Source organism: Mus caroli, chromosome 4, assembly GCF_900094665.2.
Source record: "Mus caroli chromosome 4, CAROLI_EIJ_v1.1, whole genome shotgun sequence".
NCBI classification, from domain to species: Eukaryota; Metazoa; Chordata; class Mammalia; order Rodentia; family Muridae; genus Mus; species Mus caroli.
In genome coordinates, this window is record NC_034573.1 from 73,593,352 (window position 1) to 73,648,612 (window position 55,261).

Sequence of the window (55,261 nt, forward strand, 5' to 3'; positions counted from 1 at the left end):
TGCCAGGGCCAAGAAGTGGGAGTGGGGGGAGGGGAGTGGGGGGAGGGTTTGGGGGACTTTTGGGGTAGCATTGGATATGTAAATGAAGAAAATACCTAATTACAAAAATAATTTTAAAAAGAACATTAAAAAAGAAGATAACTAGAGAAAGGCCACAGGGCCTCAGCCCTACACACACACACACACACACACACACACACACACACACACACACACACAAAAAACACTGGTAAGTAGAAAATGCTGAGAATGGAAGAACTATTCTTTCCCATTGAACAGCACAACAGTTGGTTATGTAATACCAAATGGTCAGCCCTGAAAACCTACATCTCAATAACATTATATAGACTAAGCAAGTTGCATTTAAAAATACATATGTACATAAAGACACACATGTAACATAGATAATAAAAATGAAGTCATGTATTAAAAATAGAGCAAGGATGCATTAATGGAAGAGTTTGCTATAAATAAAGGAGAGGAAAATTGACAATAATATTATAATCTTAAAAATGAAAGAATTAATTTAAAAAGAGTAGTGTTAGATTATCTGTAATTTCACCTGAGGTGAACAGACTGCTGGATTCTCCTTCTAATGCTACTTCATCAGCATTCAAATCAGTCACTCAAGAGCACACTGCTTGTGACAATGTTTGAGATGCTCATAATAGCAGAATTTACTTCATTATCTTACATTTGCATAGATTTATTATTTATTACTAACATAAAGAACTGTTATTAAAATCTTATATAATTGTGTGATTATTTCCTTGATTTCTTTCCCTAATGGTAGCATCATTAAAATACATAATACATATATAAAGTTTAAAGTTTGGGGCACATGCTATAAAATTATTCTTTTTTTAAAAAGGGTGTTATAAATAACTGCATGCTTATTTGAAGTATGTAAAGGTATACAACATTATACACTGGGGGCTTTATATCCTTCCAAATAATTATTAACAATAGTCAGAAAGGACATCTGATATTAACTTTTTTATAGAGTTTGGTATATCTTCGTAAATTTATTGAGAGTCTCTAGTATTTTCTTTAAACTGCCTTTGTCAACCACGTGCCTGCTACTCAGTTGACTAGATATTTCTATTGTTTGAGAAATTTGTAAAGCCTTTTATTAGTTGGGGTTTTATTGCTATAGTCACCATGACCATGGCATCTCTTAAAAAGAAAAACATTTCATTTGAGCTGGCTTACAGCGGTGCAGGAAAAGGAGCTTGAGAGTTCCACATCTAGATTGGAAGCAGGAAGAGAGACACTGAGCCTGGCTTTTGTATTGGAAACTCCACAGTTCGCCCCCATGAACACACTTCCTCCAACAAGGCCACACGTACTCCAACAAAGCCATACCTCCTCCTAATGCTACTTCATAAGCATTCAAATCAGAGTTTATGAGGGCCATGCTAAACAAACCATCACATTCATATAAAGTGTTTCGATCAAATCCACCCTTCATCAGCTTCCATCCTATTCTTCTTCCCATCACTTTTCCCTTGTTGAAACTTTTAATAAATCTGTATGTACAATTTGTGGTTTTGATCTATAATAGTATAGATATTTTTCGGCCAATAAAGACTTTGTAGTGAAAAATACTGTCTAATTTATGTCAAACACTCGCCTTTTCTTCAATAAATATTTTACATTTGTTTTATACAACTATTTTAATTTACCTGTTTGGTCTTATTAACATAACACACAAGAATCTTTTTAGAATTTTATTTTATGTGGATGGTGTTTAACTGTCTGCTATGTTTAACTAACACAGAACAACCTTTATACCTGCCTTCTTCACCAATGTGTGTTCTTTTTGTTTCTGTGTTGCTTTTTTTTAATTTTTTTTGTTTGTTTGTAGGTTTGGTTGGGTGGCTGGTTTTGTTATTGCATCCAGAAGCATCAGTATGAAACTGGAGTTATAAGAAATGAATTTACTTTTCAGTTTTAGAAAGAAAAGGTCTGCTCACCATGTTCTTCCCTAGAATCCTTGGAGGACAGATGAGGGCATCAGACTGTTAAGACTGGAGCTACAGTCTATAAACTACCATGTAGGTGGTGGGAGGCAAACCCTTCTCTAGTAGAGCAGCCAGTGCTCTTAATCTCCGAGCCATCTCTCCAGCCCCTAGATAAATGCTCTAATTGATTTTCTGCCATATTGTCACCAGCAGCAGCAGCATAGACTGTGTCTTCAGTTCCAGTAAATAGATTTTTGTTCTATCACATGTCTCACTGCACTAGGAAAAAACAATTTAAAACAATAACCATAATCATGGCAAGAGCAAAACCCCATTTAGATTTTAATAAAAATTAATGAAGTGTTTTATGTTGAACCATATTAGTATTTCCCGGCTTTTTTATACATTTTCCACTAAAGTTCTGTGTTTGTCAGACATGGCTATTTGTTTTCCCCCAAGGGCTCTTTAAACATTATTGTAAACTATGAGCTTCTTTTTTACCTTCATCAAATACATTAATAATTTTTCTGAAACCAAATGCTTACTTACATACCCTAAATAAATTCACAATTAAGGGTTATTATATTTTAACATCATATTGAAATTTGTTTACTGGTGTGTATGTGTGCCTGTGTGTGTGGTATGTGTGTGCATGTGCGTGTGTGTGTGTGTGTGTGTGTGTGTGTTTCCTGTGAAACTGCTCTGTAGTTTCGGTTTTATGACACATGTTTTTGATGTTTTAGGATTGAAAATCCTAGGGAATGAACCTGGTAAATTTACTTTCTACTGTGTTCTTGTACAACTTAAAATGCTAATGTGTTTCACTGCACTGAAATTACTGCATTTAAACACATTTTTTCCTTTCAAACTTGAGTATTTTCATAAAGAAAAATAGCAAAGAATCTGAACTATTTTGTAGAAGAGTGAAGTTTTGTGTGTCAGCTCCATTACAGGTAGAAAATAATCAGGTCTAAGATTAAGCTATTTATTTTTTTCCTTCAAGTTTCTAAGAAACATAAACCTTATTTATCAGGATACCTGTTTCTCATCAAATATATACAACTATATTAAATGATACAGAAAACCTTCACACCTGGAAAACCAAGACCTGCTACTAGTTCAAGTACATTTCAAATATCCTCTGTTATGGCAGAGCACATGGTCTCAGGAAATCAATAGCCATAAATGCAGCAATGTGTGTGGGGGGGCGCATATGCACCCACATAAGGTAAGGTTTCCCTTTTATATGTAACCAAGGAGAAAAAAACACAAACAAGCAAATTAAAAAAAAAAAAAAAAACACTAACACAGCACAGCCTTTGCATCTTCTTCACCAATGTGTCTTCTTTCTTCTTCAAAGATGTTGCTGTGTTTTGTCACTGTTCCCAGAATCAGTTATGAGATTCTCAGACTGAAGTTATGAGAAATGGGTTTACGTTATAAGTTTTAAAAATAACAGTTTTTCATATTCCTGATGAATAAGCAACATGGTAGGTACATTTATAGTTGCTTCTCAGCAGTCAATAGCTCCCAGAAGTTAATTGCTGGGCCTATATAATTAAGACGCTAATGTGAACGTGGAGTGTTGTTTCAGGAGCTGGCAGATTTTCTGGAAAACTAGTAATCTACTTCTCAACTATTTGCACTTATCTCAAGGTGCTATTTTTGTCTTGATGGTCTCAGTCTTAGATCTGTGAGTCTGACAAGAGTCTGACTGTGGCATGACAAACTTAATTAGGAAGGAGAAGTGGTGGTGTCGGATTTTGAGGACAGAACATTTTCGGTTTAAACTGGTAACTTTCATACTTGTGAAGGGAGACAATATTGCATTGTCTGTCTCGCAAGTCATGAGGAACTTGTACAAATCCTGCGTACATGACTGACGTCACTTGGTTCTGTGAATAATGCCAAGCATCCATGAGAACTGCATCCATAGAACTTATTCAATTACATCCTTTTATAAAAATTTCTTTGGGTTTTTTCTTCTTTAAAAAAATAAAGAAGAAACAGTGAAATGGTTTTACTCTTCTGGCTTTAGAATTTCTCTACTTGGCTTGGTCAGTGTGATTCATACTGTCCCTGTCTTCTGAGTTTTGCTTTCTCATTGTGAATGTTTCAGCTGTATCAGGTGATATTTGAGGTCCATAGCTAATACATTATCCCTTGTATTTAATGGATAGAATTAGTATTGCAGTTCACACAAATGACCTGAATGAAATTTCGGGTTCTTCTATTTTCCTTCACTTCTCCATAGCTAATAAGTTTAAAGTCTCCACATTTATCTTTAATATAGAAATTAACACTAATAGATATCTTTCATAAGATTATAAAATTATGTAAAATTTGTTAGCAATTTCAAGGTACCTGGCATATAACAGATGCTAAGTACACTTTGTTATTATTATTATTTATTATTATTACTTTTTACACAAATGTTGATGACTATAATCAAATAATAACATTAATAATGACTGTGTAGCCAGGCAGTGGTGGTGCACACCTTTAATCCCGCATTTGGGAGGCAGAGGCAGGTGGATTTCTGGGTTTGAGGCCAGCCTGGTCTACAGAGTGAGTTCTAGGATACCGAAGGCTACACAAAGAAACCCTGTCTCAAAAAAACAAATAATAATAACAATAATGATAATAATAATAATAATAATAATAATAATAGCTGTGTATTATATCATTGTTGTTGAATGCAGTTACAGTCTTTTTTATTAGATATTTTCTTTATTTACATTTGAAATGTTATCCCCTTTTGAGTTTCCCCTTCAAAAATCCCCTATCCCCACCTGCTCCACCTGCTCACCAACCCACCCACTCTTGCTTCCTGGTCCTGGCATTCCCCTACACTGGGGCATATAGCCTTCACAAGACCAATAGCTTCTCCTCTCACTGATGAACAACAAGGTCATCTTCTGCTACATATGCAGCTGGGGCCATGGGTCCTTCATGTGTACTCTTTGGTTGGTGGTTTAGTCGCTGGGAGCTCTGGGGGTACTGGTTGATCCATAGTGTTGTTCCTACTTTGGGGCTGCAAACCCCTTCAGCTCCTTGAGTACTTTCTCTAGCTCCTTCATTGGAGACCCTGTGCTCATTCCAATGGTTGGCTGAAAGCATCCACCTCTGTATTTGTCAGGCACTGGTAGAGCCCCTCAGGAGACAGTTATATATCAGGCTCCTGTCAGAAAGCACTTGTTGGCATTCACAATATACTTGAATTGGGTGGCTATATCAGGTGGGCATGTCTCTGGATGGCCTTTCCTTCAGTCTCTGCTCCAGTCTTTGTCTCTATAACTCCTCCCATGGGCATTTTGTTCTCCTTTCTAAGAAGGACTGAAGTATCCATACTTTGGTCTTGCTTCTTCTTGAGCTTCATGTGGTCTGAGAATTGTATCTTGGGTATTTCAAGCTTTTTAGCGAATATCCACTTATCAGTGAGTACATGTTATATGTATTCTTTTGTGATTGGGTTACCTCACTCAGGATGATATTTTCTAGTTCCATCCATTTGCCTGTGAATTTCATGAAGTCATTGTTTTTTAATAGCTGAGTAGTACTCCATTGTGTAAATGTACCACATTTTCTGTATTCATTCCACTGTTGAGGGACATCTGAGTTTTTTCCAGCTTCTGGTTATTATAAATTGGCTGCTATGAACATAGTGGAGCATGTGTTCTTATTACATGTTGGAGCATCTTCTGGGTATATGCTCAGGAGTGGTATTGCTGAGTCCTCAGATAGTACTATGTCCAATTTTCTGAGGAACCGCCAAATAGATTTCCAGAGTGGTTGTACCAGCTTGCAATCCCACCAGCAATGGAGGAGTGTTCCTCTTTCTCTAAATCCTCGCCAGCAGCTGCTGTCACCTGAGTTCTTTATTTTAGCCATTCTGACTGGTATGAGATGGAATCTCAGTGTTGTTTTGATTTGCATTTCAATGATGACTAAGGATGTTGAACATTTCTTTAGGTGCTTCTCAGCCATTTGAGATTCCTCAGTTGAGAATTACTTTTGTTAACCCTTTTATTTTTTATTATTATTTATTTTTAATTAATTTAAATTTTACACTCCATATTCCATTCACTGCCCCCGCAATTCACCCTCCGACTGCTACACATCCCACACCTTCTCCCCACACCCCCTATCTCCACATTGATAACCCCACATCCCACCGCACCTGACCTCTAAACTCCCTGGGGCTTCCAGTCTTAAGGGTTAGGTACATCATCTCAGAATGAACACAGACTCAGAAGTCCTCTACTGTATGTGTGTTGGGGGCCTCATATCACCTGGTATATGCTGTCTGTTTGGCGGCCCAGTGTTTGAGATATCTCAGTGGTTCAGATTAATTGAGACTGCTGCTCCTTCTACAGGATTGCCTTTCTCCTCAGCTTCTTTCAGCCTTCCCTAATTCAAAAGCAGGGGTCAGCTGCTTCGGTCCTTTGGTTGGGTGCAAATATCTGCATCTGACTCTTTCAGCTGCTTTTTGAGTCTTTCAGATGGCAGTCATGATAGATCTCTTTTGTGAGCACTTTTTAGCTTCAGTAAAAGTGTGAGGCCTTGGGATAGCTCCTTAAACTGGATCCCACTTTAGGCCTGCTGCTGGACTTTCTTTTCCTCTCAGGCTCCTCTCCACTTGCATCCCTATAATTCTTTCAGAAAGGAACAATTATGGGTCAGAGATGTAATTGTGGGATGGCAACCCATCCCTCACTTGATGCCTTGTCTTCCTGTTGGAGGTGGGCTCTATAAGTCCCCTCTCCCTGCTGTTGGGCATTTATAAAGTCCCTCCCTTTGAGTCCTGAAAGTCTCTTAACTCCCAGGTCTCTGGTGCATTCTGGAGGGTCCCCCCAACCTCCTATTTCCTGAGGTTGCCTATTTCAATTCTGCCTGCTGGCCCCCAGGGCTTCAGTCCTTTTCCCTCACTCAATACCAGATCAGGTTTCAGATCTCTCTCCCACTCCCCCTTCCCCCTGTCCACTTTCCTTCCCAGATCCCTCCCTCCCTCCCTCTCCACTTGTGATTGCTTTGTTCTCTCTCCCAAGTGGGACTGAGACATCCTCGATTGGGCAACTTCAGCTTGTTGACCTTTTTTAGCTCTGTAGACTGTATCTTGGGTATTCTGTACTTTTTTTCAGCTAATATCCACTCATTAGTGAGTATAGACTCATGCATGTCTTTTGAGGTCTGAGCTACCTCACTCAGGATATTTTCTAGTTCCATCCATTTGCCTGTAAAACTCAGGATGTCCTCATTCTTAAGAGCTGAGTAGTATTCTATTGTGTAAATGAACCACAGTTTCTGTATTCATTCTTCTGTCGTGGGACATCTAGGTTATTTCCAGCTTCTGGCTATCACAAATAAGGCCACTATGAACATAGTAGAACACATGCCTCTGTGGCATGGTGGGGTGTCTTTTGGGTATATTCCCAAGAGTAGTAGAGCTGGGTCTTCAGGTAGGTCTATTTCCAATATTTTGAGGAACTTCCAGATTGATTTCCAGAGCGGTTGTACCAGTTTGCAATCCCACCAGCAATGAAGGAGTGTTCCTCTTTCTCCATATCCTCTCCAACATTTGTTGTCACCTAAGGTTTTGATATTAGCCATTCTGATTGGTATTAGGTGGAATCTCAGGGTCATTTTGATTTGCAATTCTCTAATCACTAGGAACATTGAACATTTCTTTAGGGGCTTCTCAGCCATTTGAGATTCTTCAGTTGTGAATTCTCTGTTTAGTTCTATACCCCATTTTTTAATTGGATTGTTTGGTTTTGTGGTGATTAACTTGTTTAACTCTGAACTCCATTTTTTAATAGGGCTTTTTGGTTCTCTGGAGTCTAACTTCTTGAGTTCTTTGAGTATATTGGATATTAGCCCCCTATCTGTTGTAGGGTTGGTAAAGATCTTTTCCCAACATGTTAGTTGCTGTTTTGTCCTTTTGACAGTGTTTTTGCCTTACAGAAGCTTTGCAATTTTATGAGGTCCCACATTTTGTTTCTCAATCTTACAACACAAGCCACTGCTGTTCTATTCAGGAAGTTTTCCCCTGTGCCCATCTCCTCGAGGCACTTCCCCACTTTCTTTTCCATTAGTTTCAGTGTATCTGGTTTTATCTGGCAGTCCTTGATCCACTTGGACTTGAGCTTTGTACAAGGAGTTAAGAATGGATTGATTTGCCTTCTTCTAAGAGCTAACTGCCAGTTGAACCAGCACCATTTGTTGAAAATGCTGTCTCTTTTCCACTGGATGGTTTTAGCTCCTTTGTCAAAGATCAAATGTCCATAAGTATGTGGGTTTTTTTTTTCTGGTTCTTCAATTCTATTCCATTGATCTACCTGCCTGTCACTGTACCAATACCATGTAGTTGTTATCACAATTACTCTAAGCTTGAGGTCAGGGATGGTGATTCCACCAGAAGTTTTTATATTGCTGATAATAGTTTTCGATATCCTAGGTTTTTTTGTTATTCCATATGAATTTGCAAATTGTTCTTTCCAACTCCATGAAGAATTGAGTTAGAATTTTGCTGAGTATTGCATTGAGCCTGTAGATTGCTTTCAGCAAGATGGCCATTTTTACTATATTAATCCTGCCAGGCCATGAGCATGGTAGATCTTTCCTCTCCTGAGATCTTCAATTTCTTTCTTTTTCTTGTCATTTCTTTTTCTTTCACTTGCTTAGTTAGAGTCATACCAAGGTATTTTATATTATTTGTGACTATTGTGAAAAGTGTGGATTCCCTAATTTATATTTCAGCCTGTTTATCCTTTGAGTAGAGAAGGCCAATGTTTTATTTGAGTTAATTTTATATACAGCTATTTGCTGAAGTTATTTATCAGGTTAAGGAGTTCTCTGGTGGAATTTTTGGGGTCACTTAAGTATACTACTATATCACCGGGAATAGTGATATTTTTGTCTTTTTCCTTTCCAATTTGTATCCTTTTGACATCCTTTTGTTGTCTAATTGCTCTGACAAGGATTTGAAGTACTATATTGAATATGTAGGAAGAGAGTGGGCACCTTTGTCTAGTCCCCGATTTTAGTGGGATTGCTTCCAGTTTCTCTCCATTTAGTTTGATGTTGTCAATTTGTTTGCTGTATATTGTTTTTACTATGTTTAGGTATGGGCCTTGAATTCCAGATATTTCCAAAACTTTTGTCATGAAGGGGTGTTGGATTTTGTCAAATGCTTTCTCAGCATCTAATGAAATGATCGTATGTTTTTCCCTCCCTTTGAGTTTGTTTATATAGTGGATTACAGTGATGGATTTCCGTATATTGAACCATCCCTGTCTCGCTGAGATGAAGCTTACTTGACCATGGTGGATGATCATTTTGATGTGTTCTTGGATTCAGTTTGCGACAATTTTATTGAGTATTTTTGCATGAATATTCATAAGGAAAACTGGTCTGAAGTTCTCTTTCTTCGTTTGGTCTTTGTATGGCTTAGGTATCAGAGTAATTGTGGCTTCATAAAACAAGTTGGGTAGAGTTCCTTCTGTTTCTAATTTGTGGAATAGTTTGAGGAGTATTGTTGTTAGGTCTTCTTTGAAGGTTTGGTAGAACTCTGCACTAAACCCATCTGGTCCTGGGCTTTTTTTTATTGGAAGACTATTAATGACTGTTTCTATTTCTTTAGGGCATACTGGACTGTTCTGATCATTTATCTGATCCTGATTTAACTTTGGTACCTGGTATCTGTCTAGAAAATTGTCCATTTCACCCAGATTTTCCAGTTTTGTTGAGTATAGACCTTTGTAGTAGCTCTGATGATATTTTGGATTTTCTTGATTTCTGTTGTTATATATCCCTTTTCATTTCTGATTCTGTTAATTTGGGTATTGTCTCCATGCCCTCTAGTTAGTCTGGCTAAGGGTTTATCTATCTTGTTGATTTTCTCAAAGAACCAGCTCCTGGTTTTGTTGATTTTTTTGTATAGTTCTATTTGTTTCTACTTGGTTTGTTTCAACCCTGCATTTGATTATTTTCTGCCATCTACTTCTCTTGCATGAATTTGCTTCCTTTTGTTCTAGAGCTTTTAGGTGTGCTGTCAAGCTGCTAGTGTATGCTCTTTCCAGTTTCTTTTTGGAGGCACTCAGAACTATGAGTTTTCCTCCTTAGGGCTGCTTTCATTATGTCCCATAAGTTTGGGCGTGTTGTAGCTTCATTTTCATTAAATTCTAAAAAGTTTTTTACTTTTTCTTTATTTCTACCTTGACGAACTTATCATTGAGTAGGATGTTGTTCAGCTTCCATGTGTATGTGGGCTTTGCAGAAGCTTTGCAGTTTCATGAGGTCCCACTTGTCAATTCTCGATCTTACAGCACAGGAAGAGGCTGAGGGATGCACAGTAGTGGTTAGATCAGTGGTTCTAAACCTTCCTCATGCTCTGAAACTTTACTACAGTTTCTCATGTTGTGGTGACCCACAAGCATGAATTTATTTACATTGCTACTTCATAGCTATAATTTTCTAGTGTTATGGACCATAATGTAAATATCTGTATTTTCTTCTGATGGTCTTAGACAACTTATGTGAGGTCTGTCAATCACAAAGTGGTCTCCACCCACAGGTTGAAAATCATCCAGTTAGATGCACTTAATGAAAAAGCAGCAAGATCCAGGAGACCTGAAATGACAAGTTCTTCTTGGCCTGTAGCATCAGGAAGGATTGACCCTATTCCATGTGTGAAGGAAACCATCAATGCCCTTAAATAAAGAACAGCATGATCTGTTTCTTGGCTCTAAAATGACTCACCACTCTAGAAAGCTATTGATTCTAAAAAGCCATACTGAGCAACAGCACATGCAGCCCTTAGATTTGCCATTGTGTATGTTATAGTCTAACTTCTTTACTCTCCACACTCAACTGAAAATTTATTATATAAACTTTAATATGTAGTTCATATAGATATCCCCACAAGCTTATGCAAATCTTACTCCAAAAGTTGAACCATAAACTTGAATAGTAAATAAACTATGATTTCTTGACATTGGGGGGAGGGGAGAAGATAACTTTGCAATATAGAAACTTGCACTTTAAAAAGCTATTAAACTTGGAATTTTAAAGATTTATCCCACCCAGTAAAGCAAATAAATCATCAGCCATGCTCAAATAATGAAGATATTTAGTGTTAAAAGTTTCTTCCCAAAACCAACAGAGTCAACTAACCTGAACTCTTGGGGCTCACAGAGACTTAACCAGCAACCAAAGAACATGCATAGGCTAGACCCAGGTCTCTCTGCACATACATAGCAGATGTGAGGTTTGGTCTTCATGTGGGTTCCAAACAACTGGAACAGGGGTGGTTGGGTAACTCAAAAGTTGTTGCCTGTATGTTGGGTATATTCTTCTAACTGGACTGCCTTATGTGGCCTCAATGAGAGAGGAAGTGCCTAGCCCTGCACAAATTTGATGTACAAGGATAGAGGGATACCCAGGGCATCCCACTCACTTATAGGAAAAGGGAAGGGGGAGGCAAGAAAGATTGTAGGAGGGATGACTGGAAAGGGTCACTGAAATGTGGAAGATAGATTTAGATAAATTAATGGAGAAAATCAAGTGTATGCACTAATTTCAGGATAAAGGATCAAAGGAAATTAAACACTTTGTAGGTAAGAAAAGGAAAATAAAATTTTAGTATGTGTGAGCTTCAGAAGAAAAAAAGTATGTTTTTGTATTTTTATCTTCAAAGGCTGTTTGTGTGCAGAACCAGGATCTGTGGTTTTGGCATGTTTCTCATCTTGGAACCTTGAAAGGATTCTGTAAATAGGTAGAACACAAACCCCACAGACATTGATGACTCTTCACCACAAGAGGAGCCAAAAACAGCATTCACAATTCACAACAGTTAAGTTAGATGCGTGATCAGTTGGACCAATCACAAGGAGTCAAATTCGTCCCTGCCAGCACTTGCCATTATAGCAGGGGAGGGCTTTAGGGAGGTTGTTCTTGAGAGAAGTCTAATTCCATTACAATGTCTACAAATACACACACAAACACACACAGGAGCCAAAAACAGCATGCACAATCCACAACAACAGTTAAGTTAGATGTATGATCAGTTGGACCAATCACAAGGAGTCAAATCCTTCATCCCTGCCAGAACTTGCCATTATAGCAGGGGAGGGCTTTAGGGAGGTTGTTCTTGAGAGAAGTCTAATCCCATTACAATGTCTACAAATACACACACACACACACACACAAACACACACACACAGATACACACACACAGATACACACTGCATGCAAGCGCTTAGCTCCACATTTTAAATTGTAAATAGAAACTTCTCCTAAACAGTTCTAAATAACTCATTTATATGTTTACAGAACCCAGAGCATTCTGTGAGCTCTGTAATATGCCTTCTCTGTCTTAAGAACTTACACAAAATCTTAGGGGAATGGATGAGTGGAGAAAACGCTTGCTGCTCAAGCATGAGGCAGCTTGCCAGCACCTATGAAAGATGGCATGGTGGCTAGCATCTGTAGCAATGGTGGAGACAGATGGATACGTGGAGCCTGATGACCACAACTTAAGATTCCCCAAAACTGACTTTTCCACACACAAGAACACTGACATTCCCAGAAGATTAAGGACCTCTCCAGTATTCTGGAAAAACAGAGAAATGGAGATAAAGCCTTGAGTGAGGAAGAGCCCTCTCCTCTCTATACGCTCTGGACATAGCCCGCATGCCTTGATCCTCCTTTCAGTCACTATAAACCCCTTTATTTCTTCAACATTCATACAGAAGAAACTGTTGAATTCGACAGCTCCTCCACTTCCCATAAACAAATCTCCTGAATGAATCTAATTCCTTCCCATCAACTCTAGGCATATGAGAATTAGCCTTTAATCACTGGGCAACCTGGACTTAGTTCATTGATAGTGTCAAGACTGTGGCTGCTAATTAATGATAAAATAGGAAGTATCCTGAGAAAGGCTTGATGAAATGAGCTCTGGGACTCTGCTTTGTGTATCAATTAAAATAACTTTTTAACGCTTTTGCTACTAAACGATGTTTCTAGTATGTATAGAGATAAGTAGCCCAACATGTAACTGTATAAATACAATTGAAGGGGAAAATTAAGTGTCCTGGTTAGTTCTTGTCAACTCAAAACAAAACTACAATCACCTTGACTGAAAAGAGAGAACCTCAATTGAGAAAGTAACCCTGGCAGTTTGGCCTTCAGACAAGTCTGTGGGACATTTTCTTCATTAATTAACTTGTGAGATGGCACAGCCCACGGTGAACAGGCTGTCCTGGGTTATATAAGAAAACAGGTTGAGCAAACCACAGGGAGCAAGCCATATAAATAATGTTCTTTTATGGTGTTTGCTTCAGTTCCTGCTTCCAGTTTCTAGCCTTGAACTCCTGCCTGCCCTGGCTTCCTTAAATGATTGACTTATTATCTGGAAGTCTACTATTAAATAACGCCACCCCCCCAAGTTGGATTTGGTCTTTATTTTATCACAGGAACTAAAAAGTAAACTAGGAGACTCAAAGTAGAGCTTTATAAGATAGTGTATATCTTCTCTGTAGTAACAGAAAAGTAAAAGAGAAATTTCTGTTATAGTTGATATATAAAGGAAGAATTCTCCATCTATATAAAGGTATATTTTCTAAGTATGCAACATTTTGTCATGGTTTATGTTAAATATTATCCCTTCTTGATGACTTTTGTCACCTCATTCAAAATAAAAGAGCTCCAGAGAGCCTATTAGTGTCTTTTTCACCTTTGTGATAGTTTCCTTCAAATCACCTGCTGTGACTATTTTATCTGTGTGTTTGGCGTGATGTATTGTCAGCATTTGCAGCTCCATTCTCTCTCTCTCTCTCTCTCTCTCTCTCTCTCTCTCTCTCTCTCTCTCCCTGTCTCTCTCTTCACCCCTCCCTTCTTCCTTCTCACCTCACCTGGATCCTAAACTACAATGCAAGTTTATTGAGACCAGCACCATATTTGAGTTATAAATATTTGTGGTTTTGATGATTCAGATACCTTGACAGTGAGGGCACATTTCAGTTGTCTGTGTACTTCACTGTATTAGATGAAGCCATTGATGGGTTCCTAAACATTAGCTGGAATCACAGTCTCTGCAACAAAGACAGAATTGTGTGGCTAGAGTTTGAGATACTTAACCACTAAAAAGCTGCATTTCAGTCTGGGAACATGGGTATTATTCTGTAGTCATGAGTTAGTATAAAAATGAAGAAAGGAATGCAAACTATTTCTTCTGGAAGAATGATCTGACCTAAAAAGTCATATGAAATATAAAGTAGAACATAGATGACAAATCATAAGAACTGTAGCTTGCGTTATTATAATTATGCATTCAAACACCATGTGTTTAGGAGTCATCAAAAGAGAAAAATAACCAAAGGCTACAGCACTACTAATTTTTGTTTAATTAGGAAGTCAACTGACCAGTAGTCTGAAGAGCTAAAATCCTTCACTTTTAGAAGGAAAAAAAAATCTTAGCTTTCTCCTTGAAGACCTAAGACTATGGGAGATAAGGGTAGGATACTAATTTCTTTAAACAGATTGATATAATGCAGTACCCTTAACCGTGTAAAAAAAACTGATAAAAGTCCAACATGGAGATGACTATTACCAGGTAAAGGTTCCCTACTGTTTGTCTGCAGTTGTGCCTCACATGCTGACTTAAGCCCAGTGGTGGCAGCCAGGTCGGTGAATTTCATTGAATATATAAGTTCTATGCAGATCAAGTTGTCCATATCCTTTACTTGAAAACAATGCAGATAATGAACAATGACCTTTTCTCTTTTCATCTAAAAAGAGTTGCAATTTTGTGCACAAAAATAATGTGCTTATGCCGACCTTGCCAGAGACAGTGAGAACCTTGAAAACTATGATAGGATTTCTAGGATTAGCAAGCAGAATACATGCTTACTGAATAAATTGGGTATCTGCAGTGGGGATGGAATATTGGTATATTTCTAATGTAATACATTTATACTAATTTTTTTGTCATTTATCCAAACTTCAAATTGATCTGAGAGTCTTACTCTACTATTCTAACTTGACATTTCAGATTTATGCACAACTTCTTTTTACTGCTTGGTCAATTAGTCCTTCTGTGAAAAATAAGAATGAAACACCAGTATTTAAATAGGGTGTTTTCTCCAGTGTGATAAAACACACATAACATAAACTGTATATTGCCTTAATTATTTTTAGACACAGTCCAATAGCATCAAGTTCATTTATTTTATGTATAATCAGTCACTGCCCATTTTCTTAGTTCCTTCTAGTCTACTATCCTACAAAATAAAAACTGTAGACAAACCAAAAGTAATTATATTCATTCTCCTTCTCAACTCTAGCATCTCCATTCTATTCATCCTCTTCCTTATTTGATCTCTCTCTCTCTTCTCTCTCTCTCTCTCTCTCTCCCCCTCTCTCATAATATTGAATGTAAAATTTAATAGAAAGAATGAATGAAAGGGCCAGAGGAAGGGGCAGAGTGTTCTGGAATGCTGTCTTAGACATGACCATCATCTCATAGGTCATTCCACTACTGAACTCTCACTTGTGGAGATTTGATTATCTCCACAAGTCCTATAAAAGACTTCATCCATTATCATTCTTTTGTCATGGAGAAAGGAAGGGCTCATAAAGCCATGCACCTCTCTGGGGATTTACAGTTATTCAGTAGCTTCTAGAGAAGGAAGAGGTATTTTCATCAGCTGTGTGATCAATGTTTAGGTGCTCTCTAGTCCTATAAATAAAGCTGGTCTCCTGCCTGAAAGATATGCTAAGGTAATGGTGGTAGAAGGCTTGTGGGAATCAAACAACTCAGATTTGAGTTAAGGACCACTCCACAAGATGGAACCCATACCTAACACTGCTTGGAGAACAAAGAACCAAAGACTAGATAGCCCAGGGACTTAAGGTAAACAAACCATTACTGTCTTAAAAAGAAACGTAGTGATGAAATGAATACTAATGATATTCTTCTATACTTTGATCAGTTCTTTGTTCAGTCATTGTACTAGCTGGTTTTGTGTCAACTTGACACAAGCTGGAATAATCACAGAGAAAAGAGCTTCCAGTGAGAAAATGCCTCATGAGATCCAGCTATAAGGCATTTTCTCAATTAGTGATCAAGAGGGGAGGGCCCTTGTGGGTGGTACCATCACTGGGCTGGTAGTCTTGGGTTCTATAAGAAAGCAAGCTGAGCAAGCCAGGGGAAGCAAACCAGTAAGAAACATTCTTTGGTGGTGAATAGCAATTTGGAAGTGTAAGCTAAATAAACCCTTTCCTCCCCAACTTGCTTCTTGGTCAAGATGTTTGTGCAGTAATAGAAATCCTGACTAAGACAGTCATCATCAAAGATGTTTCCTCCTGGACACACATGTGTGCAGCACGCAGGAACAAATACAGAGATCCATAACTAGACATTATGTGGAGAATGAGAGGAATTTAAATACTCTACCTAAATAGGAGGTCTCCATCAAATCCCTCCCCTCAGAGCTTGGATAACCCCTCAAAGGAGGAAGCATAAGGAACTCCACTCTTTCTCTGTCTGAAAATCTCGACTGTTTAGTACAGCAGTAACTTAACAGCTGCAGATAATACACTTCCAATCCCTAGTGGTTCCCTCACACCTGAGATACTGCAGAACACGATATGTACTGTTTATTACTGTGCTTGTACACCTGTGGCAAATTTTAGTTTATTAATGAAACACAATAAGCATATAAAGAGTGGGTAGACTGGAGTTGGAAAGAAACAGGAACAGGAGAAATCAGATTTGGAGAGAATGGACAGTACTGGGTAAGACAACTGGAATTCGGGGGTGCATTTCTGGGATGAAGTAGAAACCTAGTGCAATAGAAATGACAAGGAATCAATGAAGGTGACCCTAGCTAAATCTCCTAGTAATGAGGAGTACAAAGCCTGTTCTACTCATGCCCTGTAGCCAGGCAAAACTGCCAGTAGAGGGCTTGGAACATCAACCATCCACAAAATCCTTGGCCTACAATGTGTCTTGTATGCAAAATGTGCTGGGGTAAAGGTGGCACAGAAGTTGTAGAAATGACTAATCAATGACTGGCCCAGCTTGAGACCCATGTCTTGAGAGGAGCCTACCCTTGACATTGCATAAAGAGCCAGGAACCAGAGCCTGGATAGCCCAGAGACCTAGGATAGAACCAAACCCAACCAGGAGAAAAAAGTCAATAAAATGATCCCCAACAATATTCTGCTAAGCTCATAGACAAGAGCTAGAATAACTGTCATCAGAGAGGCTTCATCCAACAACTGATGGAAACAGATGCAGAGACCTCAGGCAATCCAACATAAGAGAAAACAAAGGATTGTAGGAGCCAGAGGGGTCAAGGACACCACAAGAAAATCCACATAATCAACTAACTGAGACTCACAGGGACTCATGGAGACTGAGATGACAATCCGCCTGCACAGGTCTGACCTATGCCCTCTGCAAATATGTGATAGTTGTATAGCTTTGTCATCTTGTGAGAATCCAAACAGTAGGATTCTCTCTCTCTGAAGGTTCTGCCTGCTTGAGGGAACCCCTTTCCTCCTAATGTGTTGCCTTGTCCAGCTTTAATATGAGTGGAGGTGCCTAGTCTTAGTTTATTTTTCATTGCCATGTTTCATTGATATGCCTGGGAGACTTGTTCTTTCTGAAGGGAAATGGAGGGGGAGTGGATAGGGATTAGGGAGAGGCAAGATGGCAAACAGGAACTAAAAGGAAAGGAAGGAGTGGAAACTGTTGGGATGTAATGCATGTAATTCTCCAATGTGAAAACCTATTATACTATAAACTAATTTAGAAAATAAAACTTAAAAAACAAAACAAAGCAAAAGCAATGATAATATAACCTGACAATATGGTCACTTGTATTGGCTCCAGAATAAATGATCTGATTACCTTTGAGGTGAGAGTTGTGGTTTGGCATCTGCAATATTTACAGCAGGTGTTGGTTGTCTATTCATTTGTTAATTGACGTTTGAGTAGCACCCACTTTGTAACTATTATGAGTGATACAACCATAAACATTATACCAAAATCTCTTCAAAACTCTGCATCTAATTCTCTTGATAAATTTTATGATAAACTATATTATAATTTCATTTTTTGAAAGAACTATATTTTCTAAAGAGTTCACATTCCCACAAACATTACATGGATTCCAATTTGTCCATATCCTTATTTGTTGTCTGCTATTTTGTAGACAATGGTCATCCTGAGTCCTCTCTTCTTACAGTCTTGATTTGCCTGTCCCTAATGATTATAAATAATGATTACTTTTTATGTGTCTTTTTATCACTTTTTTTGTCTTCTTCATAGAACCCTGTAAATGATTCCTTGTTAAAACCTTTAGTTTAGGTTGTCTCTGCTATCTTTTGGGTTTTAGATCTGTAGTGTTTCTCCTGGGCTCAGTAGGACCACTGCATCACAAAGCAACATTGCTATGGTGACCTTGTTCCAAAGCCCTGTCACTGAAATACACACAGAAATACAGAAGTAGTTCATTTTATCTTCTCTTTCCTTGTATATGTGTGCAAGGGTGTGTGTTTGTATGTATGAGTCCACATGTGTGCATTGGGGAGCAAAGTTGATTGCAGGAGTCATCCACTGCCCTTATTAACTGAGACAGTATCTCTCTATTGAACTCAGAGCTTGCCCATAGGACTACTCAGCTAGCTTGCTTGCTGTGGGACCTCCTGTTTCTCTGTCTTTGAACACTGGAAAGGCAAGGGTGTCCCCACACCCACCCAGCATTTATACAGGATCTGGAGATCCAAACTCTCATCACAATTGTTGCTTGTTGGTATCTACTTTTGTAGCTGAATCTTTTCCTTAGCTCCCCATGGCTATTTTAATGGCAATGAGTCTAGTTAATATTGATCTGTGTAAGGAGGATGTTAAAAGAAGCAACCTGACATCCCAGTTACCACTTTAATTTGCACTAACTATGAGCTACAATATGTAGAGAATGGAAGATTGCCTAGAGTTCAGGGTTAATACATTCCTCAGTGGCTAGCTGAATATCGGTTAGCCATGCTAGGTTGGGCCCTTTTGATAGCATAGCTGCCCAAGATCATCTAACTCTCCTGTAAGTAACAAGAGAGAAAGAGAATGAGAGAGGCGGAGTGGAGAGAAGGAAAGAAGTAAAAGAGGGAGGGAAGGAAGGAAAGACAGGAAGAAAAGAAGGAAAGGACACTAGTAAGCATGGCAGCCTAGAAGCTCACCAGGCAGTAAGTAAGGAAAACTCATAACACAACAAATGGCTGGGAGGAGGGAGATCAGACTAATGAGCGACTACTACAAGTCTTGACTACAGTACTGTCCACAGTACAAACAGTAATGGGTTCTACACATTTCATGCCAGTCTTAACTCCATCTGGGTATGCAACTCTCTTCCAGGATGTCTAGTTTTGGTTTTTTTTTTTTTTCTTGCCTTCACTTACCTTCTGTGACTTGGGGCTCATTGTCTCATTAAAGTTTTTCTCTCCTAAACCTACTAAACTCAAACTGTCTTCTTTCTAAATCCCAAGACTCTCTTATGATTATCACAGACAGTGCTTTTACATTAGTTTTAGAAAAACATAAGAAATCTGCAACAATTTTAAAAGACATAATTAAGAACACGTACTTGAGAAAATCAATCTTACAAAAATCACAGTATATAATAAGCAAATTACATTCTTCTCTTAATTTCCAAGCTAACTTTGCTTTTTTAGGAATGGAGCTATAGTGAGACGCATTGTTCTTTCTTCTTTATCTTGCTTGCTCTGTGTTTGTAAGATTTATTTTGGAAATCTGATTTTATGAAGAAATTTTCTAGCTATGTAAAAAAGGTTTTATAGTTTCAACAGATTTTAAGATAAGTCTTAATTTATTAGCATCCTGTGTGTCATATTTAAAAATAGCAAACCGATGATGGAATTATTCAATAATTTCTATTGAAAGGCTTAGAAAGTGATGATACAGCAGTTTCATATAATACCTTTTATAAATTGTGAGCATCAACCATTTCATAGATGTGAACTGTTCTTATCTATCAAAAGGAAGCCTCATTCCCTCCACATTCAAATCTTCTACTGACTGATGCCAGAGTATAATCTTCTCTCTCATCATATTACTATTTTGTTTGCTATATTCATGTTAGAGTAAAATCACCAGGTATCTCAGAAAGAATATAATATGCTATTTCACTAAGTCACTTGTAATCCTATATAAGAAAATACCCTAACAGTTAATTTCAAAATGTTCAAAATTAATGATGTTGTTGTTGATGATGATGATGGTGACGACAATGATGATAAACAAGGACCACTAGCTAAAAGGACACACAAGTTTTTGAAAGATACTTGTGAGTCAATGTGTGTGACCTTAGCTGAAAAGCATAACAGTGGGGGCTATGAATCCTGAAGAGGTCACCTCTTGTAGCCAGGCAGGAACCCCAGTGAAGAAATAAGGACACCAACCCACCCACAAAACTTTTGACCCAATATTTGCCTTGTATTCAAGAAATGCAGGGACAAAGAGCACTCTTTCTGACATTTCTAATGGGACACCTACATTTTTCATAAACCTTTTTACTGCTGAATTATTTCTAAATAAAAATCTGATATATTACTAAATTAGAAGTGTGATTATTTTTCCAGTTCTAGGATCTGCTATCAGTCTCTGTGTTTCCTGGCAAAGCAGCTATTTCTAAGAGATAATGGTGTCTCACAGAAGACTCTTGAAAATTGTATAGACTCGCGGAAATGGCTTGAGCCAGCTTTCTTTCCATCATCTTCTGCTTGCCCAGGGCTTGCTGAGGGCCTCACTCCTGATGTGATGATTCTTGATAAAGGTCATTATTGTGACATGATTGTTGTTACATGCTACCTTCTCCTTGATGACAACCCCAGTACCCATCACCCTCATGCATTCAGGAAATAGAAATGCAAGCATAGCATCTGGTCTTGACACAGTAGCACTGTTCTCCAGCCACCAATACTAAATTTCTCTTTCTCCTAATGTAGTTCCATCCATTTACCTGTAAGCTTCATGAACCAGATTTTCATTGCTGATTTGCCAGTTGAAGGACATCTTGCCCTAACCTTAGCTGATGAACTACAGGCAGATGTTGGATGCTATGGAAGGAAATGTTACCTTTCTTTAGGAATGTAGTCACTGATAGGTTCCCTGGACTCAAATGAACAGTTCTCTCATCTGTGTGAACAAGGGCAGCATTAGTGGGAGATAATAAGTTAAAAATATAATAACTTAGTTAATTATAAAGTATATAGAAGAACGTGAAGTTATGAGGAGATGTGATGCAGAGGATCCTGAGGGAACTTGAAGGGAGTGAGAAGAAGCTTGACCATATGGTTAAGCTATGTTGAACAAGCATAAAATTTCAAAGAATAATAATTTGTTTAAATTCATAGACAAAATATTAAAGTTTAAAGGGGGAAGAAAAGAAAAAAAAATAGGTCTACAATTCTTTTCTTTTACATACAATACCTTAATGTTGAAAAATGAGGACACAGAATTCTCACTACTCAGCTTCCAACTTCACCTCACCCATGCCAGACAGGGCTGGCACATCCTCTCCTTGTCTTTATGTCTAGTGTCCTCTAGGGAATGAGCTTCGTAATTTATAGACATGCATGTGAGGGACATACAGAGGTGACATTCCAGAGCCTCACGTGACAGTTAAAAAGGATTTTCTAAAACTTCTACAAAGTCATATGCAAATGTATGCACACTATACATAACTTATTTGTTAGACATCTGCATAGGAGCATACTTTATGTTACATATTATATAATTACTATACATGAGATGATGTATCTATGTAACTTATTTCTGTAAATACTGTATATTCCATTCCACATGTAAGACTTTCTGAAGTACTTAATAAGGAAAAAAATTACCTACCTATTCAAAATATGTTGTTCTTTTACACAGTAAAACCATGTAACTTATTAAATACTAAGTTGTGTCTTAGTCAGGGTTTCTATTCCTGCACAAAACATCATGACCAAGAAGCAAGTTGGGGAGGAAAGGATTTATTCAGTTTATATTTCCACACTGCTGTTCATCACCAAGGAAAGTCAGGACTAGAACTCAAGCAGGGCAGGAAGCAGGAGCTGATGCAGAGGCCATGAAGGGATGTTCTTAATGGCTTGCTTCCCCTGGCTTGCTCAGCCTGCTTTCTTCATGGTGCCAAGCCTCAACTACTTTGCAATTGATGGCCCAGGACTGAAGGGGTCATGGAGTGTTTTGGAGATGCCAGTACCATGAGATGACCACCAAGAACAGCAGCAACAGTGGAGTACAGGCAGCTGGAGCCTAGAAGATAACATATGTGCTACAAAGGGCAAGGCTGGAGAAATGACCCAAGCACTTGGAGGACCCCCAGAAGATTGTGAGTTGGATCTCAGACATTGGATGTTTGGAGACTGATTTTTGCTTTTGATTGTGACTGTGCCCTGATATTTTTCCCCCTTGAAGAAAGAAAGTATTTTAGTGGAGTCCACAGTTAAGAGACTGAATTTTAAAAGACATTGGACATTTTAAAGGGATTTAACTTTAATATACAAGACTGTGGAACTTTTAAAATTGTTTAGATCTTGGGGATGAATAAGAAAGAAAGGGTTGAGGCTTAATAGTGATGTGTTTTTGTGTCAAGTTGACAAGGGGTCAATTTTCCTGGCTGGTTTTGTGTGTCAACTTCACACAAGCTGGAGTTATCACAGAGAAAGGAGCTTCAGTTGGGGAAGTGCCTCCATGAGATCCAGCTGTGGGGCATTTTCTCAATTAGTGATCAAGGGGGAAGGGCCCATTGTGTGTGGTGCCATCCCTGGGTTGGTAGTCTTGGATTCTATAAAAAAAAAAAAAAAAAAAAAAAAAAAAAAAAAGCTGAGAAAGCCAGTAGAAGCAAGCCAGTAACATCCCTCCATGACCTAACATCCCTCCATGGCCTCTGCATCAGCTCCTGCTTCCTGACCTGTTTGAGTTCCAGTCCTGACTTCCTTGGTGATGAACAGCAGTATGGAAGTGTAAGCCGAATAAATTCTTTCCTCCTCAACTTGCTTCTTGGTCATGATGTTTGTGCAGGAATAGAAACCCTGACTAAGACAATTTGCTAGTCAAATATGTGACTAAACCTGTAATTATATTTCCATATTATGATGGAAATGAAAGAATATATTGTGTCACTATTATTGATATAGTTATATAGGGTTGATATTTTGGTCTTTTCATTGTTTCTAAATATGGCATGAAACTAAAAAAGGCAATTTTCTCACAATGCATCATTAAATGTGTGCACATATGCATAAATCACAAATCATGTTCTCAAATGTTTAACTGCTTTACATGTGCCTGTACTAAAATGAACATACACTCATAGTTCCAAGACATTAAACACCCAGGTCATCATTTTGCCCATACTACATGGGAAACTGGGGAAGAGAAAGCTAGCTCAGAAACTAAGGGTAGGTGACATGCCCTTTCAGATGACGTTTGTTTCCCAGGACCCAAGTTAGGCAGCCCACAACTGTCTAACTCCAGGTTCAGGTACTCCCATATTTTTGTCTCTCAAAGAAGCCTGCATTTAATTGTGCATATACAGGTGTACAGACACACACACACACACACTTGCATGTGATTTAATATTATTATAAAAATAATTTTTTTATTTGTTCTGTTTTGTTTCAAGACAAGGTTTCTTTGTATAGTCTTGCTGTCATGGAACAAACACTGTAGATAAGGCTGGCCTCAAAATAAATAAATAAATAAATAAATAAATAAATAAATAAATCTTTCAGAGAAGAGAGAGAAAGAGAGCGAAAGTGTGCATGCACACTGGGGGGGGGGAGAGAGAGAGAGAGAGAGAATCTTCAGAATACTGGAAGTACTGAAACTGTCCTTCACCAGTACCACACTGTGTTCATACTGGAGGTGGGGTGATCAGGGTGCTTTTAATGGACAAATACTCAATCCCACACCAATGCATAAATACTCCCAACCGACGAGCTTTGCTTGCTTCGATAAGTCACACAGGTACCCACAGATTATTCAACAGCGATATAGTACATGGTAATTTGCTCAGAGAAGGAGAATTTGAAATACTTAGCACAATAAACATTTTACATTATTTTATCTTACTTTAGCAAGAAGCAATTCCAGTGAACAGAAAACAAATTCTTGCTAGCTGGTCCCATGCCAGCATTTGGAATTTCCTGTTCAGATTTGAAGGTTCATCTAAAAACCTGACAGCACGGTTTATTAGAAACCTCATTACTAAACTCTGCAAAACATTCTCCCCTAGATCAAGCTTGTGTTTGACTGGGTCTCTGCCAGATACAAAGCACAGGCCTCATTGAACACATTGCCTCGTGTTCACTGTTTCTAAGCTTCCCCTTGAGGTGAAAACACATGACTGGCCTAACAGAAACCTTCCAGTTGCCTTAACGCCTACAATGTTGAAGCCAATAAACAAAGCTTAGTTCAGCTAAGGAGAGAACTTACTAATATATCATGCCATCTAACTGGATAATTTATTGACTTGCTACATTTGCAACAAATAATAACAAAACATTAATATTCATTAACAAATTTCTCAGAAGATACACTTGATTCTAATTGATTCTGTATTTTCAAGGTAGGCCAAATTTCTCTTCTCTGTTATTTAGGTACTTGATTTACAAACAACAATCATAAAACTTCAATAATTAGAAAAACTACTCAGTCTCATTTTTTCTGAACTGCAGTCTGAAGATAACTACAGCTACAAGACTCTCACACCAATGTGAGCAACTCTGGCACTGCCAGTGTGTTCACTTCTGAGCTGCGTGGGTCTCCATTCTAGTACGTTCTCTTGCCTTGTTTATTTCCTGTTAGTTCTAATCTATTTCTCTGATAGGAGTGCATTATGAAACAATGTATCTATCTGAGCATTAGCATTTTTTTTTCTTTACTGTTAACTGGTAAGAGACTGTTCATTACTGTGAATGTGTTATCTGGTTCCTGCTGCATCCTACATAACCAAAGGAACCAGCCTAAGACAAAATAACATAACTTAATAAGAGTCCCCAATGAAGGAGTTAGAGAACTGAAGGAGTTACAGGACTGAAGGAGCTGAAGGGGTTTGCAGCTACATAGGAAGAGCAACAATATCAACCAACCAGAACCCCAGATCTCCCAGGGACTAAACTACCAACCAAAGATTACACAGGGCACAATCCATGGCTCCAGTCGCATATGTAGCTGAGGATGGCCTTGTTGGACATCAATGAGAGGAGAGGCCCTTGGTCCTGTGGAGGCTCGATTCTCCAATGTACAGGAATGCCAGGGCAGGGAGGCAGGAGTAGGTGGGTGGGTGGCAGAGCACCTTCATAGAAGCAGGAAGAGGGAGAGTGGGATAAGGGGGTTTCCAGAGGGGAAACCAGTAAAGGATTAACATTTGAAATGTAAATAAATAAAATATCCAATAAAAAAAGAATTTTTGTGTTTACTTTGTTATATTTTGTCCTAGTCATTTTTTTAACTTTTTATTGATTCTTTGTGAATTTTTTATCGTGCGCCCCAATCCCACACTTATCTCTCTGTTCAGAAAAGAGAATAAAATAAGATGGAACTGAAGAAGGAGAAGAGGAGGAGGAAGAGGAGGAGGAGGACGAAGAGGAAGTCTTATCCTGTAGTAGGTCACAGTGTATCACATAATATACTCCTTGTTCACACATCTTTGTTTGAAATTGACCATTGCATTGAGCTGTTGCTTTGTTTCGAGGACTCTTAACTTCTGCTACACTCTCTATACTGGATCCTCACAGAGACTGCTTCTGGTTATCCTATTGTTAGCCTATGTCACGGAGATCCTGCTGCTTTGGATCGGCAGGACCAGTGCTTTTATGTTCTCCAACAGATCATAGATGCGGTAGATATTGGGGTATGTTAACTCAAAGCCCTGGATCTAGACCTGAGAGATAGCTGAGCTGACCAGCCAGCCACCCAGTTCTCCTGGGTCCACACCACCAGTATGAGCTCTCAAGCACTGCCCCAGCTAGAGCTCACTCAAAGCTTCAGCCTGACAAGCTTGAGGGCAAGCCTCTGATGCTCACTCTGTGAGGAGCAGCTCACCTGCTCTCTGTCATCAGAGTCAGCTCGACTATGCTATCCAGAAGATGTGCAAGTCCCACTCCCCCCAAGTGCTACAGCTAATGATGTCTAGGAACAGCTGTCCTGCTCTGATGACCTTAGGACTTGCTCCTCTGTCTGCTGTAGGCAGCAAGGGATGAAGTGGGAAGAGTATTGCCTATGCCATCCAAGAACAGAGGAGTATCAGAGCCAGCTTTTCCTCCCTCACACTATAAGGTCTGGCTCATCTGTACCCCTTGCCACCAGGTCTAGCTCTACTGTGCTACCCAGGTGAGGTATAGGCCTCACACTCCAGAGTTCTGCAGCAGGTGAGGGGCAGGGACAGCTCTCCTGCTATATTGCCCTCATGACTCAGGCCAGCTTTTCTGTAAGTGGCGAGGTGGGTGAGTGACTTACTCATTCTTACTCTATGCCTTAGAAATGTCAATACATTTTTTTGTTCTTTTTTTTCCTTCCTTACTAAATCTAAACTTTCTACTTTTTCTTTTAAGAGAAACCCTTCTAGGCATTCTTCAGGACCTAGGATTCCAGCCTTACTGCTCTTATACCAGGAGGTCACTGATAAATACAAAAAACTTGTTTGATCCCAGCTGGTCAAGTATCAACAGAACCTCCTTCATAATTAGCAGCTTACAAAACCAAGAGCTGAAACCCCAGGTCTTTGACCATTGGTCAAAACAATGAGATCCAAATTGTCTCTCTCCCAAGCTCTGTCCACTGATTGGCTGTGGGTATCTGTACCTGTCTGAGTCAGTTGCTGGGTGGAGCCTTTCAGAGGGCAGCCATGTTAGGTTCCTGTCTGCAAGCATAACAGAGTATTATTAATAGTGTTAGGGATTTGGTTCTTGCCCATGGGATGGATCTCAAGTTGTTGCTGGGTTTTGGTCTGCCATTCCCTCAGACCCTACTCTATCCCCAGTGCCTGCATTTCTTAGAAACAGGATAAACTTTGTGTAAAAGTTTTGTGGGTAGATTGGAGTCCCTATCATTCCACTAGGGTTCCTGCTTGGCTACAAAAGAACCCTCTTAAGGTTCTGTATCCCCAATGTGGTGAGTCACAGCTAAGGTCACTCCCATTGATTCTTGGTTGCAGCCCTTATCCCAGGTCTCTGTCTCATGCTGGAGATGTCCCCCACCTCAAACCCATGCAGGTGAAGATTTCCATTAATTCTCATGGACATCTGGCCATCTCTCTTGTCCTTTCCGGGACCTGATGCTGAGCTCCCGAGCAATCCTCCTCCCCACCCGACCCTCTCAGTTCCCTCCCTCCATCTGACTCTTATGACGATTGTATTCCCCCAAGTGAGATACAAGCATCCTCTCTTATGCCTTTCTTCTTGCATGACTTCTGCAGACTGGGTTACCAAACTCGGGATGATAGTCTCAAGTAGCATCCATTTGCCTGAAAAATTCATGATCTCTTTGTCTTTAATAGCTGAATAGTATTCCATTGTGTATATGTGCCACATTTTCTTTATCCATTCTTCAGTTGAGGGGCATTTAAGTTGTTTCCAGTTTCTGGTTATTATGAATAAAGCTGCTATGAACAGAGCATGAGGCCACTGATAAATACATAAAACTTGTTTGATCCCAGCCAGTCAAGAATCAGCAGGCCAGAATGTTAATGAGAATGAGCCTCCTTCTTAACCAGTAGCTTACAAAACCAGGACCTGAAACCTAGGTCTTTGACTACTACTGGTCAAAATAGTGATATCTTAATTGTTTTTCTGGCTCCTTGGTAGGGATATGATTTTCTAAACTAGGAGACAGACAGACAGAGAGAGCACGTGGCTATTGTGTCACTGAAAGCTTTCTAAACATATAACATTGTTTTCTCCCTTAAGAACTAATTCAAACAGATCTGTTCATCCCCTGGCAGAAAGCTGTTTGCTGTAAACTTTACAAGTATTACATAACCTATCTAAACATGTATCTTTACATAATGATATCTCTGGCTATTGTCCATCTCACCCTTAAAAATACCTCATGTTCTTCCACAATAATCCTCTCATCAACACTCATAGACACTATGTTCTGGGTGTCTTATCTAAAGTCACTTGATGGAGACCTCAAAGATGAGGGAGCTAAATGGAGGTCAGAGCAGCGTGCTAATAACAGAATATCAGGAGCAGAGATGGCATGGAAACTCAGAACAAAGATGAAGTGAGCCCAGATGGTTGGTGTGAGTTTTCATCATTCCACACAGATGGCACACAGTTTCAACCTGATGAACTGCTTACATCTAGAATTTTCTGTTTAATGTTTTCAGACCAGCAGACTACAAAGAATGGAAGCCACAGAGAATAAAGTTGAGGATAAGGGCAGATGATTCAATGTAGAACTGACAAATAAGTTTATTAGTACTAAAGGTTAACCTTGAATAATGCTGACAAAAATGGGAAATGATATAAACACTTTAGAAAGTAATTTAGAATTACTTTATACACATTCTCAAGCCTCAAGATAACAATTCCCTCTACAGATATTTGTCATGTATATATATATGAGAAACAGAAAACATTTGAAGACAATTTATAGTGGTATTTTTCACAAGATAAAAAAAATACATAAAAATAACCCCAAGGCCCAATAACTGAAGAATGGGTAAATATATTATTATATATTATTAGAATGATATGTCAAACTGTCATAAAACCTATAAAATTATGCTACAATATTTCCTATGCAGCAACCCAAGTACACTTTTGAGACAGGGAAAAAATCTAGTCACTGAAGCCTACTTATACAGAAACGGTCATTCATGAGATACAAATTGCCTAGAGATACAGAAACAAAACTAAATTTGTCTCCTGTGTATGGAATAAGTTCCCAACAGAAATGTCCTGGTTTTCCTTTAAGCATCTGAAGGACTGTCCTAGTATGAGCACACATTAATAGATTGTATGTGTAACTGGCTAAAATTTGAGAAAAAAAAAAAAAGACACGAATGACTTCAGGGTTTCAGGCATCTTATATCAAGCACTGTTTAATACAACCCCAGTTCTAACAGATGATGTGGTTGGCATCCATACATCAGTCAAAGCAGAAGAACATACTCCTATTCTTTCCTTCCTTAATTATAGATATATCCCTAGTTGTCTTTTTGGTTGTTAAATACACATTTGGTTGTTTTATATAATTTTTGTCTACTTCTAGCTTAGCATCAAACGACCAGCCAACATTGATCATGAATTCTGACAAGCTTTGTAGAGTAATCATGTATTCCAAACTCAGGCTTACATTTGAATGTTGGCTACATATGTATGGGTTTTCAACTTCCAGGAGAAAACGTCTCTTTAAAAGAGAACAACCAAAAGCTAACAGAAAATACAAGTGTTACACTGGCCTTTGTTCGACCAAGAAAGCAATTCATCTTGTTTCTTCCTTTGTGGTATACAGATAAAGAAAAATAAAATCACTACAACGAAAGCAAAATCTCTTCAGCGTCTCTAATACATCTTCCAAATCAGTGTGTCTGACCTTTTCTTAAGACTTTAACCATCACAAGGAAACCAGTGGGGAGGGAGTCATGTGCTGCCTAGTAGTTAAAGGGCAGGAGAATTCACTGGTGTGAGAAGGGATTAGTGAGAGCTGGAAGAGAGGACTAGCCCCTCCCAGTGTGAGGGATCTGGCTTGGGATTTACTGTTTGGCAGAAAATCTCAGGCAATTAACAGCTGGCATCAGGAGAAAAGCAGACATCCAACAAGACTAGCTCTGAAGGAGATCATCAGAGAAATCTTCCAGAGCTTCATGGTACTGGTGAGCAGCTCTGTGGTGGGTACCCTGTGACAAAAGCTCTAGGAACATGAAGGAGATTTGCTTGCTATAAACCTGTTTCCCATTCTCCTTTCATATATATGGTTAGCTATTACTGTGGTAGTCACCAGCTAGTGGATGCTTTTGGTAAATGACATCTATGGAAAGTCTTTTTGGACTAGGGTGATCTTTTTATGTATGTGTATGCGCGTGGATATGGGTGCATGAGAGCAGGTGCCCAGAAAGGGTAGAACTGATTCCCCGAGGAGGGCTTCAGTTACAAGTTGGGAGTGATCTGATGTAGGTGCAAGGCACTGAAGTCAGTTCCTCTGCAAGAGTACTCTATGCTCCTTACCACTGTGCCTTCTCCCCAGCCTGAGAATAGTATTCTTATGGGTAGGAATTTTAAATAAGAAAATTCAACGATCAGAAGAGTAGATTCTGTGATCTAGATATTATGCCTGCAGATATTTAAAGGTGAATAATTGTTTTTACTATTGTTTATAAATGTTGTTTCACATGAAAGATTTCATTTCCGGAGTGCAAAAGAACTTTTGCAACTCTGTTTTGCCTTTCTGTTTTTCAGCTGTATTTTCATCTGAGCACCCCTGTCTTCTCCATGCAAAGAACAGCATAGGAGACCTGTGTTCTGAACTCTTGCTTCGAGAAGAATGAAATCTTACAAAGTCCTCCCCCTAGCCTCTACCTCCCTTTCCCTGATGCTGTTTTATCAGGTCTGGGCTCAGTTTCCACGAGAGTGTGCCAATATTGAGGCTCTGAGACGTGGGGTGTGTTGTCCAGACCTGCTCCCTTCCTCTGGACCGGGGACTGACCCTTGTGGCTCATCATCAGGAAGAGGCAGGTGTGTGGCTGTGATTGCAGACTCCAGACCCCACAGCCGCCATTATCCCCACGATGGTAAAGATGACCGAGAAGCCTGGCCTCTGAGGTTCTTTAATAGAACATGTCAGTGCAATGATAATTTCTCAGGACACAACTGTGGGACTTGCCGTCCTGGGTGGAGAGGAGCTGCATGCAACCAGAAAATCCTCACAGGTGAGTAGAAAGGCGGGGAAGGCAGTTTCACTGAGTTAGACTTGAGGCTATGTGTGAATCCTGAATCACATAGGTCAGGAGTCACCTTAAATCCTAGAGCTCAGCCCACTTTTCCCAATTTTAACCTACACCTTTTAACTAATTCTATTTCCATAAATCTGGAGAGATGGCTTTGTGGATAGTAAGAGCATTCTCAGGAGCTGGGCAGTAGTGGCACACGCCTTTAATCCCAGCACTTGGGAGGCAGAGGCAGGTGGATTTCTGAGTTCGAGGGCAGCCTAGTTAGAGTGAGTTCCAAGACAGCCAGTGCTACACAGAGAAACCCTGTCTCAAGGGGAGGGGGGGGGGAAGCTTCTCGGCACCCAGTAGGAAACTGGGTGTGGCCACTTGTGACTGTATGCTCAGTACTAAAGGTGGGAGACAGGTTAATTTCTGGAGCTTTGAAGATCACGGGTCTAGTCAAAAAAGAGATGAACACCTGTGAGAGACCCTGTCTCAAGATAATGAGGTACAGAGTGATAGAGGACACCTGATCCTACACATACAGGCCATGTCCTACTTAGGCAATTCCTATATGTTAGGACTGACTTTTGTGACCAGAGGTCTGTGTACTAATCCTTGTACATTAGATTCAGAAAGGTCAAACTCATGGATCTGGACCTTTAGCAAAGAAAGGATGTCCACTGAAATCTAGCTAGCTCTAAAGAAAACACTCTCACCTCTCTAAGCAGCCCTGGTGACTCACATACTGAAGAAGTTCATGCATTTTAGATGAAGGAGCAGGTACGTGCAGTATTATACAGTAACAACAACAGTACTTGCTTGGTTTCCATGTGTGAGACACTGACCAAGGGTTCCCAGACTACCTTTTGAGACTTTAATATCATCCAAGCACCCGTCTACTTGGTGGGGGGCAGAAGGGGGGAACAGTGTGTGGGGGGGTATATTCCTCCTCTACATGTCTTTGTAAAGCAAGAGTTTTTTTTTAATCCAAATATCAAATAACAAGAAAAAATAAGCCTGAAAATATGTGACAAAAGACAGAAATTCTCTGTTTTAACCACTATGATGTATTTGCTTGCCTTGTTTTTTTAAGATTTATGATATTTATAAAGTAGAAAATTCCACTGGTAATAGTGATTCACACCTTTAATTCCAGCACTCAGGAGAGAGAGGCAGGAGGATCTCTGAGTTTGAGGTCAGTCTGATCTACAGAGTGAGTTCCATGATAGTCAGAGCTACACAGAGAAACCATGTATTGAAAAAACAAAAGCAAAGAAGTAGAATTTTCTTTAAAAATGCCAATAATAAACAAAAATAAATTTGATAAGCTTTATTTGACAATAAATGATAAATCTCCATGTATTATTAAAGAAATATTTTAGAAATCCAAGAGTAAATTGCTGAGACAAAGAGGGGAAGGAAGAGAGATCAGTCTAAACACAGATTTAATGAAGAGTATTTTTAATAATATACAGATTGGACAGCTATGAAATCAAAATTTCAATATTATCCAAACTCTGAAATTTTGGAACCCCAACATGGTGTTCCAAATGGAAAGTGCCACACTGTTAATCTTTGTTTTAAGCACAAAACAATGAAACTGTGGTTGAAACTGTCTTCAGGCTATGTGTGTAATGAGGTGTATATGAAACAAATGGATTTTACATTTAGCTTTGGACCCAATGCCTAAAATATAATATATAAGAAAATATTTCAAAATGTGCAAACTCCAAAACATATCTGGTACCAAGCATCTTGGAAATGATAACCAGCTAAATAATGTACAAAAGATCTGAACAGGTACACATGTGGCCATTAATGGATACTAGAGGCATAGCATGTTGTAATATGATTGTGCTAATTTTCATGTCTTAATCTTCTCATGTTTACAGTCAGGAGGAATCTTCTGGACTTAAGTCCAGAAGAAAAGAGCCACTTTGTCAGGGCCTTGGATATGGCAAAGCGCACAACTCACCCTCAATTTGTCATTGCCACAAGGAGGTCAGAAGACATACTGGGACCAGATGGCAACACACCACAATTTGAGAACATTTCCGTTTACAACTACTTTGTTTGGACACACTATTATTCGGTCAAAAAAACCTTCCTAGGGACAGGACAGGAGAGCTTTGGTGATGTGGATTTCTCTCACGAAGGACCAGCTTTCCTCACGTGGCACAGGTACCATCTGCTGCAGCTGGAGAGAGACATGCAGGTACGCTGATTCTTGGTTTTTAGGTTCCTGCATGTAACTCACATTGTACTGAATGACAAGATGAAGTGCTATCAGGGTACTCTACACTCTCAGATAAGATCCTTCCCACACTGATTATTCAATAATTTATTAGCCATGGTCTTTTGTACAGTGAAATGAAAGCAATGTTAATGATGAGAGAAAAAAAATGGAGACCTGTTTATGCAAGAGTTAAAGGTTTGGAATTTTTTAATAGTTTGATAACTGAGCAAAATTACTTATGAAACAAACAAAAAAAACAAAAAAAACCCTCACTTTCCAGATCTTCTTCCTCTGTGGAATGTTAACAGTTGCCACCCCCTGGTACATGCAAGTATGTATGGTACATACATGTATGTACCATACATACTTGCATGTACCCTTCCATCCATGTGTAACCATCAAAACAGCTAATGGTTCTAGAGCCTAAATCCTTTCATTTTCACTGAACTATATTTTCTATACTACCTACCATTTTAGAGCTTACAGAAAACCCCACTCAAAAGTCACATAACTGTAAAGAAATAATGGGTGTGTTCAATTTCTTGGAGGTAGTAATCATTTCACTGTATGTATGTGTGTGTGTGTGTGTGTGTGTGTGTGTGTACACATGCATATATATTCCTATTTATAATTTTATATGCCATTTTTTCTAAAAGGACTTCAAATTGGCATATCTTTAGACATGAATTTTCAATCAAAAACTAGATTTTTGAAGGAAAATGTAAAGTAGACCTCAACTGAAGCACAGTAACATCAAGAGTTTTTTGTCTGGTTGGTTGGTTGGTTGGTTGGTTGGTTGGTTGGTTGGTTGGTTGGTTAGTTAGTTGGTTGGTTGGTTGGTTGGTTTGTTTTTAAGCAGATGTACCCAAAACACACTAAGGTATCTGGTAGCATAAGTATCGAGTTATTGCCTTTTCACTAATAAACTACTTTTTAGGAAAAATATTGTTATTCAAAAAGTTAACAGCTTAGGGGTTGTGAGCTTATCTCAATGATAGAGCACAAGGCCCTAGGTCTAATCCCCAGGTTTATTTATTTATTTATGTATTTATTTATTTATTTGGTGTGTTTTGGTTTTTCAAGACATGATTTCTCTGTGTGGCCCTTGGAAACTGCTCTGTAGACAAAGCAGGCCTCAAACTCAGAGATCTGCCTGCCTCTGCCTCCCAAGTGCTGGGAGTAAAGGTGTGCACCACCACGCCCACCTAAGAGTATTTATTATTGGATCTCAATTATTAACTCTATAAATCAAGCTTGTTTCTTATATAAAACAGTCATGAATCTCTACCCTAAAGTTAAAGTCTTAAAATTCATTGAAATTACCTTAACACACACACGCACATGCACACGCGTGTACACACACACACAAAAGCCCACCTCTCCAGACTTATTGATTAATGTACTGAGTGCTATGCTGCTACGCTAGCAATTCAAGGGAAAGTAATGGGTAGCCGAGACACAGTGGTGCACTACAAGAGAGTCAGATAGTTGACAGAAGTTTGTGAAGGTGATTGAACAACCCCTCTAGTCCTCCTGGCATCATATTTTAAAGCTCTGATTACAAGAAAGACATTTAATAGATTGTGAAAAGATGAATCTGTCATCCCTAACTGACTGTAGATCTTCATTCCCTATAGACGCTTTCCCAATGGCTCACGGAAATGAAAAGGCAGGTGGGAAGTGTCTAAAAGCTGCAGTTCTGCATGTGTAACTTCCACCTCAATGACTTACATTTTTTTAGCTGGGAGCACAAGGCATCATCTTGTTCCAGGCTACAAGTGACATGTAGCACCATATGAGTGTGCCCAAATGCCAGCAGCCCAACCACGGTTGTTTTTGATTCATAATGAGCTTGGACGTTGTCACTAACTTTTGTGAGGCACAATACTAGTTTTCTTTATGTGTTATATAAACCCTTGGAGATCAATACCTCGAGATACCCTGAACAGCTCCTGACTTTCTAAAACCCCCAAGGATAAGATGCTTGCCAGAAGGGAGCTGCAATTAAAGAGCAGAAATCGCCAGGTGCTTGAAAGACACAGAAGGCAAGAGGAGCTTCACACTAAAACTCCCTCTCCGGAAGTAACTCCCCAAGGGCTAAAAGAAAAGCAAATGAGAGAAGCAGTGTTTTAAGGAATCTAATAATATAAGCATGTGTCCTTGGTCTCATGAATTTTCAATAACATGTGAGATGGTTTCAAAGTGGAAACTAGGTCATTGGTCTTAAGAACAATAGGCACAGAATTCATTCCACTTCTGCTTAGCATTTTGACTGCTAGCTTCAGGCAGTTGCCTGTCTTCCTAGTTCAGCATTGCAGTGTAGATCTCTAAACAAAACTCCCTTAGTACTTTGCAAATAAGTCCATGTGAGACAAAACAGGCAGTCTGTCAGCAAACCAGAATCTAAGTACATGCAGTCATCCAGACCACATTCTAAACAAAAATTATCGTTACACAAATCATTTCAAAATTGAAGTCATAAACTGCTAAGATTTCATGGTGTTTCAATTAAAAATAAGAAAGTGGAAGATGTAGAAAAATCAAGGATTAAAAAATAAAACTCAAGGATTGTGATATAACCAACAGAAATACAATTATCTGCAATAATTAAAACTATGTTTTCCTCTATATATTTTTGGAGAAATTTCTTCATGAAGTGAGTTTCATTGTTTCTACTGCCCATTTGACTCCTACAACTAAATTCCAAACTTTGTTCAATAAGTTTTGGGTCTCAAACATTATTGGCACACTCACTGACTCCTTAGCAGGTAGAGAGCTAAAGGAAAAGGACACCAGGGCTAAGCAAGCCAGGACACAAGATGTTAGCAGAAACAGAGACCACTAATGGATTTCTATGATCTAGGAGATGCTGCAGGAGCCTTCTTTCTCCCTTCCTTACTGGAATTTTGCAACTGGGAAAAACGTCTGCGATGTCTGCACCGATGACTTGATGGGATCCAGAAGCAACTTCGATTCTACTCTTATAAGCCCCAACTCTGTCTTTTCTCAGTGGAGAGTGGTCTGTGAATCCTTGGAAGAGTACGATACCCTGGGAACACTTTGTAACAGTAAGACCCAAATGACAGCTACTATTCACAATTCTTTATTCTATAAGTGACTGTGTTGCCTGTAAGGTCCCTCTTCGGAATGAAATCTGCTATCTCTCTTCAGAGAATCAGTGCAGTTGCACGTTAAGCACCCAGGAGACAAAAGCAGTCTAAAGGGTGCTCTTGGGAAACACAAAGTACTTGTGTATTTTATTGATTTTCTTCAGCAATTCCACCAGTACGTTTCTAACTTCGTTTTCAAAAAACCTAGTGTAGATTAATCTTCTTAATACAGCCAGAACTGCTTAGCAGTCATGTGTCTTGGGATGGAATTTAACTGAAAATGTCTTCCAAGAACATCTAAACTGTGCAAAAAATTGGTCAGGAATCTTCTGGGAGCAGAACAAGAGGGAGAGAAGCAGAGAAGGAAAAGTGTATATTCAGCCAGAGAACTAAAATCCAAAACGGATACCTTTCACAGGTATAGGAATAGGAAGATGTAGCACCAGCAATACAGGCAGACTCACTATTCTCAACTCTCCTACAGAAAGTGCCCACGTGTCTGCCTATTGTGCCTCTGCCATGGACTATGTCTGCTCTGTACCAGCCTGCTTATGTGCTTTTTATTTTCTTCCATGAATCATAGTTACCCTCCCTGTGCTACTAACCGGATTTTCATTGCTGGGGCTCTCTACTGTTTCTTCTTTTTCTTCTTCAAGCATTTCCAGATATTTTAAATACTTGGATTTCCATATGAAAATTAGAGTTGTGCTTTAATATTGCATTTGTGATACATCACTCTGCTTGTATTTTATGCATCAACTTTTGTATTGCTGTAGAAGCTTAAAGAGAGAATAGTTATTAATAAATCAAAGGAACTAAGTATATTTTCCCCGTTAGGATAGCATTTAGCTATATTTTAATATCTTTTAAAAATGTGATAATACATGAACGTTTCCTTTAGAAGTCTAACACCTGAGCAATTGGTTCCACCTTGTGACAGAGGGATGAAATTGAAGGTCAGCATATCCTCACTAACACATTCATCTTTCAAACCAGACTGCTATATTTAGGGCTGGAGTATTTTAGACAGTTTGTAACCATACTGATACTCTGTGTGTGTGTGTGTGTGTGTGTGTGTGTGTGTGTGTGTGTGTGTGTGTGTGTATGTTATACATGCATGTGCAAATGCACCCACATGCACACTCATGTGTTCATATGTATGTAATCCATAGAACACTCTCAGCTGTCATCCTTTTGGCTTTTCCTACCTTTCTATTTTTGAGCCAGTGTCTCACTGGCTGGCCTGTTGCCCACTATGTAGTCCAGGCTAGATTCTGACTCATGGAGATCCAACTGCCAGACTACTTACTTTCTCTCAAGGGCTAGGATAAACACCAGGCCCCAGAATCCACTTAACTTTGAGGGATGGAGGGCAATGTTTATTACCCATCAATAGCTCATGTCCACCCCTGTCACGACCTGCTCAATGCTGATATTGCTAGAGGGCCCTAAATTATTTCCTTTTCTTTTCTGTGGACTCTTCAGTCAAAGTCAGGTCTCAAGTCTTTTACTTTTATTAGCTATCTTTCCAGCTTAGCACAAATAATTTAGAAGAGCAAGTGAAATATAGCATAAGAGAAAAGCATAGAAGTGGAAATATTTCATTTTGCCATAGCTTTTCCTATCATTCAATTTAACAAGATTCACAATATCATAAGAAGTTGAAGAGTACTTATTCTGAGTTAAACAAGTATTGTGATTGCCTATTGTGACAATCCAGGATGTAAAAATCAAACATCATATTTATTGAGCATGGTAAAGAGAGCTGCAGAGATGTCTCAAGAAGAAGCTCATGTTGTCAAGACTGACAACTTGAATTCAATCCCTAAGAACCACATGGTTGTCTTCTCACCTGTATATGTGCACACACACACACACACTTAATTTCAAAACTCAAAAATAGTAAAGAATAAAGAAAAACAGCCCGTATCGGTCACATCATGTGTCTCATAGAGACACAAGATGCCTACTGTGTCTTGTTCAACTATTTCTTTTCTCTATTTGTGACTGAGAAGATGTTATTCATTTCTACACTGTCATTGACATCTTCTTCAAGAGAGTGGTGCATGCATGTCCTTGGATTAACCTTTCTTTGGTGATCGCATATGTCCATTGTTTTACTTGTTTTACTGAATTTAGTGGGTGAGAAGAGTGAGTTAGTGACACTTGTCATTCTTTCCTCCCTCATGCATCTACAGTTCATCAGATGAAAAGCACTGGTTTATCCTTTCCAGCATTTTTTGAACCTATTTTTCTCTTGGACATTCTGAACTTCTCATTCATTCTGATATGGAAATTTCATAGGCCTACAAGTCATAGGACACTAATGGTTGAGTTGACAGAGGTTGTCCATAGGCAAACTTATATTCAAAATCACTGGAAAAAAACTAAAATGACTCAGTTGGTATCTTGTGCTAGCCAAACTCTCAACCATGAAACTCCATGAATATTAACTAGGGTGCAGTTGCTTGCAACCAAAATAGACAGTATTTTTCCTTCATTGGACTTACGGATGACAATTCCCCAAACAGCAATCCCCAAAATACCATCTTAAAGTCAGGTTTAGTGATGCCTCAAGGTTTTTTTAACATAGTCTATAACCCCTAAATGCACATGGACACTGCAATCCTAAAACAGGTCTAAGTTTTACTGCTGTGATATTTAATGGTTGTTAGTTAATGTAGCAGCCAGGCAGAACTGTGCTAAGAACTCAATAGAAGACATTTGTAAATGAATAGGAAAACAAGATGAAGTTGCAGTGCTGTCCCTCACAAGTCAATAGATTACTTGCCTCGTCCCTGTAAGGCACTTATGAGTCTATCAATCACCATGGAATACTCATGAAATTTTCTCTGAACCATTCTTTCCTTGTCGCATTTACATAGGCTCCAGTTTTCCTCCACTTCCAGTTGAAATAAATATAACCTTCAGAGCTTGGTATTTCTTCACAATATGGCTCTGGCCTAGCTTCTCATCCTCCTGACAGTCTGCTCTGCAACTTGCAAGCTCTTTCCCTCAAAAGATCCCTTTTTACAGCCACAAGAAAGTATGATTCAGTTCCTTGTCACCAAGAAAACACAAGGCACTGTGCCAGGGATGGTGAGAGGGTTCATGTTCTCATGAGACAAACAGAAGGATTCTTCTGGGTCTTTGCTACTTCTCTTCCTGACTAGTCTTGCAATGTCTATCTGACTTTACCTATGTAAATTCTTCCCAATCATTCAGTTGTTCAGAGTTCCCTGTTAATCTACTCTTTATCTTCTCTGTCTCTCTGTGTCTCTGTCTCTGTGTCTCTCCTTTCTCTCTGCCTCTACCTCCCTTCCTTTCTTTCTTTACCTTTATCACCTATTCTATATCACCTTTTAAATGGTTTAATGATGACAATTGATTTTTAAAAAGGGAAAATATTTGTAGATTGAAATATGCACAATATCCAACAAGATTTGCAGATTTTTTTTCTTTTTCTTTTTTTTTTAAAGATTTATTTATTTATTATATGTAAGTACACTGTAGCTGTCTTCAGACATTCCAGAAGAAGGCGCCAGATCTCGTTGCGGATGGTTGTGAGCCACCATATGGTTGCTCGGATTTGAACTCTGGACCTTTGGAAGAGCAGTCGGGTGCTCTTACCCACTGAGCCATCTCACCAGCCCCGGATTTTTTTTTTTCTTATTTCTCTAAAGACTTATAACAGATGGCATTTAAGTGATGTGTGTGTGTGTGTATGTGTGTGTATGTGTGTGTGTGTAATATATATTTTCAGTTTTTATTTAGTTATTTAGTTATTTATAACAAAATTAAGTACTTACATTCTTGTAATAAAACTTGTTGCAACTTAGCAGTACTGAGATCCACGTCTTTCAGCATGATTATATTTTCCTTCCTATGTTTTTTATATATCAGTTTGTCTCAATTCACAGTAATAGGATAACATAATTTAGATGTGTTTCACAGTAAACATGTCTTTTCATATTTCTTCCATAAGGATGTCTTTTTCGGTGGTTTTGCTATATAAAGAGAGCATTGCTCAGACCTGTAGATATTCTTTAACTAAGTACATTCCTTTCCTCCCTAGGCACTGAGGGTGGACCAATCAGGAGAAACCCAGCTGGAAATGTAGGGAGACCAGCAGTGCAGCGTCTTCCTGCACCACAGGACGTCACTCAGTGCTTGGAGGTCCGTGTATTTGACACACCTCCTTTTTATTCCAATTCTACAGACAGTTTTCGAAATACAGTGGAAGGCAAGTAAACTAAAGTGGTGTTTTGAATTAATCCAATTGGAAGAGCAAGTTGAAGTGCCCCAAATTAGATGGCTTTGAAAAGACTTTGAAAACCATTCTGATCACATGGGTTCATATGAACTGGCTGTTGATTTTGATTTAGTTGATATTTCTGGTTCAAAAATAAAGAGAGTATCAGACTCCATTTGGCGATGAGAGAAAAGCCATGGGGAGTTGCCGACTTAAACCTCTTAAATATCTAGAGCCTCTTTAACTTTGGTACCTGGCCATTATCAAGTCAACGAGTGTAATAAAGCTGTGCCACTACATTAACAGGCGACTTCAATTGTAAAGTGTTTCTTTACAAAATAAGATTAACAGTTCTTTCAGTCCCAATTACTTGACAGTCTGTACAGTCTTGTTTGTTGGGAAGTTTTATTTAAGTTACATTGTATCACATTTTAAGGTCTATAAAAGTTTAAATAAAGGTCTACTGAGGCTTAACTTGATTTTCCTCATTTCATAACAATTAATTTGAAGTTAAAAAACTGCACAATTCAAATAGGTGCAATGACTTTTCTAAGATAGCCAATTGATATATATATTCAATTTTCTTACGGGATATAATTATGTCTTACTTAATTTGAAGTTTGTCACTGTTGAAATTTCCCTTGAGTTCCTGCACCAACCCCCTTCCTCTCCTATGATCTGAAACATGTGAGACATAAATCCAATTACTACTTTTAATACTGTGCCCTTTAATCAAAATTGTATACACTCCTTATGTTTATTTAAATGGTATTAACTCACTGACAAAAGTTGGCTCGATGTTTACTTCATATAGGTAATCAAAATGATATCTACAAAGCTAAAGTGGTCATTTTTAGAACAATATACTATGTTTTCTGAGTAAAAAAATGTGGATTAAATGTATTAAAATGAGTTAGTGAATATATATATATACATGACAGTTCAACCCAATCAGACACATTTAACTTAATCGCTAATCACAAACCCTCTGCCTTCTGACCTACTTGGCATTTATCCTTACCAGCCTAAACACGTAGAGGTACTATGAAAATTCCCTAATACTTTGAAAGTAATCTTCCCAGATGTTTAAAACCGTATAGAAAAAGTAGGCAAATAGTGACACATTAGCATTCCCACAAAATTAATTCTCTAAAAATAAATATGCTGGCAGTCATTGAAAAGGAGAAAGGTGGGAAAGTGTCCAGGAGAGTGACAGCTCCCAGTGGTCACAGCAGTAACTGGAGGATTTCCACTGTCTCTGTTTCCATGCAGAACAAGCTGTGCCTTGTCAAAATTCAGCATTTATGCATTCTATTATCCTTTGCAGGTTGTTTTGTTAACCTAAAAACTACATTTGGAATGCCATGCTACCAGCTCAGAACTAACCTAGTTCTGAGTATAGCAAGCAAATGTCACCAGCCATTGCTCTAGAGAGGCAACACTGGTATAATGAGGTGATATTTAGCCTGGAAAACTTTGACAACCTTTTTACTAATTTAATTACTGCTGCTGACTATCAGTGTTGTATACGATTTTCATCCTTACTTTCAAATGTAGGTTACAGTGCTCCCACAGGAAAATATGACCCTGCTGTTCGAAGCCTTCACAACCTGGCCCACCTCTTCCTGAATGGAACAGGAGGACAAACCCATTTGTCTCCCAATGATCCTATTTTTGTCCTCCTGCATACTTTCACTGATGCGGTCTTTGACGAATGGCTAAGGAGGTATAACGCCGGTGAGATGTTTTCTTATGTTTTCTGCAGGCTTTGCAAAGAGCTTACCTTGAAGGTGTGGTTATCAATTCAAGCTAGCCCTTGACACCTATAAAATATGCTCCAAAATAAAGATGCAGTAGTTCTCATATCCAGCCCTTGCCAAATACTTAAAACCACCTTGAAAAGTGTAGAAGTCTTTCACTACAGTAACCAATAAGAAGACACTAGAGGCATTTTTGTCATTAAAAAAATGACTATGATGTGTCTCACGTTTTTATATTTTCCAACAGACCTTCTCGTTGCTTCTTAGAATAAATGGAAGGATGTTGCAGATCTTTTCTGGGGTTTCACAAAAGACTAGACATGCCATAACCATAATCTGCAGTTCTGTGCTATATCACTTTACGGCCTCACAGAAATGGAAGATTTGCTCTACTTGAAAAGTTAACTGTCTTTATGTCCCACCATAGGAAATCTCTTTTGAGTTCATTTCAATGCTTTCTTTAAAGTGTTATTTTAGAGACCTAATTTACTGCACTCTTACTCAGCTAAGAGAAGTGTGATGCTTTTCCAAATCATGGAAGGACTTTCACTGGTTTAAACAACATAAAATTTCATACTTTGAAAATGTTCTGCATGTTATCTGCCATACCTTTATCATGCACACACAATGCTGAAGGTTAGCTCTCTGTTGCTATATCTTTCCAATGAGGGCATTCACACTACTTTGTGTGTGACAGAAACCTCTATTGCAACCTGTCCCAGACTATTAATCTACATGTTGGTCAAAATATATTATTCTGTCAGAAGCTGCTTAAGAAACAAGTATTTGCCATATATGGTAGTGTTTATAATTTTGATAATCAGAAATTTGAGGTAGAGGACTTAGAGTTCAAGGCCAGCCCATGCTACAATTCTTTTTTTGAGTACTGACTCAAAAAAAGAAAAATCAGACAAGAAGTTTACATATAAATTCTTCCTTAGCTGTCAATGTTTTATAAATTGGTATATACAATTGGTATCCTGTCTCAAATTTCATGTGTATTTACATACATAACAACAAAAGAACTAGCTATGTAAGACCAGATGGCCTCAAGCTCACAAAGATCTGCCTGTTTCTGCCTCTCACCACTACTGTTATAAATCTGAGTAACATACAATTCATTATCCTTCTTCCAGTACTTTAGAATTATGTATTCTTTCAAACGTAGTGCTCCAGAACTCCATGCATTTATTTTTTCAGAAAAAGCAGTTTGTACATTTCCAAAATGATTGCTTCTTCTTGAGCTAGAAAGGAAATGGAGCAATGATAAAGCCTTTCCTGAACATTGGGTGAGCCCTTAATGTTTGCTGGACGACATTCTAAGCACCAGAAGTAGCATCCAGAACTCAGAAGTGCTGTCCTCCTAGAATTTTCCTACCTATGTGACAGATGACTATAAGAAAATACAGTATAGGAGAAAGTGGATAGTTGTTGTAGGTAAATAAAATCAGAACTAAGATTGGGAATGAAGTGTAGAAAGATGGAAGATCATCCTAAAACAAAGGGATTTGAAGGAGCTGATACAGCTGGAGCAGAGGGCCCCTGGGAAGAGGAGGTGAGAGGAAGTGGGCTCAGCAAAACAATGAGAAGATACTCAAGCTCACTGCATTACAGCCTTGGAGAAATGGGGGTCTTTAGAAGGATCTTGCAAAGAGAAATTACTTGTGATCCAATTGTGAATGCTGTTTTTGCTATGACTCCTCTGCCCATTTTGGTGAACTTTATCCCATAGCAGAAGCAAACTGAATCAAGAGTGATCAAGTCAGAATTCAATAGACAGGTGGAATGTGAGTTTACAATTTTAATTGAATTATAAGCCTCAACATAGAACTTTCATAGGCTACTAGTACTACAATAGGATGTGAGACTTTGAGGACTGGAAGGTGGCTTCTTTGGTCAGTGGACCAATACCTAGCACCAGCAGGTACTCAGTATACTTACATCAGTATTTTACTTCTTGTAGTACATGGTAAAACTGAAAAGACAGAGATATATGAAAGCCATTGCCATTTTGGTACCTGACTTTTTCTCAAAGGAAATGCTGAACCATCCTTTCATGACTCCACAGATACCAAGTCTCCTACAAAAGGACACCCTTCACCCTTGCTGTCCTCTCATGTGCCAGATGTCCACAAAGAAGCAGTTAGTGCCCCTCCGAAACACAGATCCACCTGTGGTTTGGGGGTATTCTGTTTGGTGTTTAATAGCACTCATACAAATACAGATTAACAAGAAAAACATGGCTCGCTTTTGACACAGAGAACCTATTCTTACTTTCATCCTTAATCACACAAAAAAGAAAACACTAAAATATAAATGCCTTCGGTTTAAATGGCTGATTTAGATAGAAGGAAAGAAGACAACAGGGAACAGTGTTCTAGAGATCAGATTCAAATTTTAATACTTACTTCTGTCAAAGTAAATTGAAGAAAATAGAAATATTAAACAGATACAACTGAGGTCAAGGACAACCATCTGCCAAGTTTGAATTACAGACCATAATAGAGAAAGGGCAGATCCGGCTCTTTATTGACTGAAAAACATGTATTGTGGATTACTTTAACTTGTGTAGTTTTAAAACTGAAGAGCTGAGAATCTTATACCGAAGTAAAACTCACGTTCTATTAAGACATGTGCTGGAACCATGTTCTCCCTGTTCTGCAGAGACACTTGTCTTGAGACTATCCTTGATGTAAACTGTAAAAACACTTTCTATGTGTTTCTTGCCCATTAACTACCTTCAGAACATAGCAACTACTTTGATGTCAATTTCCTGTCTGCTAACATGCTGCCTTTGGAATATTTTAGATATTTCTACCTTCCCATTGGAAAACGCTCCTATTGGACATAACAGGCAATACAACATGGTGCCATTTTGGCCTCCAGTTACCAACACAGAAATGTTTGTTACTGCTCCAGACAACCTGGGATATGCTTATGAAGTTCAATGGCCAGGTCGGTTTTGTCAGTGTATTTTTACTGTGGTGTTCTCCAAAGTCAAATTTGTCATCTTGAAAGTGAAGTCCCACACAGTCCTGAGTTTAGTGTGTTCTATTCGATATGAAGCTCTCCCATGAGTTCTTACTTGGGAATAAAAAAAAAAAATCTGAAAAGTTGTCACTTAAGGAGTACTCACTTTGACCCAGTACTGAAATCATTGTATGGTACTCTATCTTACTTGATCGTCACAGTCTTTGGAGACAAGTATTTTATTTCTCATTTTGCAAATAAATAAATGAAAGAAAACTAAAACATTAGAAATCAGTTCTAACACTGAAAAGGTTATGTTTCAAGTAAAGGACATGATGAGTTTTAAACTTAGACACCTATAAAGGAACAGGTAATTGAAATATTCAAAGCTTCTTTTCTGGGATTTTAAAATTCAAGACTTTCAACTCTAAATTTTCCTCAACAAACAGAACCTAGTGAAGGATCACAGAATATTGGACTTGAAAAGGCTGAGCTCTAAAACTAGAAATTCTTTCAACAGCCCAGTAACCCTGGGCAGGGTCTCAATTCTTTGACCTATCATGTCTTTACCTTTAGAATGGCAATAACGTTGATCTCATCAATGTGGCTCACTCACAGAAGGAAATAAAGAGTACTTTCAAGATGGGAGGTGCTAGGCTCAGGTAATACGGCCAACGAAACTTAAACATGAGGATCTCTCCTACAGTACCTTGAACAGTGCCTAAGCAGACCATTTTGGGTGATAATTATTTTAAATATTTATATTATTCTCATCTTATTTTTCAAATAGGTCAGGAGTTTACTGTATCTGAAATCATTACCATTGCTGTAGTAGCTGCGCTGTTACTTGTAGCTGCCATTTTCGGGGGTGCTTCTTGTCTGCTCCGTTCTAGAAGCACCAAGAATGAAGCCAACCAGCCTCTCCTCACTGATCACTATCAACGCTATGCTGAGGAGTATGAGGAACTCCCGAATCCTAACCAATCCATGGTCTGATACCCACCTGCCTGTCCCCTCACGCAGCAGGTTGGGAAGCAACCTGATTGAAACACAGCTGTCAACCATATTTCCTTTTGCTTCCTTCTTTTCTTCCCAAGATAGATGTGGTTTGGGACTAAAGCATTGCTCTCCACTGATAACAATTTAGACTCCTTTCAATGGGTTTTAATAATTAGTTCTATTGAAGATGGCAAATTGTACCAGTTGCTTGATATCTGAGAGGATAATGGGATGAACTTGGTGGTATTCTAAAGATGGCCTGTATGCTGTGAAAAAGCAATGCTTTGTTTACAGAGGAAAAATAAGTTTGATGTAAAATCTCTATTTCAAATATATGAGTGGTCATTCTTATGGCGTTAACATGTGAATGCATTGTTATTGTTGGTAATCAAAAGTTATAAAAGCAGCCATGTTGATTGGTTACAACAAATCACATGACATTATAAACAAATAGAATCCTGATTATCTTTCTGAAACTGCTCTCATTTTGCTTTCAGCGTATTATTTGGCCTCAGGTGCAAGATCACCACAAAGTCATAGTCCTTGCCACACTTGGTAAAGACGAAAGCTTCACTTGCTGGAACACATCTGCTCCTGCATATTTGCCAATGTATTCCCTAGCTCAGTTCTCTGGACATAAAACTGCCTGGGCCACAGTTCACCTCTAATTCTCGTATCTTAGAAGATTATCAGTCAGAGGACACAATGTTCTGTGCATCTTATCAAATGTTGTATTTCATTTCAACAGCATTGTTACACCACTTATCAGCCTTCTGTGTATTTCAAAATAAATATAATAAAATCTTCTTTCATTGGTTCCAGGTTTTCAAAAATTATTTCTTTGTTCCTTCTTTTATTTATTTATCTATTTTTTATACTCCAGATTTTATTCCCCCACCCCATCCACCCACTGACTGTTCCCCATCCCATACTTCCTCCCCACCCCCTGTCTCCATGAGGATGTCCCCACCCCCAGTCCCCACCACACCTGAACTCTAAACTCCCTGAGGCCTTCAGTCTCTTGAGGGTTAGGTGCATCATCTCTGATTGAGGACTAGGGGAGGCAGAGGCAGGTGTATTTCCATGAATTTTAGACCACACTGGTCTAGATAGAGAGTTTCAGGTCATCTGGTACAACAGAGTTAGATGTTGTCTTACACCTGATCTGGTATTGGGTGAGGGAAAAGTACTGAAGCCCTGAGGTCCAGCAAAAAAAAAAAAAAAAAAAAAAAAAAAATTGAAACAGGCAACCTCAGGAGGTAGGAGGTGTGATTCCTTGCCAAAGCAGCCATATAGATGGATTAAAATTCCTCTACAGAGTCCTCTACCTAAGTTTTTAGATAAAGTATTAATGAAACTTAACACCCCCACTACATACTCTGCATATTCAATATTTACTCATTTGGATACATTCATTATTCACATAATAAATCTGAGCCATTGTTCAAGGTACTGTGAATTTTTGGAGAGAGTTAAGATTGGGAAATTTAGAAGGTCAGATTTGACTTTGGCTTCAAGGAAAGCCATTGAATTTATCAAATATAACAGCAGAGAGGGGCATTATTTTCAGAATGACAGTGTGAGCAAAAGCACAGAATCTCGAAAGAGCACAGGACATCCAAAAATATAAAGTAGGTCAATATGGCTACAGTGTAGCTTTGATGGAAAGGAGTAGAAAGGTCGATCAGGAATGAAATTACCAAGTGTCCTATGTGCAATCCTGGACATTTTGAAAGTACAGGATTCTCTACACAATGTAAAGCAGCGAGGCCAGTCAGTGGTGGGATGGTCAGATGTGAGATGCAGCTATGAAAATGAGAGCAGCAGTAAAATCTGTAAATAATGTTGCTGAGAGATAACTAGAGGGGAGGCCAGAAGAGTGGATATGCAATAGTCCATGGGAGAGAGACGTATTGCCCATAACACAGACACGGATTATAAATAATCTCACTATGGGAGAACTACACTCATTATCTCACAAATGTAGTCAATTTGCTCCTTTGTTTTCCTTGCATGCTTTTTTTTTTTAATTGTGCAGCTCCATGAGGAGATCTTATGACTTATCTTGATCAGATGGCCCTTATTCATCAAGTAATGTGTTCAATTATTCATGACAAATAATATTCATCTGGTGTCTTAAAGCACTGGCATGCTTATCACTCTCTGTGTTCTCTTACAGAGCCCAAAGCAGAGGGAAGTCATTACACACTCATTAGTAAGCACATTCTGCACCATCTAAAACCCATCCCTTCCCGTGGTCCTGGTTCATTTCATGCCAGTGCCACGGCTGATCTCAGCTAGTCTCTAAGCAGAGCACATAGAAACAAACACAAAAGTAGGAGGCTGAGCAGCCAGGAACCGTGCATGCCTGTAAAACCAGCCTGGATACATAGTGATAACCTAGTCTGGGAGGTGGGGGGTGGGGGCGGGGAAGAAGGGTTAAATGTGTACAGCTCACACTTGTTATATGTCCTGTCTTTATTCTCAGAAGCATATTTCAGAAATAGTGATATCGTTTTGCTCACTTTAATTTTTAAAATTGGAGGCAAGGGGGAAATTTGAGACCATTAACATAACTATTCCATGATTTGGTTTTATTTGTTCTGAGCTCAGATAGGCATGACAGCACTTTAATGAATATTCAATTATGTTATGTTTTTTTTCACCCTTTACTGTGTTGAGAACAAAAGTGTTATCAACCAAGCAACCAAAAAATGTAGGATCAAATTGGGCAGAGACCTAATATGAAATATGCAAATATTTATAAAATTTTAAAATATTGGCAAAAACGCAAACACACCTTCATAAGAAAATATAATAATAAAAATATGTAAAATATGAGTTTAAAACATAAGTGGAAATTACAGAGTAGAACATAAGAGCTAATTAGCTTCTTTACAAATAGTCAGAGGGTTTTAGTGTTCTCTGAGTTAAATATAAGCCATTAGTGTGATTTAAAAAAAGAGAAAAGTGATACATAATTCACAAAGGGGGCACGTGATAGTTGTTAAGAATTAGTACAGAGAAAGAGAAATCTGCTATGCATAAGTTCCGTCTAGAGTATTAATTCAACTTTAAGTCCATATTTGAAGAAAAACATTTAAAAATTATAATGTACTACTTCATTTTTATTATAAAAGATATAATTACTATCCAAAGAGAGAAACATGGAGGCATCCTTCAGTTCTCTCATCTTACTCAATTCTCACATCTAGTTAATTAATAAGTTTGTTAATACTGTCATTAATTCTTAACTCTTGTATCCTAAACACTAAACCCAACATTTAAGGCTGACTCTCCACTGAAGGGCAATTTCACCCCAGGAGACTTTTGGCAAGGTTTAGAGATACTTTTGGCTACTCCAAGTGTTCCTGCCATCAAGAAGGCAGAGGCTTGTGGATGTCACTAACATTTTGTGATTTGCAGGACACAGGCAAAAGGCTGGTGGTGACCATCTTTAGAAACCTTGGTGTAGACTATAAGGATAAACAAGTTTTGTAATGTGCCTACCTGCCCTCACATAGTTCACAACTAAGCACAAGCACACACATACATACACACACACACACACACACACAAAATGTACATAAATATTCATATGTTTATCAGTCCACTATGGCCCAACAGTTCCTTGTTCCCTCTTCATTTAGCTTTTCCCTCTTAGCAGACTTTTTTAAAGTATGAAGTGTAGTCACTACTCTCAAGCACTATGCCCTATGCTCAATCCCTAGAATTTATTCATCTTGCAAGAAATTTAAGAACTTCCATATTTTCTCCCCCTCCCCCACTCCCCAGTGATCTCTGTTCAATGCCTAGTCTCTCTGAATTGAGCTCTTTTATTTTATTTTTTTAAAGATTTTTTTATTATGTATTTTCCTCAATTACATTTCCAATGCTATCCCAAAAGTCCCCCATACCCTCCCCCCACCACTTCCTTACCCACCCATTCCCACTTTTTGGCCCTGGTGTTCCCCTGTACTGGGGCATATAAAGTTTGCGTGTCCAATGGGCCTCTCTTTCCAGTGATGGCCGACTAGGCCATCTTTTGATACATATGCAGCTAGAGTCAAGAGCTCCGGGGTACTGGTTAGTTCATCATGTTTTGCATGAAGTCAACTTTTCTTTCTGAATCTAAATTAGCTCACTTGGTATGATTCAAATCCATTTATGTAACAAACAACATGGCTTCCTTCCTTTGTAAAAGCTAAATATCTCATTGTGTCCATGTACATTTTTATCTAATCATTTGTCATTGGGCATTTGTATTGTTTCCATGCCTCTGCCTTTATGAATAATGCTACAGCAAGTCTGAGTGTTCAAACAGCTCTTTGAGATTCTCAGCATTCCGAGAAATCAGGCTCCTGGCTAGTGAGGTGCCTCTTTTATCTGCACCCTCACCAACACATGTTATCTTTTGGTTTCAAAGAGCAGCTTAGCAGATGTGAACTGATGTCTCTTCAGCATTCCTCTGACATCAGTGATACTGAGCAGTTTCACAGACTGTTAGCTTTTCATATTTTACAAACGTGTACACTCAAATTCTTGTCCATTTTAATTGGGATCATGAGAGTTCCACCATTGAGCTCTATGCCATTCTTATATTTTACATATTAATCCATCAAATACGTGATTTATAAATATTATCTCTCAATCTGTCTTTGCAGTTCATTGTTTTCTTTACTATGCAAGTTTTTTTTTCATTTCTTAACATTTACTTTTTTAAAAAATATGGACAGGTATGCACATGCCACACATATGAGCAGACGTCAGACAACAACATATATGAATCAATTTTCTCTTTCCACAGCTTGAGGGTCCTATGGTCTGAACTCAGTTCATCAGGCTTGTGAGGTGTGCCCTTTACCCACTGAACCATCTCTTCAGTCTGTCCGTCTGTGCAACGGAGGTTATTAGGTGACCTCTGGCCAGGCCAAGCAGGAAGGTTCAAGCAAAGTAGGAAAGGAATGAACAGTGCTTCCATCTCCTCTGCTGCAGCTGCTGCCCTGCCATCCACTGTTGCTGAGATACTGCACTGGCTGCACTGAGCTGAGCCTAGCTGGGCTGAGCCAGCAGGAGCAGGAGCAAGAGGGGGTGGGTGGGTGTTAGTGAACAGAGCGCAGGGGAGCTTCTGCTGGCAAAACCTTTGGGAGAGCATTCTCTTCCTAGGCAGTGTTAAGGCTCTTGTGACAGATGTTCTCAGACTACGGAGTAATTCTCACACACCTTTATTCTTTCTGGATAGGCCCTTGAGGGGCTGGGGCTACCTGACAGGGGCCTGGAGTCGGGAGCAGATGAAGCTCTTACCACCCCTTCAGGGTCCTTGGGGTTTCAACCTTAGCTCAACCTTACCAAGCTTTCCTCTCACAGTCCTCTGCCTCACACCAGTCCAGGATTATTTTAATTTTAATTTGTTATTATTGATTTATGGTGGATGGACAGTCGATGGTTTTATATGTTGATTTTATAACTGGGATGTTTTTTAAAGTTTTAATATGTGTGTGTGTGTGTGTATGTGTGTGTGTGTGTGTGTGTGTGTAGCTGTGTGTGTAAAATATTTACTAATTTCTGCATGTACAAGCATGTTTTCTCTGTCCATAGGGAGCTGGTTTTTCTCTTCCTGTTTTGGATGCTTTCCCTCCCTGCTCTTTCTGTCTCAAATCTTCATTGTTATGCTGACTAGACATGATGCCCATTGGCCTCCTTGTTTGTACTGAATCATAGTTTCCTTCCTGACACGTTACCTATAAGTTTACATTTCTGGTCCTTGTTACCTTAAGTTTTCTTGGTCTCTATCTACTTTAATGAGAGTTTGACCTTTGTCAGATGTTTTACTGAATCTAGTGAAATAACCATGTATTTTCCATTATTTAGAAAGTCTAGCCTAGAGTTCACTATGTAGATCTGACTCACCTCCAGCTCACAGAAATCTATCTCCTTCTGCCTCTGAGTGCCAAGTGCTAGGATTAAAGGCAAGTGCTGCCATACTGGACTAAGGACTTTTATTTAATCAGTCCTTGTATTTAAATTTTATGCACACATAAAAAATGTTGTGATTACTGGAACCACGTACCCTCTATAATCTCTTCCCACTCCTTGTAGCCACCCTTCCTTGATTTCAAACCTTCACGTATCCAGGTTTGCTTTTTTTGTTTTGGTTTGTTTGAGGTTCATGGAGTTAAACCAGGATGATCTGTGTGACCATGAGGATGTCCATCAGTGGGTACACAACTGAAGACAATGACTGTGTTGTCCAAAATTCTTCAGCAACCAGTTCATCAGCAGAAGGTGATAGATAGGGCTCTGTGGGCACCTTCCCATCACAGCCTGGTCTTGCTTAGACCCATTGCAGGCAGCCACAGCTGATGTGACATAATGACTGCATTGTCTGACATGGCCAGAAGTCATTCAACCCTCCTTCTCCCTGTCTTCTAGTTCTCATATTCTTTCTGTTTCCTCTTCTACAGTGGGTGAAAGTCTTTGGTGTGTAGTGGTATAAATGCTCCATTTTGAGCTCAATACTCAAGCATTGCTTATTCTTATCTGTAAAAAGATTATTAATATTCTGTATTACTTATTCTGTATCAATTAAAGATAGAAAGTCACATGTCCGCACTTATTCTTTAACTAGGTATTTTTCTAAAACAACGACACAGAAACATTTTAATATTTTAAAGCTACAGCCTTATGTGGGCAGACTCTCAACTAGTTCATCTAAGTTCACCTATCCAGCCACATGACTAACTATACCTTCCAGGACTGTATTCATGTCCAACTCCCTTCACATCTTCTCAGCAAAGCCTTCCTTTTTCTTCTTCCCAGAGTTCCTTTCTCCCTCCCAGGAAGTCCCACCTATCTCTCTTTACTGCCCAATCACAGGCTTTAGCCTTTTACTTGGGGGAGGGGGGTGCAAAGTTTGTACAACAAAAGCTGCTATTAGTGAGAATTTGCTCATCTTGGAGCAACCAGATATTGGGGAACAGAATTTAGCATTTGAATACATAGCAGCACCAGACCTACCCCAACATTTATCACCTTGGGCAGCTGTGCATCTCTGCATTCATTGGCAATCACTGAAAGGGAGCTTCTCTGATCAGGGCTGGGAGCAGAATTTGTCTTTGGGTATAAACATAAATATTTAACGGGTAGTTTGGCTTTGTGACAATTAGCTCAGCCACAGAGTAAGTTTGGAGTGACAGATATGAATTCTTTGTTGTGAATTTGGCAGGTAATTGAATGAAACCAGAGAAAAATATGCTGAATAATGTAACTGAACCTCAGAAGGATACGCACCACACGCTTTCTCTCATATGTGGACCCTGACTTCAAATCTTAAGATTTGTTTCTAATCTGGAGTAACTGTAAAGGTAAAGAAACTAAACGAGGGCCTTTTGAGTAGAAGATGTCTTAAGGAAGAAGAAGGAACTGAAGAAGATGGCAATTCCCACAGGAAAATCAACAGTATCAACTAATCCGGACCCCTCAGAGTTTCCAGAGGCTAAGCCACCAACCAAAGAACATACATGGGCTGGTCCATGGCTACCTGAACATATGTAGCAGATGACTGCCTTGTCTGGCCTCAGTGGGAGAGACTTGATGCTCCAGGGAAGGGGGAGGCTGAGGAGGAGGGTGTGCATCAATGAGTAGGGTGGGTGGGTAGGGAACATCCTCTCAGAAGCAAAGGGGAGGGGGAGGGGTAAAGAACTCTGGGAGGAGGTACCAGGAAGTGGTGAACAACATTTGGAATGTAAATAAAATCATTTTTATTTTAAAAAAGAGCTCTCAAAATTAGAAAACTCAGAAGGCATGAGATTCCCTGAAACTGGAATTGTACATAGAAGTAAGCCACCCTGTTAGGCAGTTAATTTTCTGACTTCTATTCTATTTTTAATTTAAGAATAAATATTGGTTTGGGTTCTTTAGACTTTTGACAGAATTTACCTATTACATCATCTTGGTCCAGACCTTTTTAGAAGTTTCATTACTGTCTCAATGTGGTTGGGACATTTAGGGTTTCTATATTTTTCTTTATTTAGTTTTGATAAAGCATATCTTTTATCAACTGTTTTTTAATTGCAGGAGCTCATTTAAATAAAATATATTAAACAATCTTTTTATAGATAATCCAATTTGGGATCAAATAATTTTTCATTAAAACTTATTTATTTTAATTCCCAGGATATCATCCGAGATACTTACTTCGACTGTTCATCAAAGGTGGAGGCACCCACACATTCTTATAATCCTGCCTCCTCAAGCTAATATTTATTTAAGTGTTTATAAGTAACTAATCTAGTTGACACACAAAATAATGAGTTTAATTTTGACCCTTTCTATACATGTATCAGTACACTTTTTCATATTCTCAACACCAGTAAGTCTACCCTCACCTACTCCAGCTTCCCACTGGTCTCTGCAAATTGTCACCCTCCCACATTCATGTTGCACACACATATATAATATTTAATATATATTTATATTTATAAAGTATTTGACCCAGAAGCATAAGAATCTAAATTTAAATCCTCAGAACTCATATAAAGCCAAACACTCATCTGTAATCCCTAGAGACAGGAAAATACTCAAAATCTCACTGGTAGCTAGCCTGTCAAATGCAGTTTAAAAAGCAAAGATACCCAACTTCAAACAGTCCATCATTGTAAGGCAGTCAAGACAAATCCCTGAAGCAAGTTCGAAGTCAAAAGCAAAAAAAAAAAAAAAACAAAAACAAAAAAGAGAGAGAAGCATCATGCTTAATATTTAACTAGCTTTTTCCACTCATATATCATCCAGGACCCAAAAATCTGGAAATGATATGACCCACTTTGAGGTTAGGTCTTCTCGTGTCAATTAAGGCAATCAATATAATTCTTCATAAACATTGCCGTAGACCAATCTTACCTCAACAATGTCTTATTAAGAGACTGACTTTTCCAGGTGTTTGTGCATTGTGTCAAGTTGATATCTAAAACTATCGAGAGACAGACAGAGAGAGAAAGA

At 38.8% G+C, this 55,261-nt stretch overlaps 1 protein-coding gene across 3 annotated transcripts; it reads left to right on the plus strand.

The window, feature by feature from the left end:
* The first annotated feature begins 29,695 nt into the window (after positions 1–29,695).
* Tyrp1 (tyrosinase related protein 1) lies at positions 29,696–47,094 on the plus strand. Of its 3 annotated transcripts, none has more exons than XM_021159227.1 (8): positions 29,696–29,881; positions 30,465–30,934; positions 32,830–33,152; positions 36,037–36,241; positions 40,359–40,526; positions 42,093–42,272; positions 45,104–45,250; positions 46,056–47,094. In XM_021159227.1, exons 2-8 carry the CDS (start codon positions 30,550–30,552, stop codon positions 46,259–46,261), a joined length of 1,614 nt encoding a protein of 537 aa, XP_021014886.1. In that variant the 5' UTR covers positions 29,696–29,881; positions 30,465–30,549; the 3' UTR covers positions 46,262–47,094. The 3 variants fall into 3 exon arrangements, with proteins under 3 accessions (XP_021014886.1, XP_021014888.1, XP_021014887.1); XM_021159229.1 differs by having other exon boundaries at positions 29,696–29,875; XM_021159228.1 differs by having other exon boundaries at positions 29,696–29,896; positions 46,056–47,081.
* Positions 47,095–55,261: the final 8,167 nt, after the last annotated feature.

What these genes read in the sequence shown, in the direction of transcription:
- Tyrp1 (XM_021159227.1), top strand. Translation starts at nt 30,550, where the DNA reads ATGAAATCTTACAAAGTCCTCCCCCTAGCCTCTACCTCCCTTTCCCTG. An exon ending in CAACCAGAAAATCCTCACAG is followed by an intron (nt 30,935 to 32,829) that starts GTGAGTAGAAAG and finishes TCATGTTTACAG; the next exon opens with TCAGGAGGAATCTTCTGGAC. An exon ending in GCTAAGGAGGTATAACGCCG is followed by an intron (nt 42,273 to 45,103) that starts GTGAGATGTTTT and finishes GGAATATTTTAG; the next exon opens with ATATTTCTACCTTCCCATTG.